The 60948-nt window shown below is 53.5% G+C and overlaps 4 protein-coding genes and 1 long non-coding RNA gene across 37 annotated transcripts in view; 1 reads left to right on the forward strand and 4 right to left on the reverse strand.

Moving 5' to 3' along the window:
- Positions 1-8778, reverse strand: part of CACNA1G (calcium voltage-gated channel subunit alpha1 G) — a 62394-nt gene extending 53616 nt beyond the window's left edge. For 6 of the 20 annotated variants that reach the window (XM_005220507.5, XM_005220502.5, XM_005220505.5 and 3 more), the window contains exons 1-3: positions 7771-8767; positions 532-643; positions 259-392 (exon numbers count right to left, since the gene is read on the reverse strand). In XM_005220507.5, coding sequence (XP_005220564.1) covers positions 259-392; positions 532-643; positions 7771-8012 — 488 coding nt within the window. In that variant the 5' untranslated portion in view covers positions 8013-8767. Of the gene's footprint in view, positions 1-258; positions 421-531; positions 644-7770 lie in introns of those variants that run through there. The other 14 variants (XM_005220494.5, XM_059877736.1, XM_059877735.1 and 11 more) reach the window with 6 other exon arrangements.
- Positions 8779-15000: 6222 nt separating this feature from the next.
- Positions 15001-22999, reverse strand: SPATA20 (spermatogenesis associated 20). Of its 3 annotated transcripts, none has more exons than NM_001083407.1 (16): positions 22891-22999; positions 21743-21922; positions 21577-21641; positions 21240-21394; positions 21018-21161; positions 20713-20914; positions 20231-20361; positions 20027-20131; positions 19730-19804; positions 19424-19633; positions 19157-19349; positions 18668-18836; positions 18176-18387; positions 16578-16777; positions 15525-15605; positions 15001-15360 (listed from the first exon to the last, which is right to left on the reverse strand). In NM_001083407.1, exons 1-16 carry the CDS (start codon positions 22965-22967, stop codon positions 15190-15192), a joined length of 2370 nt encoding a protein of 789 aa, NP_001076876.1. In that variant the 5' UTR covers positions 22968-22999; the 3' UTR covers positions 15001-15189. The 3 variants fall into 3 exon arrangements, with proteins under 3 accessions (NP_001076876.1, XP_024835702.1, XP_059733893.1); XM_024979934.2 differs by lacking the exon at positions 22891-22999 and adding an exon at positions 22072-22217; XM_059877910.1 differs by lacking the exons at positions 15525-15605; positions 22891-22999 and adding an exon at positions 22072-22218.
- On the forward strand, positions 22280-48200 carry LOC101902385 (uncharacterized). 7 transcript variants are annotated; one of them, XR_009491726.1, is made up of 4 exons: positions 27150-27208; positions 30185-30235; positions 40119-40292; positions 44299-48200. It is a non-coding gene; the product is annotated as an uncharacterized lncRNA (long non-coding RNA). The 7 variants fall into 7 exon arrangements; XR_009491723.1 differs by lacking the exons at positions 27150-27208; positions 40119-40292; positions 44299-48200 and adding exons at positions 22280-22383; positions 33624-34047; XR_009491727.1 differs by lacking the exons at positions 27150-27208; positions 40119-40292; positions 44299-48200 and adding exons at positions 22280-22383; positions 31721-32303.
- EPN3 (epsin 3) lies at positions 25617-36367 on the reverse strand. Of its 3 annotated transcripts, none has more exons than XM_015458783.3 (10): positions 34669-35066; positions 32464-33140; positions 31391-31509; positions 30626-30706; positions 30141-30266; positions 29098-29185; positions 28359-28628; positions 28066-28182; positions 27705-27935; positions 25617-27485 (listed from the first exon to the last, which is right to left on the reverse strand). In XM_015458783.3, exons 2-10 carry the CDS (start codon positions 32999-33001, stop codon positions 27148-27150), a joined length of 1908 nt encoding a protein of 635 aa, XP_015314269.2. In that variant the 5' UTR covers positions 33002-33140; positions 34669-35066; the 3' UTR covers positions 25617-27147. The 3 variants fall into 3 exon arrangements, with proteins under 3 accessions (XP_015314269.2, NP_001422020.1, NP_001039899.2); NM_001435091.1 differs by lacking the exon at positions 34669-35066 and adding an exon at positions 36128-36367 and having other exon boundaries at positions 26886-27485; NM_001046434.2 differs by lacking the exons at positions 30626-30706; positions 34669-35066 and adding an exon at positions 36128-36367 and having other exon boundaries at positions 26886-27485.
- MYCBPAP (MYCBP associated protein) lies at positions 37733-60430 on the reverse strand. 4 transcript variants are annotated; one of them, XM_059878511.1, is made up of 20 exons: positions 60223-60430; positions 51301-51428; positions 50574-50730; positions 50362-50465; positions 49450-49636; positions 49089-49204; positions 48429-48579; positions 47455-47570; positions 47250-47365; positions 46666-46777; positions 44253-44442; positions 43706-43893; positions 42527-42673; positions 41603-42028; positions 41119-41240; positions 40271-40386; positions 40034-40069; positions 39675-39823; positions 39325-39495; positions 37733-37907 (listed from the first exon to the last, which is right to left on the reverse strand). In XM_059878511.1, the coding sequence occupies exons 1-20, from the start codon at positions 60296-60298 to the stop codon at positions 37806-37808; spliced, it is 2910 nt and encodes a 969-aa protein (XP_059734494.1). In that variant the 5' UTR covers positions 60299-60430; the 3' UTR covers positions 37733-37805. The 4 variants fall into 4 exon arrangements, with proteins under 4 accessions (XP_059734494.1, XP_059734495.1, XP_010814486.3 ...); XM_059878512.1 differs by lacking the exon at positions 40034-40069; XM_010816184.4 differs by lacking the exons at positions 50574-50730; positions 51301-51428; positions 60223-60430 and having other exon boundaries at positions 50362-50566.
- Positions 60431-60948: the final 518 nt, after the last annotated feature.

Below are 60948 nucleotides of genomic sequence, written 5' to 3' on the forward strand. Positions count from 1 at the left end.
CCCTAGGGGCAAGGCCACCCTCAATCCAAGGACGAACTCCTTATCAGAGACTGAACAGAAAAGAGTGTGGATGGAGGGGCCCTGGAATTCAGAGAAGCATGGGTTTGAGCACGATAGGCAGGGCAGCCCTGGACCCTCAGTGGACAGCCAGGGAGAAAGCAGTGCTGTAAGTGGGCAGGGGCTGGGAGCCAGGCCTAGAACCCTGGACCTGGGGAAGGGACTTATCTGATCCACCACTCTTCCACTCCAGGCCCTCACCCTGCAATGACGATGAAAAAGTCAAGCCGGTTCCAAGTGTCTCCCAGGTAACATTTTTTTCCAAAGATGCCCAAGGCCACCATCTTCACCACCATCTCCACAGCGAAGAAGGCAAAGATGAAGTCATCAAAGGCCTGATATGGGGACAAAAGGCTGCTGAAACTGAGAAAAGGGTGGGCAAATCCCCCCCACCCCATCCCCACCCCCACCTCTGGGCTCAGGGCCTCTTGCAGAATCAGGAACTGCCCTCTCGCTCACCACACACGTGCTCACCTGCAGAATCCGGCAGCGCTGGGAGTCACAGGCGATGTCTTCACATGGCCGGAACATGCCCAGGGTCACACAGTTGAGAAGGATGACCAACATACTGATGCGCTCAAACCAGGTATCGAGTGGTCAAGGAAACGGCTGGCCAGGTGAAACCCGATCACCATCTTGTCCAAGCACCTCCTGCTGCTTGACCTCTCAACCCCATCTGAGATGTAGCCAGGTGTGCTGGGAGGATGCTGGCCTACATATCATACTGGCCCCCCAGGCCCAGACCCACCTTGGTCATCTCACCTCTCTGGACTCAGCTTCCTCTTCTGTAAAGTAGGAAAAGCCACAAATATCCTGACTATTTGCACAAGCCATTTAGGGGATAAAATCAATCGTGCTTGTTGGAAATGCCAGGCACTAAGAGTTTGCTGCTGAATCTGAATCCTATTCTCCCTACCTCACAGGGAAGATGTGAGAAGCAAATGAGATAATGTATGTGAATGTGTGACACAAACCTAAAGTCGGATTATGCCTGCCTTACAGTTTACCAAGCACTTTCACAGCAGGCCACACTGGATGCTCACAACAGCCTCAGGAAGTATCTGAGCTAGAATAGATCACCTTCTTCTGCAGAACTCAAGGAAACTGAGGCCCACGCAAAGTCATGTGCTGAAGGTCATGGAAGAGACCCAGACGAGACAGAGGTTTCTAAATTTCTGATCTGGGATGGCAGCTTCCATAGCTGCTCAGGCTGCATGGAAGGGGCTGTCACGACCACACTGGCACCAAACTGACAGGCTGAGGCAGACAAGTGCCACAGGACCACAGGCACAGGCTGCCTCTTCCCCATCAGCCCCCTGGCCTCTCAAAGCCCTCAGATGACCTCCAGACACATTCACATGTTTAGGTAATGAGGACCCACTACATACTAGTCCCTGTACTGGACACAAGCCTGGGCAGAGCAGACAGTACCGTGTATACAGACCATGCCACCACCACTCCTTCTTAGGGTCTCCAGCAAAGCTCTGTTTTTCAGCAAGGTGGAAAGAGGTCTTTTTAAACCCTGAGTCTCTCCACATAGTGGATTTCATTAAGGGATTCACTTCTAGCCCTCAGCAGGAGAATGTACAAAATGGCTTCCAGACCTTAGAAAGTTCTGGGGATCGAGCTCACATATAAATGATTGAGCATCCCATTTTCTCAAGGAAAACATGAGAAGGGTGGGAAAGAGTAAAGAGGCTAGAAGCAAGCAGAAATGGGAGGCCAGAGGAAGGAGAAGGCCTCGAGGAGGAAGGTGCAGAGGGGGTCATGGCAGGCCACAGCATGACCCAAGAAGCCAGACTCAGTGTAACAGTCAGGGCCCTGAGAAGATGGAATCTTCCCGTCATAACTCCACTTTCAGAGTTGAGAAGGCTTTGGCCAGGGACCCAAGAACTCTCCTTGAAGCTGGTTCCAGCCATACCCCATCTCTGTCTTGAACCTCAGACCAGTCTCCCTCTCTGGGAGTCCACATTCAACCTCCTCAAAGCCCTCCTACCCCCTCCTATCACCCAGGCCGTTTTCCCTGACTCACATCCCTTTCCACTGACAGGTACCCAAACTTCCCAAAGCACTACAATTTCCCTAACCTCACATCCTCACATGAATAAGAGTTAAAAAAAATTTCCAGGCTTTTGGGGTAAGTAGATGGAATGGGGAAATCAAAGGAGCGCTCTGTTTCCATGGAGCTGTTTTCCTGAGTAGAGCTAGAGCCCAGTGGATCTCTCCCCAGAATGAGGGTCAGCCAGGGGTCACCCTGGAATAAAGGGGACAGGGAAGGAGCTCCCTTGGGACCATCATCTGGAAAAGGAAGGACACAATTACTTTCAAGAACTGGCCCGCTTTCCCCAAGATAGCCCCCTCCTCTCTTCTGTAGGGAAGAGGTTCTGGAAGGGACCCATATGAGCAGATGTCTCCACATGGAGGGGAGGTGGGTAGCTCTCCTGGAAAGAGGAGCTCCTGGGACACCTGTTTGGACCTCCCTAATGGCAGTGAGTCCATCACATCATCTGTGCCCTCATTTCATCTCCCTCGATGAGGCAGGGGCACTCTGATACATCCAAGCCCCTACACAGCTTAGAGTAGTGCCTGCCCTGTAGCAGATGATCAATACATGGGAAGAATGAATGAATGAATGAATGGATCAATCAATCAATATCCCTGCCTAGAAGCCAGATGTATCTCCCATTCATGTTTTCCTACCTTAATTGCTTCAACAGCGATAAATTACTGATAACTGGGGGTGGAGTGGGGAGAAGTGGCACTGTAAAGGAGCTATCCATCTTTCTATCCACACCTTACACACGCTCATGCTGAGGCTTCTTAGAGCCAGAGTCTGCCCGCAAATACCCCCACCTCCAGCTCTTAGCAATGGAAGCCCCTTCTTAAAAGCCCCCATAGACAATTCACCCTACTTCTAGGTACATCCTGCCACTCTCACCTCTTCCCCTTCCCTATAGATAAACATAAACAGAAAGCGGAAACCCCAGAGCACAGGCAAACTTGGGACAATCTAAACTGAGGAATAATTAATGGAGATGGGGGGTTTTTCACCCTTGTCAGGGTAGGGTTTATTTCCTTGAGAATATAGCCGTATGTCACTGTGTGATGTTCCTCTGTTGCCATAACAACAGGAGGATGTGTCACCAGGTGGTGTGGATTTGTTGCCATGGTAACAAAAAGGACCCTCTCACATATGAACTCCCCTTGCCCAGGCTTCTGTCTTATCCTCATGCAGGGAAGGGGAAGTGGGGAGACCCACAGGTTATCAGCTTCGGGAGGGGGGAACCATGTGACAAATCTCCACAGTAACCAGGGGAATGGGGGACACTGGTTGCCATAGTGACTGTGAGAGACCTGTGCAGTCACATGTCTACTGTTGCTATGGTGACTGTCCGGGCTGGAGTGGATCCCAAAGGGGGAGGTGGGTAGGAGAAGGGAGGATCTTTCTTCTCCCAACAACCCACCATCAAAAGCAGAGAAAAAGGAAATGGCAGGGTGAGGAACCCCACTTCCATCCCTCCCCCCTCCTCCCTACAAGAAAAAAACTAGAGCGTGTTATCTGCACAACTGAGTCTTCTCTGTGGGGCTTTATCTAGAGCCTTTCCCTAGTTAGGCAGCTATAAGGGAGAGGAAGGTAGAGCTGGACCACCTCCAGGGGTATGGGGGCTTGGGACAAGGCATGCTTGAGAAGGGAAGCAGCCCCCCAGCTGTCCCATTCCCTGCTAGGAGCCTGCAAATCTGAGACTAAGGAGCGCTAAAGAGGAAACTGGCCTGGACCCAGGAATCCTGGCCTCCTAGTACTCGTTGGGAAGGTGGGGTGCTTGTCTCATTTGCCTCCGGAGAGGCTGGTGTCTATGAGACTCAGCATTCCCCAGGTGGGGTGAGACCTAGGGGCTCAGGAGCAGGGTTCCTGTTGGGAGGCTGAAAAGGGGATTCCCCCAGCCAATCCCACCCCCCCCCCCCACCACAAGCCTGTTTCACAGTGGTCTGCCCATTGCCTGTTCCAGAGTGTGGGTGTGTGGGGAGGGAGGTTTCCAGCTAAACTGAAAACTGCAGCCCTGAGAAAGGCAGCCAGCCCCACCCAGAGACAGAGACGTGAGACACGGGGACACAAGAGAGCCGGCCCGCTGGAATCTTTGGGAGGGAAAATAGGCCAGAAATCTGATTCAAATGTCTGTGACTCTGTGTGTGTGTGTGTGTGTGTGTGTGTCGGCGTGCGTGCGTGCGTGTGTGTGTGTGTGTGTGTGTGTGTGAGCAGTTGTGTCTGTCGCCATCCTGGCTGAGGCAGGCAGGGCGGGGTGAGAGCTCGGGCGGGAGGAGGCAAGGGTGAAGGGGGGCTATGTGGTCGGGATAATCCCAGGAATGGCTCCAACTGGCACTCTGGGTGATGGGGAGTCCCCCAACAGTTCAGAAGAGCAGAGTGTGTGCGGAGCCGGGAAGAAAGGTGGGCCTGGGACAGAAAGAGTGCGAGGGGGTGCTCTGGCCATCTCAGCCTAGTTCAGTCCTCTAGCCCCAGCCCTTCTCCCCAGAACCTCTCTGGAGGTCTTTGGGGTTGAAAACGAGAGGGGGGAGCTGGTGAGGAGATACGAAGAACACCTCCCTTCCATTTTCTCTGAAGACCAAAATGGAGACTTCTCCCTAGGGAAGGGAAGCAGGGGAGCTTGGGACACTGGGATGGTGGCAAGGAGAGCTCCAGAGACTCCCTGTGCCCCCTCCCCTCCAGACACACACACTCGCAGACACACGCAGATCACACACTCACACTCACTTCTGGAAGCCATTAGGGCTCCTGCTGCTCAGGCCTCCCCCTTCTCCTCCCCCAACTCCTGGCAGGCTCCCTTCTCCCCCTCTGGCCCCCTTCCCACTCCCCCTCTCGGCATCCCAAATGCCAGCCTGTGATTTCCAAATGAGAAAAAGCTGTGCTGGGCTCTGAGCTTGGAGAAACTCCTACACAAACTTCCAGATGTGACACAACAGCCGAGAGGGAATGCTCAGGATCTCCTTCCCAGGAGGGGAAACGCACTCCCTCACACTTGAAGAAACATATACTGCAAAGTCCAACACACTCCCTTCCCTATAGCCTGGGAGGAGGGGGCCTTTCTGACTGTCCATGAAGCCCTGGTCTCCCCAGTACCAAAATATGCACTTCTAAGCTCCTCCTTCCTTTGCTGTCACCCATCCCTCCCAACACACACACACACACACACACACACACACACACACACACACACACACATGCACGCACACATTCACACATACACCACGTCCCACCTGGGTCTAGATCCCCTCTCTAGGAAACCCGGTCTCTTAAAGAGGCTGAGAAGAATGCCAAGAAGAACCTAGTGAGCTTCAGTTCGTTGAGGGGAGGTGTCCCGTCCCCCAGGCCCAGAGGTGCAGCCAAGGGAAGCCTCGAGAATAGTAAAAGGACTGAGAGAAAGATTGAGGTCCAAGAGTCAGTCCAGAGCCCCTCTGACAAGAAAACACAGGTTTCTTTTGATACAGGATGTGATGAATATGGTGAGGGCACATCTGAAGCAGCTCCCTTGCCAAGAAATTGTTCTCCACCCATCCTCAGCCAATCCAGGTTTAGGGGCTTGTCCAGACCTAGTAAAGCTGATGCCCCACACCCCAGACTCCCACCACTAGAGGTAAGCTTGCCCGCCCCACCCCCCCAAGATGAGCACTGGGCCTCCACCTCTCTTTCCTCATTCCAGCCCTCTCCACTTGCCCTTTTCCAGACCTCCTCAAGGAAGAAACCTGATCCCAGACCATCCACTAGCACCTAAGATAGGGTGGATGGGGGAGATGCTGGCCAAGAGGTCTGCGGCTTTTTGGAGGGAAAAAGAAGAGAAGATTTCTCTCTACGCACATAACCACCACCACCACACACCCCGGGGGCTCCTGAGAAGGAGGAGTTGGGTCTAGTGCTTTTTCACATTCATGGAGAGGGTGGGTGATTAGGAGTGGAGAGGAGGGATGCCCTGAGACTGTTCTTTTTTAGAGACATTTGTTCCCCATCTCTACCACTGAGAAAGGACTCTGGGGTGGGGGGTGGGGAGCCCAAATGTGCCAGATCAGCAGGTCCACAGACCTTTGAGGCAACCCCCTTTTTCTGCAGCTCAGAGAGAAAGGAAGGGGCAGGGGATGGAGAGAGGGAATGATGAGGGGAGCTTCCTAAAGACCCACAGGGTGCACAGGATGGGGGTTGCGGGGAGACCCAAGCTCACATCTCTGCTTTGCGCACTAGAGGCAGCAGAGCTGCAGAGAGAGGGCGGCACCAAGCTCTCCCCCTCCCCAAAGCAGAGTCCCAGCTGGGCTCTCAACTGGTTACAGGGGAGAACTGACATCTCTCACCCTGGGTCCAAAAGGGCCTCTGAGCTGGGAAGAAAGAGCCAGGAGAAGCTGTCAAGACCAGGGATGGCAGCCCATCCCACTCCCCATTCCTTTCGGCAGTGGTGGGACTCACCCAGGAGCTAGGAGCTGGGCATTAGTCAAGTAGACTAGGGGCTAAGGGGGAGAAGCCATGGGGGTAAGGGGGCTGGGGTCTCCCACACAATTCCAGACAGGGCACAGGAAAGAGGGCAATGCTAAATCTATCTTCCTGTAATGTGGGGCTTGCCTTTCACAAAGCCATCCAAGGAGTAGACATGAGGTGGTGGACCTAAGCTTTCCTCAGTGAACCAGCTCACAGCCTCACTGTTCCCGTGCCCCCCACTGCTTTCTCTGAAGGCTGTGGTCTCCATACCTGCTCTGCAGTCAGGCCGGAGCGCTCCTATAGAAAGGGGATGGGTAACTTGGACCTGCTTAAGCCCATCCCCCACTTGCCAAGCTCTTGCCACAGTCTTTCCCTCCACAAGAAAAAAATCTAGCACAAAACTCCCCAAGCCAACCTTAAGCACCCCGCATTGAATAAAGAACTGGGGAGAAGGGAGGCAATCGGAGCACTGGGTTCTTACTGAAAGGGTCTTTACTTCGACTCTGGGGGCAGATAGCTCTCCTCCACCACATCTTGTTCTCATTCTGCGCCCCTGACATCAGCCGCCGCCGGAATCTCCTTGTTGTGCCTCCAACCCGCGGGGTGGGGGTTGGGGGGGGGGTTAGGACCTGGTCCCCGCCCCCCAGCATCTCCCTCAGGGTCAGTGAAAATGTCAGTCTCAAGGACCAGGTTGGGGAGGGGGTGGGGTGGGGTGGAGGAATTAGACCCTAGAATCCACTGCAAACTTTGGAGCTGGGGCAGGAGGGAAACCCAGGAGATTGCGGTACCCCCTCCCCCGTCCCCGCAGCTTCCTCCCCACCCCACCCCCCAAACTCGGAAACCAAACCCAGCTCGCTAACTGGCGGCGGGCGGAATAGAGCTCCCGGGCTCCCGAAGCTTCCCACATCTGGAGGATGACGACCCTCCCTTGCCCACATCTGGAGAGCATCCAGCTGCCAACCAATGGGGGCACGTCGCCTCTCTTTTCCTGGCCTGGATCCCAGCCCCTCAAGGAGGACTGAGGTGTGTGTACCGAGGTGGGGCTCGCCTGGGGTATCAGCCAAACCTGCTCCCGTCTCCGCTCCCACTCTGACACCCCCTCCCCTCCCTAGCAGCCCCCCTCTCATCTGCCCATCTTTCAAGCTCACTTCTCCGACTCACCTGGCTTTTGGTTCCCTCAGGCGGTGGCCCGCCCCCCTGCGGACCCCCCAGCCCGGCCGTCGTGCCCCGGAGGATATGGGTTACAGACCGTGCGGAGACACCAGCTCCGCGGGCGGCTGTCCTGGCTCAAGTAGAAGAAAACCACCGGGGCCAGTGCAGGGTATGGCAGCCCCTCCGCCTCGGAGTCCGCGCTGCCGGGGTCCTTTTCCGCCGACCCCGGCCCCGGCCGGTCCCTGGCCCCCGACAGGTCGTTGAGCCGCATGAAGCTCCGGGGCTGTCCTGACTCCTCGGCGCCCGCTCCATCCTCCTCCTCGTCCATCCTCTGGCCAGCCGGGGCCCGGGAGGTTTCGAGAGGGGCTAGCGGCGCCCCTCAGAAAAGGTGTCCTCACGCAAGCGGGGGGCCCCGGCGGGGGCGCATCTGGGGGGCTCTAGGGCGCAGGCTGAGCCCCCGGGAGGGCCAGTTCAGCCCAGATCCCCCTGCCCGCAGGGGCATGCTGCCCGCCGGGCGCCGGGTCGAAGGGAAGCCCCGCCTGGCGCGAGTCCCGCTTCCCCAGTGCTTTTAGGGCCCCCCGGGCCAGCCGGCCGGCTCCCCCTCACTTTGTTCTGGCTTCTTCGCTTCGCGCCCAGGCTCCGGTCGCCAGATTCGGCGCTACCTTCGGCGAAGCGGCCCCAAGAGGGAGAGAGAGAAGAGGGCTGGAGGTGGGGGGGTCCAAGGAGGGGCGCCCCCTCTTCCCGCGGCGCAGCTGGAGCAGGATCTAAGGGGTCAGCATCGTCCCGGCTCCGCGCCAGCGGCGGCGGGGGAGGGGAGGAGGAATCTCTTTGGGGGTGGGTTTGGAGGGGGTGGGGGGCGGCTCCTTCCTCCTCCCGGCGGCCGGCTCCCGGTCCAGGAGGGGCGGGGAGGTGACGAGGGGCCGTCCCAGGCGGGGGTGGAGGCGGAGATGCCGCCGCCGCAGCCGCCGCGGTGGCTGCTGCTGCCGTAGCTGTCGCCGGCGCCACTGCCTCCTCCTCCGGCCGAGACGCGGAGAGAGCAAGCGAAAGCGGCGGCGAGGAGCCGGGCGCACACCACAGCTGGATCCCTCACTCCAACTTCAAGCCTCGGCCCCGCCTCTCCCCAGCCAGCCTCGCAGCCAATGACCGCGCGCCGCCGGCCCCGAGCCGCACGTCCATTGGCTGGTCGGCGTGGCAGTGAGGGCGGGGGTGCCGGGGAGAGAGCCACAGCTGGAATCCGGTTCCCACCCCAAAGCCCGGGACCGCCTCTCTCCCCTCCTCTTGCCCCCGGTGTCAGCTCCAGAAGACCGGAGCCAATTAGACAGCTACCCAGACCGAACCCACTTTCCTATTGGCCGCTAAGGGCTCTGGGACTCTTCTGGAGGGAGCCCCAGGGACTCAAAAGTATTTGGAGTGGGGTCCTGGGATATCGTTGCGGGCCCTGGGGCATCCTTTGTCCAAGACCCCAGAATTGGACCGCAAATGGAGGGCGGGGCTCAGCTCTGGGAGGGCCTGGTGCAGAAGGAAGCAGACGGCCCGGAGTGAGGGGTGTGACCAGGGTCCTAGAGCAAAACCTTGGTTAATCTTTCATCCTGGAGTTGAGCCTGGGACCAGGACTGAGGAGGGGCGAGCGGAGCGGGAAGTCCGGGGGATAGCACTTCAGGCTGGGGGGCGCTAGTCTTAGGGAAATGGGCGGAGCCAAGGAAAGGTTGGAGCAGGCAAGGTCTGGGCGTGGTCTCTACCAACTTCTTGGGCTTGTTGGTCCTCCTCCCAGGTCCACTTTTGCTACTTTGACCCTAATCTCCTAACTAACCTGCTGACCTTGATCTCATGTTGACACTCCTAAGCTTCCGGAAAGGGCTTCGTTCTTGAACACATGGCCCCAGACAGGTCACAATGGACTCAGAGCCCAGATCTCTAAGAGCAACTGCAGAGAAAGGGGATGTTCCTGCCAAGGGACTTGCAGGGGTCTCCAGTGTGTGGGAGGTGGTGGAAGCATAGAACTGGGCTTTGCCGACTCTTAACCTGCAGTTTCACGAAGCCCCCATTCAGTGCCTCAGTTTCTCCTTCCCGAGTTCCAGTATGCCTGTCTGCAGGAAAGCAGGTTGGCAGGGCTACTCTTCTCGCACATTTCCACCTTACCCCAAGCAGGTCCTCGAGGGTTTGCTGCTACTCACGCTCGCGCACACTGGCGCAGACCCCGACCCTCACCACGCCTCTCCCTCCCGAATCCTCCGGCTTTGTCGGCCCCAGGTCCCTCTCGCCCGCAGCGCTACCCCTAAAGGTGGTGTGTACCCTGGATCGGGGTTCTGGGGTGAAAGGGGGCGGAGAGGGCATCCAGGATTAAGACGTCGGGAAGCGCTTTCCCACCTCTGCTGGAGGTAGATTCTGCGCAACCAAGCATATCAGTTAGTTCTCTGGAGACTTCAGGGCCGCTTACGCGCCATCGCCGAGAGGCAGAGGAATGGACTGGATGACCTTCCTACACCCGCCATCACCCCGACTCCCTGGCGTTTTTCGCTCTCCCAAGGCTGCGTCACCCACGCCTCCTGCCGAGTTGGGTGGGTGTCTCAGCTCCCCCCAGGGCGGGTTTCAGGGAATGCAGTGGAGAGGGCAGAGCGGTTGCTACCTCCTAGGTTGCCCTTTCGCCGAATCTGGCACCTAGTTGTGCAAATGAGGCCGGGCTTTTTGCATTTCATGCTAATGAGCAAATCCCTGAAGAAGTGCCTTTCTCTCCTGGCGGGAGTCCTGCTCTCATTCCGGCTTGCGCCAGCGCCAGTCTTGAACTCTCAGTGGTCTTCTGGGAGAGGGGACTGTTTATTACAGTAGGCCCTCAGAGTCTGACACCTTTTTCCCTCTGGGCAGTCGGCAGTTTGCCTAGCTGGCTTGCCCTTCCCAGACAAGATCAGGGAAAGAGGCCCCACTCTAATCACGCCCCCGCCCTTAACAAAGAAAATGAAGCCAGAGAGGCTTGCCCTGTCCAATGGTCAGGTTTCCTGAGAGTCAGCAGACCGCACACCTTTATCCAGCACCATCCTCTAACCCCCATCTCTGGGTTGAACTTTGTTCTAGAACATACCCATAAAGGGGGGCAGATAACATGCACCATCAGAGCAAAGCATCCCTGAGCTTGGGGCCACCTAAGGCATCCAGACTCCTCTGCAGGACACCAGCGGACTCTGACATCCCTATCAGAGATGCTCACTGTTGGTGTGAGTGCAGGAGGTAAAGAGGGAGGCAGGACCCACAAAGAAGGCAAAGGAAGCCATGAAATCATCTTTAATTCCAAGCCTCAGCTCTGACATTACCTCCTCAGGGTGGCCTTCTTTCAGCAAGTATTTAGTATTACAGTACCTACTAAGTGCCAAAGTGCTGAGGACACCATACTGGGTCACGCCAGAGTCTGTAATCTCAAAGGACTTGGCCCAGCCTGGGTTTATGTCTCTATTTATGGCAATGAAATGGTTGTATTCCCCTCTAGGCTCTATGTTCCTTGAAGACAGGGGCTATGTCTATTTTGCTCATCAGTTTGGCACATAGTAAGTATGGCAGAAAGTGAAGAGGAACTAAAAAGCCTCTTGATGAAAATGAAAGAAGAGAGTGAAAAAGGTGGCTTAAAGCTCAACATTCAGAAAACGAAGATCATGGCACCTGGTCCCATCACTTCATGGGAAATAGATGGGGAAACAGTGGAAACAGTGTCAGACTTTATTTTGGGGGGCTCCAAAATCACTGCAGATGGTGATTGCACCCATGAAATTCAAAGACACTTACTCCTTGGAAGGAAATTATGACCAACCTAGATAGCATATTGAAAAGCAGAGACATTATTTGCCAACAAAGGTCTGTCTAGTCAAGGGTATGGTTTTTCCAGTGGTCATGTATGAATGTGAGAGTTGGACTGTGAAGAAAGCTGAGCACCAAAGAATTGATGCTTTTGAACTGTGGTGTTGGAGAAGACTCTTGAGAGTCCCTTGAACTGCAAGGAGATCCAACCAGTCCATTCCAAAGGAGATCAGCCCTGGGTGTTCTTTGGAAGGAATGATGCTAAAGCTGAAACTCCAGTACTTTGGCCACCTCATGCAATGAGTTGACTCATTGGAAAAGACTCTGATGCTGGGAGGGATTGGGGGCAGGAGGAGAAGGGAACAACAGAGGATGAGATGGCTGGATGGCATCACTGACTCGATGGACGTGAGTGTGAGTGAACTCTGGGAGTTGGTGATGGACAGGAAGGCCTGGCGTGCTGTGATTCATGGGGTCGCAAAGAGTCGGACACGACTGAGCAACTGAACTGAACTGAAGTAGGTGCTTAATAAATCTGTTAGATGAATAAGTAACCTCAGGTAGACAAGGGGAATGGGAGGGGTAAGAAATTCCTTTCTCTGGGTCTCAGCTGGTCTGTGTCTAAAACCTCCTCTGATTTTAGAGGAGAAGCCCCGTATAGACCCTGCTCCACCAGCCCTGTCAGCCCACTCCTATTTACACCTCCCTCAAGTCTGCATGGTTCCCTCAGGAACTGAGAGAATCCTCCCATTGGTGATGCTCTCTGCTCAGCAATGATACACTGTCCCATTTAGTCACCTCACAGCCTTGGGAGCTGGTGGCTGGGTGGGTGCTGGGAGCTGGGTGGTATTTTTTAGATAAGGAAACTGAGGCTCCAGGAAATGATTAAATTACTTAAGTGACTGCCCAAACTACGAGGCCCTCTCTCCAATGGCCCTGGCCCACAGCTCCTCTAGGACAGTCCTACTGGCAGAACAAGGAGCATACTCAAGAGAGACCAGAAAAGGAAAAAAGAGGCTGAAGACTTAAAACCCCACATTTGAGCAAGACTTATGCTCAGCTGTGCCCTCTTTAGGAAATGGAAGCACTTCTAAGAGAACTAACCCTTTAAGGCCCTTACTCTCCTCAGAACTCATTTACCAACTCCCATTGTCAGGTGTGGGATTCCCTGATGGCTCAGTTGGTAAAGAATCCGCCTGCAACCCAGGAGACCCTGGTTCAATCCTGGGTCAGGAAGATCTGCTGGAGAAAGGATAGGCTACCCACTGCAGGATTCTTGGGCTTCCCTTGTGGCTCAGCTGGTAAGGAATCCACCTGCAATGCAGGAGACCTGGGCTTGATCCCTGGTTTGGGAAGATCCCCTGGAGAAGGGAAAGGCTACCCAGTCCAGTATTCTGGCCTGGAGAATTCCACGCAGGGGGTCACAAAGAGTCAGACACAACTGAGCGACTTCCACGTTCACTTTCATTGTCAGCATGCCTGATACCAGGGCAAGGAAAAGAGGTGAGACAGAGACAGAAGACTGGCTGAAGCGGCACTGTTGTCGGTAGCGAGCTGCTCAGGTGTGTCCAACTCTTTGGGGACCCTATGGACTGTAGCCAGCCAGGCTTCTCCATCCACAGGATTTCCCAGGCAAGAATACTGAAGTGGGTTGCCATTTCCTTCTCCAGGGGATATTCCCAACCCAGGGATCGAACCTGAGTCTCCTGCATTGCAGGCGGATTCTCTACTGCCTATCCACCACAGAAGTCTGGATGGAGGGGCAGAAAACACCAAATGATTTTCCTTCATAGCTGAACTTCCTGGGGGAAGAGGAAGCCTTAGTAGTCTTTATTGTATGCCAAAGACCCCAGAAAGAATGAGTTGTGTCAGATGATTTCAGACCAGTTTTCTTACCCTCTCTGGGTCTTGAACATCTATTCATATGAAGCAGAAGGTACCTACCTTGCCATCTCATTCATGAGGGTCAGTGGGACAACTGAGTTAAGAGGGCTTTGCAAACTGCCTGGACATTTTCAAAGCCATGTCTGGGGCTGAAAAAAAAGGCCACCTGTACTTCACCATGCTCCACCCTCCCTCCTCGAGCTTCCTTTGTAGCTCAGTTGGTAAAGAATCCGCCTATAAAGCAGGAGACCCGGGTTTGATTTCTGGGTTGGGAAGATCCCCTGGAGAAGGAAATGGCAACCCACTCCAGTATTCTTGCCTGAAGAATCCCATGGACTGTAGCCTGCCAGGCTTCCTCTGTCCATGGGGTCGCAAGAGTCGGTCATGACTTAGCAACTAAACCACCAACCACCACCCTCCCTCCTCATTGCACCCCAGACCAGTTTCTGCTTATCCAGACTTCCTGGCCAGGGTGAACAGGCTTCAGCCAGAAAGGGCTAGCTGACCTTGTTGGCTGGAGCCCTAATCCTCTCCAGATCGGCCGGTGGCTTGCCACCGGCCCATCTGCCCATCCCCAGGTCCCAGTGACCATTGGTGGCTGTGATTAACAGTGTGCAAGGGGTGGCGATGGTCCTGAGCAGAACTTGAAGTGGTTTACTTCATTCTCCCAGCCCCTTCCAGCTCCACTCCTCTCCTCTGCTGACATCCCCACAAGCAGTGGCCCCATTCAGAGCTTATCTCTAGCAGCCTCTCCCGGCTCTCTACTCCTTGGCTCTGGGGCTACAAGGGTACCTAGGTTCACCAGACCCCCAAAGGGCTCAGGGTTGAGGTGCAGCCCCATTACTCTGTACTTGCCCTTCCCAAAGAATGCTTCTAGTCCCCTCTTCCTGGAGGAAAACTAGATGGGGCTTCCAGGGCCTGTGAAGATGTGGGTGCCAAGGATGAATCTTGTGAGCATCTCCCAACACTGAGGGAACAGAAGGAGATCACAGGCAGGCAGAGATTGTCCCTGCAACAGGAAGTGCTCAGGTTTGGAGAAGGACTTCCAACCCAACTCCTTCCCTGGACTGACATATATGAAATCAGGGGGATGGACAATATGACTTCCTGTGGGAAGGCTGGGAGCTGGATAGATACCCCAAAAGAAACGTCCTTGGTCCTGATAAGAGCAGCTCTTATAATGGACCAGTAAATATACAAATTCCATGAAAAATGAAAGCTCATATGAAACATCCCACTTCCCCAGCTTAAAATTGGAGGAGACAATGGGAAGGACCAGAAAATATGCAAATTCCATGAAAAATAAAAGCTCGTATGAAGCATCCCAGCTTAAAATTGGATGAAACAATGGGAACAGAGGCAGTGACCTTTCTTAACCCTGTCTGAGGGTAAGGACTGACCTTTCTCCTCTTGTGCAAGTCCATACCCCACCCCCATCCCTGGTGACCATTACCAGTCCCCTGACCTCAGCTTCACTCAGGTTGTAATGACCATGGAGGGGGGCAGAGTCAGCTTGGTGTCCTTTGAAGGTAAAAGAGGAATCCAAGAATACAGGGGGATCATCTAGGGGCTCCCAGAAAAAGGGACCCTGGGCTGCTGGTTCCCACGCTGGAGGCCCCGCCCTCACAAGCAAGGCTAAGGCCCAGAGGTTCCCTCGGGACGCTTAGGTTTATTCCAGGGTGAGCGGGTGCTCAGGGGGGAGCAGCAGGGGTGGCCGAGGCCACCTGTTGACATGGTGCCCAGGGGTGGCCAAAGGTTCTGCAGGGCCCTGCAGGGCCTGAGTCTCTGGTTGGTTGGGAAGCTCCACCTTCTGCCCCAGCCCAAAGTAGGGGAGGCAGTCACTGATGGAGCACTTTCCGTAGTTCGCAGGGCTCAGTGATGGGCATCGAGCAGGCCTGATTCTCGCACACATAGGCAGTGGCCCGGTCTTCTAGCCGCCGAAGGGTATTCAGGAAGGGCAGCTGGCGGGACAGGAAGCTCGAGGGGTCCCCATCAGCCAGAATCAGCACCTGGGAGAGCGACAGAGTCACCCGGGGCCACCCAGACACCAGCAGGACCCACTGGTGGGTTTCTTCTCCAAGCCTTCAGAAGAGCCAGAGATACTGGGGAGCTGAAGAAGTGAAGGGTCCCGGGCAGGGGAGGCTGAGAGTGGGGCTGGGCTCAGAGACCAAACCTTGTTAGGGATGTAGATGGAGTGGACACACTGCAACAGAGCCTTGGTATCCTTGGCCTGGGGGTCCCCACAGATCACAATCTAGCCAGAACAGAAAGGTTAACTCCAGTGGCTGATGCCAAGAGGCTGGATCCAGACCTAACACGCCCTCCCCATCCTCCTGCCACCCATCCTATATGCCTAAGAAGAAATGGGGACTCAGCATCCCCCAGATCAGCGGCCAGGAGGCTGCATCAGATTCGCTGCTCAGCAGGGGAGAGCACACACACACACACACACACACACAAATGAGAATACACTAGGTGGCAGGGTCATCTGTAGTGATAGAGATACACAGGGACATGCACACACGGGCAGAGACATCAGCACACACACATAAGACTTGATACACTGGAAGACACACAAACACACAGAGAGCCATACACAGAGAGACAGAGTCATCACACACACACAGAGCAGATGCCCACAGCGAGGCAGACACCAGACACACACATACACGCACAAACACACACACACAGGCCAACATACAAATGTAAGCAGGCAAACCTAGACATGGGCCACACACATACAACCGGGCAATCATGCACTGGTGAACACTCACCCCAGCACACACTGAAGGCAGGCACGCAGTCACACACCTCCAGAGTTATACAAATCCAGATGCACACACACAGCAATAACACACACAGGGACATACACCCAGAGGCACATACCTGCACACTCTACACTGCGGACCCAACTATACTGACACACACAGGCACACAGACACACGTTTCAGCAACTGCAGGGATCCATGTTTAACCCTCTCCTCTGAGAACCCTACACATAGGAACTCACAAAGGCACCTGCTCGTGATGGAGACCTGCCTCAGACACGTACAGACTCTTCTGCCTGGAAAAAGCAGCCTTACAGACCTTCCCTCAGAGACACACACTCACACAGGGCTACACACTCAGGGACCTGAGCTCTGGGGACAGCCCCAGGAACTGCACTCCATGCCTGCACTGCAACCCCAGCTTCCCTCCACCCTGGGTCCCAGCCCAAGGGCCCCACCTGCTTGAGGGTCTGCTGGTGGGCTGAGAGGGCGCGGACCATCTCAGGCAATGCCACGGGCACACGGCGCATGCGCTCAGAGAAGGCGGTCAACAGGCACACACACTTGTCCATCCAGTCCTTGTGGCCCGTGAAACCGTGCAGCCGAAGCAGGTTGTGGGCCGACACGGAGTTGGCACTGGGCTCTGCACCATCCTGGTCTGCAGGGGACAGGGAGGGAGGGTCACTGGGTCCCAGAACCCTAGTCCAGGACTGTTGCCAGGATGGCAGGGGCCTGGGGTGGAGGAGTCCCTGCCCACCGGCTCCTGCCCCAGGTCTGAGAGTGAATGCCAGGCCCAGCAGTAACTGGCACCCTCATATGCACCTGCCCAGACTGAGCTGTTGCTCCCCAGGGTCCTGCATCTCCCAACTGAAACCTCCACCCAGCCACCAACTGCCCTTCCTTCCGACTTCCTCACCTCCCACTTCTAATCCACTGTGAATCTGCAGGGTCTGTGACCAGAATGGATCCAACCTGACCACTTCTCCCATCTTGTACTTCTGCCTTGTCTGGACCTTCGCCATCACTTGCCTGGACTGAGCACCACTAACGGGTTCCTACCTAGCCTCCTTGTTTCCCCACCCCTTCTCTATCGTCGGTCAGAGTGACACTCTGAGATCTAAACCAGAGCAGATCACAACCAACTTGAAACTCACCAGAGCCTTCTCCTCCTTGCCACATTTGTTAGACCCTGCAGGGATCCAGCCTCCCGGGCATCCTCCCCTCATGCTGGCCTCTGCCCCTCTGCCCTCCCAGACACAAGCTGCCCATTCAGAGCCTCTCAGGGGCTGTTCCCTCCACCTGAAATCCCTCTCCTGCTCCTGCAGGACCACACGGCTCTGTCTTGCCCTCCAGTCCTTGGTTAAATGACACCTGTCAGGTTTAATTTGACTTCCCCGCTGAATTGGGCCCTACCATTGTTTTGTCAGGGACCTTTCGGTCATTCAGTTAACATTTATTGAGCACCTAATTACATACCAGATGTGCAGGAGATCCTGGGGACACAGCAGTGACAACATCCTGACCCCAAGACATTTAAGTCTGGGTGCCGTTAACAGACTAGATGCTTCGGGTGATGCTAATGCCACTGAGAAAAGTCAGGAACGCGGTACAGTGGGCAGCTCCTACTTCTCCATGGCACCCACGATTAAACTATGCATCTGTGTGTGCGATTTTGCTTTAAACAGTACTGTCTGTGCATTGGCTCCCTTACTACCTAGGAAGCCTTATGACAATTGGGATGAAGTTGGCCTTGTTTAGTCTATCTAAGCATGTCAGTTACTGTCACTAAGCATGTTCACAGAATAGCTACATTAATCTTCATGTCAACCATGTAAAGAAATGCCACCATTAGCACCATTTTGCATATTAAGAATCTGAGGCTTTGAAATGTAAAGAGACCAGTTCAAAGTCACTCAGTGCTAAAGATGTAAGCCCAAGAGGGCCTGGGCCCTGCCCTTGCCAGCTCTTCACCACCACACCGCACTTACTCCTCCCCCAGGAAAAACCAAGCCCGGTGGGGTCCAGTCCCCCAGGCCAGCTCCACACCCTCACTGACCGTCCTTCAGACGCAGCGGCAGGCCAGCCCCCAGCTCGGCCTCACTGCAGAAGTAGCCGCCGCCCCGGGAGTCCCAGAAGAGCCTGTCCTGTGTGTCCTGCAGCCGCAGAGCCCACTCGAGCCACGCACTCTCCTGTGAGGCCTCGTACAAGTCCAGCAGGCCCCTCACCACGAAGGCATAGTCCTCCAGGAAGCCCCAGCAGGGCGGGTTGCTAGGGGGACAGGCATTGGGGAGGGGACAGGCCAGGAAGAAAGGCACTTTCACAGAAGAGGCCCTTTTCACATGCTTTTATCTAACCCTCAAAACCTAGCTCTTGGGTAGGTCCTGTTAGCCCATTTCTCAGATGAGCAAATAGTCTCAAGGTGGATAAGAGCTCACAATGGGCAGCAAGCAGAACCAGGACTAGCACCTACCCAGAGGGGAGGAGAGGGGCAGGGAGAAGCCTGGGATGCCTAGGGAGGCAAGCCTTCCCAGGCTGCCCGGTACCCTACCTGTGTTCCACAGTCCCACCAGAGCCTGCATAGCAGGTCCGCATCAGGCGGCCACTGGCCACATCAAACATGTGCCGCTTCAGGAACTTGGCACCATTGATGGCGTAGTTGATCACCCTCTCCTGGCCCAGAACAGCCCCAGTCACAGCAAAGCCAGACACCATCAGTCCTGGAGGCAGGAGACATGGGTGGTTGTGACCCCCGCCAGCACCCTCCCGGTATGTCTGTCCAACCCCCCAAGCTCTGACATCTCCCTGGAGCAACAGGGCAAGTGTATAAGAGTTTAAGCTCCAGAGCCAGGCAGGGCTGGGCTCCTGTCTCTGTGAGACCTTGGGTGCATTACTGTAGGCTTCAGTTGGCTCATTTGTAAATTAAGGACAGTAAACCTGACAAAGAAAAAATTAATATTCACCAGGTACCTGACATACATAAGGGCCCTTGTGAAGGGGAATTCAACATATGGATCAGGCCTCAGACACAACACCTCACCATTCCAGGCAGCCAGCATCTTGCTGTCCAAGTGCGGCTTCGGCCGATGTTTCCGGGCCTGGAAGAGCTTCTCGAGGCCTGAATTGAGTAAGGTTCGTACAGCCTCCACGTCCAGGCCAAAGCGGGCGGCAGTCAGCTCCAGCGAATATCGGACGGTCAGCACGTTCTGGCCCTGCAGCTCCCCCTTGGGGTCCTGAGAAAGACAACTCTTGTCCAAGCGAGTCCACTGGCCTGTGTGGACTCTCCTGTGATCTCAGCAGTCCTCACCTGACTGGGGCTGATGTTGCCAGCCTCCGTGAGCCCATAGTGCTTCATGAGGAGCTGGCCTGAGGTCAGAGGCTCGGTGGCGCCCAGCACAGGCTCAGGGAGGAGATGCTGGACCTCCTTGACAGTCCACACGTAGAAGGCGCCCTCTTTGGGCCGCATGCCCCGCTCCGGCGGGGAGTCCGCGTCCTCTGCACTATAGAAGCCTCCAGACTGTAGGGAGGGGAGAGTTGCTGGCCCCTCCCTTCAGGACAGGGGAGGCCCTGAGCCCTCCCACCGCCAGGCCCGCCTGCCTCAGTGGACACACACCCGGTGACTCAGGTTCCGAACGACGTACTGCAGGATACCTTTGGCAACTTCGGAGTAGAACTCGTCACCAGAGATCTGAGTAGGGAGGGAGGAGGTTGTAAACAGAGGTCTCTAGGTACGAGGTGGGCAGCAAGCGTTCTCCCACGGGGGCAGGGAGGGAGGCTGGATAGTGAACATGAGACTGAATTAGGGGTGAAGTTAAGGGGGAGCCATAGGTCACCAGGCAGGCCCTGGAAGGGGCAGCCAAGGGTAGGTGGACAGGCTGGGTTTCCGCTCAGGGCTGGGGTCAGGGGTCACCTGGAAAGCTTGTGAATAGGCCACCGTGAGCTGTGCCTGGTCATACAGCATCTTCTCAAAGTGGGGAACGTGCCACTGGCGGTCCGTGGAGTAGCGGTGGAAGCCCTGAGCCAGGACGAACATGGGGCTGGAGGCTGACCCCAGCCACTGCCCCCACCCCGCTGCTGCCTGCTGCCCTCTCCAAGGAATGCCTGCCCCCCTCACCTGCCCCACGTGGTCTCGGATACCCCCGTTGGCCATCATCTTCAGGGTATGCAAGGCCATCTGCTGGGCCCGAGAGCCGTCCTGGGTTAGCCGGTGGCTGAGCCAGTAGGAGAACAGGAAACTCAGGATCACTGCGGACACCAAGAATACGAAGGTTAGAGAACAGGAAGGGCAGGGGGCCGAGATCTGGGTGGCCAGGGTTAGGGGTTTACTCAACAGGCAGTCTCTCTAGATAGGCTAGGTCAACCCAGAGGACAGGTGATAATCACCAAGGTCAGCATCAGAGAGAGTCCCTGCTAAGACCAAAAGTCATAGCTTCACTAGATGGCTGCTGACAGGCAGGATGGGGTTAGGCGGTCAATGGCCAGACAGGAGAGTGGGAAGTTAATAACCGAGACAAGAGTCAGAAGACATCACTGACTAGGGTAGGCTTCGGAAGGCCAGGCCAGGGCTGCAGTGGGCATGGGGCAGGGGGCATCGACCTGGTGTGGGGAACTTGGGGGCCTCAGCGAAGCCACCATACTCCTCATCATAGCCCTCATCCAGCTGCTGGAAGCAGCGGCTGTTCATGGTGGCAGCGGAAGGTGGCAACTGGCGGTCACCCATACTGATCGCCGACCGAGCCAGCAGAGCCGTGGTGACCCGCTGACTGTTTTCTAGCAGGGTACTCTTGTTCTGTTTCCACTGCGGGAGGCAGGGGCAGACCGGGAGGTCAGCATGGGGTGAGGGCCCCTCGCTTCCCTCACCCTTGACCCCCAGTCCCCTCTATCCCCCAGTGCATACCCACCTGGTCCCGTATCCTCATCAACACTGTGCGGAAGCCAACTCGGGTCAAGCCATCCTCAGGGGGAAAATAGGTGCCGCCCACAAAGGGCTGTAGGTCGGGAGTCAGCCACACACTCATGGGCCAGCCCCCACCACTGCTGGTGGCCTGCCAGAGAGAGGGCAAGGGTGAGGGGAGCAGCCCCATGTCCACGGGCAATCACCCATCCAAGGGAAGACCACTCACCTGCACAAAAGTCATATACACCTTGTCCACGTCAGGCCGCTCCTCCCGGTCCACCTTCACACTGACAAAGTCCTCGCTGAGCAGGCGGCCAATCTCCTCATTCTGGAAGGACTCCTCCTCCATCATGTGGCACCAGTGGCAGGTGGAGTACCCCACTGGAATAGGGCCACGGGGCCAGGGAGGACCAGTGACTGGTCAGAGAGGCGCAGCCAAGGGACTCCGGCTGGGCCTATGATGCCCTAGCATCTAGTTTCCTGGAAGGCCCCAGGCCCAAAGGACCCATCCCCTATCTACCACCACTCCCCTGTGCCCATCCCAGGAATGATGGATGCAGTACCTGAAAGAAAAATTGGCTTGTTTTCTTTCTTGGCCTTGTCGAAGGCTTCCTGTCCCCAGGGGTACCTAAGGCCAGCAGAGTGGGGCATCACTCACTAGCTCGGGAGGGGGGCAGTAGGAAGATTGAGGATCTAGCTGCCCCAGGAGGGCATCAGGAGAGGACTCACCAGTCCACAGGGTTGTAGGCATGTTGCAGGAGGTACGGTGACTTCTCATTGATCAGGCGGTTGGGGACCTTCTGGGGCGTGGACTGAGAGCAGTTAGTCCGGCTCCCCTTCCCTCCAGCAGGCATGGGCACTGAACTACTGACCGTCACACTTCGGTCCTTGTCCCGGGCGGAGCTACCCCTGGAGTGGGCAAGTGGGTCAGGCAGGTCAGACCAGGAGTCTCCACTGCTTCCACCTACACCCAGCCCAGAGGTCCACCTGACCACCCCTGCTACCCCCCACGCCCCGTGGTACCTCTCCCGGAACCCCCTGCTCCCAGCCCAACCCACCTTTCTGAACCACGGGGGAGACCGTGGCCTTTGTGCTCCCCCTTGTGTTTTTGGGGGGGTGAAGAAAGGTGGCTCATTGGGGGCTCCCTGCCAGGTTAGTCTCCCCCAACCTCTCCGACCTGGTGTTGGGAACGATGATGACTGTGAAGTCAGGGCGAGTCACAATGGGTGGAATGGTCCTTCAGGCTCCATTCTCTCCCCTCACCCGGCCCCACCCAGGGTGACTGTGCTGGAGGTTATCTCTGGCATGCCTGCCTGGGTATATGATCTGGGCAGGAGGGCTGCTGGCTGCTGTGTTTAGGACTGGGCCAGGTGAGGGGCAAGGAGAAGAAATTCATTTGGCATCAGGGACTCCCTCACTCAACATCCATCCACTGGGCACTTCTGGGGGGCCAGGTCCCCATTACCCTCAAAGAATCAGTAACTGGCTCTGATCTCAGGGAGCTCAGCCTGGGAGGGCAGCATGGGTGGGGCAGGCCTAAGCAGTGACAAGCCCTTGCAGCATCAAGGGCTGTAACAGGCCAGCCCAGGGTGCTGTTGGACAAGGACCCTTGGCCCAGCATTGGGGTTCAAGGAAGGCTTCCTGGAGATGGTGTCGGAACAGAGTACCTGGAGCAAGCGAGCCCTGCAGCTGGAGGGGAGGGAGGGAGGAGAGGATTACTGTCTGAGCCCGGTCGGAGGCGCCGGCCTTAGTCTGGGGGGAAGGCAGGCATGGGATGGGGAGGTGACCGGGCAGGCACAGGGGACCAGAGCCAGGACAAATGACCCCAGGGCTCCGCAGGCACCGGGTGCTGAAGCGTGCCCCTCGCCCGCCCATACCTGTAGCTCAAGGCGAGGACTGGCCCGGCCCCGGGCAGCAGGAAGCCGCGGCACCGTAAGGCCCGCGCGCCCAGCATGGCTGCTGGTGGCCGTCGGCCCGGACGCTGCGGACAGGAAGGGAGGGCGGGAGGGAAGGCCCAGGCACCGAACCGGCGCGGAAGTGTCTTCGCCGATAATCCCGGCAGCAGGCTGGTCTCTGAGCGCCGCTCGGTGGCCGATCATGGGACTGCAGACCGTATACTCGGGGCTTAGGAGGACACAGGTCTGTGCAAAAAACTGGGTGGACTCGTAAATCAGGGCCTGCGGGGAGGTAACCCTCTTACGGAGAATATGGAGGAAAGCCAGAGCATCCGGTCATTTTGTCCAACTTTGCCCGTTTTACAAATGGGAAATGAGGTGAGAGGCAAAGGCGTGGCTTTTCCAGGCCATCCAAACTGGGAGCTTCCCCTTTGCTCTACCCCTTCACCTGAAGGTCATGCTCAAACCCCACCCCCTCGGGAAGCCTTCCCTGAACAATAACAATGAACCAACTTTCAGGTGCTATTTAGGTATTCTATGAGTCTCATTTGCTACCCGTAGTCAGCATTTACTGAGTGCCCACGAGGCAATCTGCTAGGTACGACGGTGGGCACAGAGAGACCAGGCCAGCCCATCCGTGTGTTACTCACAGTCTGATGAGCAAGGCAAAAACTAATCCAACAGCCATACAAATTAATGTACAACCACCCACTGCGAGACATGCCATGACTAGGTATCACAGGGAAACTGGTCTGGTGGGAGAGAGGAGGGGGAAGGCCTTCCTAAGGAAATCACATTTGTGTAGCAGCCTTCCAAGAACAAGAGGATGCAATCTTGAAAGAGCTTGGGGGAAGTGCTGGGGAAGCCGGAGGAACAGATGTGCAAAGGCCCTGCGGCACAGCAGGGAGTCAGGGCTGAGGTGCTGCAGAAGCCAGCACAGCTGTAGGACAGAGAGCCCGGGGAAGAGAGGCGCAGACGCGGTGCTGACATGGAGGAGGAGGAGGGCAGGGGCCAGGTTTTGAACTGTAAGCAGGACTTTGGTTACTGATGAGAGCAGAAGAAAGCTATGGAAGAGAGTGACCTTCCATTTTGGAAAGGTCCCTCCAGCTTTCTGGTGGTGAATGTAAAGAGGCAGGAGTGGAAGCAGAAGGGTTCAAAGGCCATAGCAGGACCCAGGGGAGAGCTCTGGGAGGTCTTCACTAGGCAGAGGTGGAGATGGAGAGAAGGTGGTGGACTTGAGGTCAGCAGAAAAGGAAACATCATCAGGATTGTCTATAAGGGGGAGGGTGTGTCAAGAGTGAAGTGCAGAAAGGGGCTGGTACTGAGAAGGAAGGGGGGCACAGGGAGAGGCTCAGATTGGGGGCTCAAGAGGTCCCGTTTGGATGTGTTGGTTTGAGATGACCTTGAGGTGTATGTGTGCAGATGACAGGTTCAGGAATGCAGAGGAGGGGTTGGTGGGAGAGAGGAAGCAGAGTGGGTGTTCAGTGCAGAGACGGTGTGGGCACAGAAGAGATCACCTAGGGCGACTGCAGGGAGAGGCTCGGGCTCATACTTGGCCTTGACGAACTCAGAAGTGCGCCAGTGAAAGACACAGAGGGTCGTGGGAAAACCAGGAGAGGGTGTTGTCTCAAAGGCAAAGGGCCAGAGTCGCAGGGAGGGGGAGTCAGACTTCAGAGAAGCCGACTGGGACGGGACCAAAAAAGGTCCAGTAGCTTCGGCTACGTGGAGGCCATTGGTGGACATAGCAGATGTGCTCCAGGTGAGGCTGACAGTAGAAGCTGATTGGAGCGGGCTGAGGAGGGAGGGGAAAGGGGACATAGAAATGATGGGCACTTGATGTGAGGGGAAAGATGGAAAGACACTCTCAAGATGGATAGGATTAATTATGACAAATATCATGGGGAAGGATTCAGTTGAGAGAAAGCATTTGATGATGTGGAGGAGAGAGATCTCTGAGAAACTGGGATAGTGGGGTGATGGAAGTGTCAGCAGGTGGGAGACCCTGGTATGCATGCTTCCTGGAAGGAATGAGGTTAAGATCAGAGAACAGGAAGTCTGCCTTTAATGTGGAGGAATCTGGGATGATGACAAGACCTAAATGTGACCAGATGTAAGAGCAGCTGAGACGTCAAGGGGTGGTGAGGTGAGGTCATCGTCTTGGATAGTGGAGTCATACAAGACTGAGCAAGATTTGGGTGAGAAGACCGTGAGCCAAGGCTGGAGCATGGCAAGAATGAGGTGGAGCACAGCCCCATGTGGGAGGAGGCAGGATGCCCAGGGGTTCTAACCTCCAAGGGGGGAGGGGTCTGCCAGGCAGTAGATGGTCCAGAGCAAGATAAGGAGCCAGATTACCAACTTCCTCATGGTAGGAGGCAAAATAGCACCCCTTGGGAATCCTCACGTAAGTGGTGTCCACAGGGAAAGCCAGTTAACAAGAGGAGACCCAGGCTGAGGAAGGGTGAAAGGTGGGTCAGTGACCATGAAGGATGGAGATCTCCCAGATTTGTGCAGAAGTCAGATGGGTCTGGGTACTGCCTGGCAAAACCAGGAATGAGGGGTGTAGCAGATTCATTCTTCAAGGTTAGTCTCTGAACAGGGTGGACCCTGGGCTGAATTGGACACTGGCCTGGGAGGAACCACACAACCACTTCATAAGGAAGGAACTCTTGTCCTCATCTGACAAATAAGGAAATGGAGGCACAGTCATAGAGAGGTTAAGCTATTTACTCAAGGTCAAAGAGCATAACCACTTATAAGTGATTAAATGGAAACCTTAGAGCAGTTTTGAACGGTCAGTCCTACTCCTAAGTAGATGCTCTCGTCCACCCTGTCTGTAACAGCTACGGTGGGACTACCTCCCTCCGAAAAGCAAAGCAGCTCCTCTCCCCACCCCTACCTTAGGAAGAAGACCAGCACTGTGTCCTCCCCTCAACTTTGCTGTTTCTGGCCTGTGGAAGGACATTTTACCTCAGGCCCCCAAAAGGCCTGCGTCCTGCAGGGCTAGCCCCTGAACACTGAAGACCACACCAGTGCCCGTGGTTGGGGGGAGCATTGAGTAGAAAAGGAATAAGGGTGACTATGGTGGCCCTCAGGACGAGGGAATAGGCTCTGCTCCTCCCTGGGTTTCTGATCTACACCAGCCCCCTAGGAGGGGTCATGCTTGAAATTGAGTTTTTTGCCAGTCCTGGTGAAGAGAGGAGAGAAGAACCAGATTTAAGGTGAGTCAGTAAAACAAAGGATTTGGGGGCTCCTGGAACAGGCTTGCCCGTGTGGGTTCTGAGCTCCTGGAGACTGTGCACTTAGCAATTCTTGAGTCCCTCCCGAGATGAGCCCAGTGCTTTGTCCACAGCAGCCAGTCAATATTTGTGAATACTGGGGCCCAGCATGGGAGCTCAGAGCAGAGGAGCCAGGTCCCCTGACTTGGAATCCCAGCCCTACTCTGCCAGCTTTGTGACTTTAAGCACGCTGCTTAACCTCTCTGAACCTCACCTATAAAGAAGGAGCAGGGCCAAGGGCTTTGCCCTTGGTCTAATGCTCTGCTGCTCCCATTTTGATATTCTTAACTCAATTTTGAACAAGGGGCCCCACATTTTTACTTTGCACTAATTATGTAGCTGGTCCTGAATGGGAGTAATATTATCTACCTCAGAATACTGATGCAAGGATTAAATGAAATAATCGGTCTAAGGTGCTTAGCACATAATGATTGTGCAAGGGAACAACTGCCTATTGTCCTTTGCTTTTAGATTATTCCCCGCGCCGCTGTGTGATAAATGGATGAAATGATCGAATGACTGAGAGAGAGTCTCAGGAGCATGGACAAGCGAAGGTGCTAGGCTGAGGGGGCTGTATGGGAAGTGGGAGCATTTTTGTGCCCCACATTGTGGAGCAGTCGTTTCCAGGGTAGCCAGTGATTCAAGCTGTCGTCCAGACCTGGCCGCCACGCCCGGCAAAAAGTCCACTTGGTGAGAGCTGAGGACATGCATTCCAGTCTTTATTACGGGGCGTACTCTCCGCCCCAGTGAAGTCTGCAGCTCCGGGAGCTGCTAAGCGTCCGCGGAAGCTGGGGGCAGAGTCCAGATCTGTCTCTGGGCGGAGTCTCAGCCTTCCTTCTTCCTTCCCGGGGCGGGTCCTGGCATGGAAGCTCCGCCCCAGGGGGCGGGGCCCAGTGGTATCAGCGCAGGGCGGGGGCGGGGCATCGCGCGCACGCGCGCTGGCGGCCGGGGGCGGGGCCGTTGCTCAAAGGAAAGGGTTGGTATCCGTCAGAGGGGTCTGGTTGAGCGGTCCGGCGGAACCCGAGGTGGGCAGCAGAGGCTGTGGCAGGCTCCCGGAGGGCGGTGGCGTGAAGGCGCGGGCTTGGGGGAAAACGCTGACCGAGGCAGGGAGGGTCACGCCGGCCGGCACGCTGCTGAGCGGGAGGGGCAGGGAGGCACTGTAGGTCATGGAGCCAAAGGGCGCCCCGATCGGCCCACCGGCCGTCAGGCTCAACGCTGGCGATCCTGTGCGCATCTGGTTCAGAGTCCGCCTGCTTTGATCGCCCCCGCCGAACGGGTTGGTGGGGGATGGAGTGCTGAGACCTGCGGAACGAGGGTGGGTTGGGGGACTTGGAGCGGGCCAAGGGGACATAGTCCGAAGTGGGGAGGGGGGGAGGGGGGCAAGGTAGCAAGATCTGAGGTCTTAGAAACAGGAAAAAAAAGAGCTAAGATTTTAAGGCAGGGGTTGGGCTCTGAAGGGAGAAACAGAGAGAGTAGGGGACCCCAGTGTGGAGACCCAGCAGGGACAAGGGAGTGTCCTACCTGTTAGAAAGGGGTTCCTGGTCTTTACAGCCTGGGGCACCTTGACTAATGAGTCAAGGTTGACCAAGGAGGAGGCTGAGGGGCCCAGGAAGGACTCAGGAGTCCGGCGTGCTGGGGTGTCCCTGCTGGACTGGGCTAGTGCTTCCCCTAGTACATCCAGGTCAAAGGCATCTGGCTCCTTTGTGCCATTTTGCTTTACACTGGGGGTGTGGTCTCCAAACAGGTCCAGCTCTGGAATAGAAATGATAGGGCTTGTTGGTAGGGAGAGTGAATGGTCACTCTGTGAGAGGTAGAAGGCTAAGGCCGGTGCTGGGGGCCCATCTTTGCCCACAGTTGCAGTCATTCCCTGCTTCCCGCTTACCCACAGGACTGCTGGGCTTCCCAGAGGGCAGAGCCTGGGTGCATTCTAGCCCTTCCTTGGTCTCTGTGGATACTGGAGGCTTGGCCAATGGGTCAAAGGTCGAAGAACCATCTAACGCTAGCCAAGGAGAAAAAGGAAGATGAGATGGGCTGGCAGAAAGGGCAAGCACTGGGCTGGCCCCTTTCCAGGCAAGTTGCCCTCCTAGCACAGGATCTGTTGCCCTTTGGCAGTGGAGGGAGGGGGGCCCAGAAGTCCTCCAGCCCCTCACCCACACCCTTTGACCCTCTACTTACCAGGTGTGTTGAAGGTTTCTACCAGGTTCCCCCAGGGTTTGGCTCCATTGTTGGGGAGTTTGTGGTGGGGGGAGTTCTGTGCCCAGAAGTCTGTGGTGGGTGGTCCAGCAGGCAGCACTGGGGTCCGGCCCCAGGGCTCAGAGGAGGAGAGCACGGGAGGCAAGTCCCAGGGCTGGCTCTGGGACATGATACTTCCTGAGGGAACTGGAGACCAGGGGTCTGCCGAAGGCCCCCATGATGAGCCACTGGGCTCTGTGTTAGGCCTGAGACCTGAAATGGGGATAGCACAGATGTGACTCCAGGCCACTCAGACCCCCAGGCCAGGGCCTTCCCAGTTACCTACACCAATTTGGGAGGACAAGGGCCCATTTCACACATGGGATGCAGACTCAGGACCACCCAGTGAGCTGAAGCCCATATTCAGCAAGTTCATCCTAGGATTCTGGACCTCCAGGCATGGGCAGCTCAGGCCGCATTCCCAGTCAGGGACAGGCTGGGCCAGGAAACTCAGGGTGACCAGAAGCAACAAGAGAACATTTCTGAGTTTCCCAAAATCTGAGTTCCTTAGAGGTGTCCCCTCCCTCACTCCAACTGCAAGGCACAGAAGAAGCTGAGGCTCAGAGAGGTGAATGATGTGCCTAGTGGCCCTCAGCTGTGGGAAGGAATGCCAGCAAGTGTCTGGGAGGGAAGGGGCTCTCGGGGGCCAGCCTGGGAGCCCTTTGCAGCCCTGCATGCCCACCTGGGATGTCCCATGGGTCAGCAGAGCAGTGTGTGGAGGGCAGAGTTGAAGCTGATGCGAAGATGTCCACCAAGTCGAGGCTGGAGGACTGTTGAGGGGAGAGGCAGCCATGCTCAAGAGAAGGCGGGGCCCAGAGGAAGGGCGGGCCCTGACCTGTCATCCTCCCTCCAGCTCATTCTCCTTTACTCATTCCACAAACATCTATTAATGATCCCTTGCCTCTGTAGAGTGCTTTCCCGTTTATAAAATGTTTCCTCATCCGTTTAGTGTCTGATTTTCCTAACAACCTGCGCTGTGATTAGGGAAGGTTGTTGGGGTGCCCATTTTACAGATGTGCTATCTTGGGCTAAGAGGGCAATTGCTTAAAGTCACACAGCCAGGGAGAGGGAGAGCTGGGATGGAAGGCAAGCCTGCCTGACCCCTTCCTTGGCTGTCCTGCCCCTCAGCCCATCAGTGGTAAGACACATTTTATGATAAGCCTACTTCCCTTAGTCCATGTCCAAAAGAAATTTGCCACCGTGAACATTGGCTGAAAGAGTACAGAGACATCCCAAGAGTAGCATGAGCAGTTTTGGAGGGTAGCCTTGCTACCAGCAGCTACACATTCTTCCACCATGGACACCATGTGCACGAGCCCAAGATGTTTTCAGTACCATATACCTGAGGCTACTCTCAGTCTTGATCCACAGTATCACATGCTCCTAGAATGTCAGAGTTGGAACTGTCCAACCAGCACACTTGAATGGAGGAAACTGAGGCTAAGACAATGACATGCCCTGAGTTGTAAAGTAAATGGCAGCAAATACAGAATCCAAACCCGGCATCTCACATCAGGATGTTTTGCACCCCAGTTTGCCACCAGCTCAGTCACCAGCCCATGCGGGATGGGACCTCAGTCTGCTACATCTCCTCTACCCTTATTTTCACTGAATAAACATTAAGTGGTGCTTACTATATACCAAGCACTGTTCTACACTCTTTATAAATATTTAACCCAATTCATCTCCCAGCTCTGCTAACCCATGGCCCCGAGACTACTCTACCTGGCTGGTTTTCAGCTTCTCCTCCTCTCTCTCTGCTCTTTCAGGCTCTCTGTCCCAACGACGATGGGCTCCAGCTCCAGCACCATTGGCCACAGGTGAGTCATCTCCCTGCCAGGACCTCACCTCCTGCAGAAGGCACCAGAGTGAGGAAAGCATGAGCTGCCCATGCTAGACTTGAAAGGACCTGAGCTAGGGTCAAGAAGAGTGCAGGCTGGGAGGTGCCCTGAGGTCAGGGGCAGCAGGACCACTGCAGGGAGGTGGAAGAGCCTGGTCCACCGCAGGGAGATGGAAGAGCCTGGTTAGTACCCGCGTAGCACCTCACCAGCACCTCACCAGCACCTCACCAGCACCTCACCAGCGCCTCACCAGCACCTCACCAGCACCTCACCAGCGCCTCACCAGCGCCTCACCAGCACCTCACCAGCACCTCACCAGCGCCTCACCAGCACCTCACCAGCAGTGGCATGGGTGGCTTAGCCCACTACCTTCTCCTGCTCCTGCCGGCTCAGGTGCAGAGCCAGCTGCAGTTGCAAGTCCTCGTCCCTGTGGGAGGTTGGGGGAACCGGCTGCGAGGGAGGAAGAGAGGGGTGAACTTGGCCCAGCGCTCCTACCTGGGCCAAAAGGCAACATCGCCCTGTGCAGGTAAGAGAAGTGCCCACCCTGAGCGGCTGTGGGCAGCCTGCCCCCAGACAGCAGTGTGAGCGTAGTCTGCTCCCTGCCTGGATCTGGATCTGAGATGCAGTTTAAAAAGAAGAATCATGCTCTTCTGGGACCCTGAGTGCTCCCCAGGCCCTGCTGTGTGAGCCCTGTCAAATCTGCCTGGATCCACAGAGGCGATGGCAGAGAGGAGGCTGTCAGGTAGGCTGTCCCTGGACCCCCACAAGAATAGCTGATGGGGGCAGCATATTTCTGTGTCTCCTAGGAAGGTGTCTGCCATCACACTCACCCCTTCCCCTCCATGAGGTGACAGCAGGCCCATGTGACAAACAGGTACTCCCAACCCACCACACACACACTACCCCTACCACGCCCAGTCAGAGAGGACCCCACTCCCAGGGTAAGGAGTCAGACCCCAGTCCCAGTAACCCAACCCAAGGGACACAGGCCCTGTGCTGTCCTTGGGAGCAGGACTAGGGCTTTGGGGCCCAGAGTAGGGAAGCCCAAGAATCAAAGGTGTGAGGCATCCAGGCACCCATCCCTCCTCAAGTCCCCTTCGCCCCATCCCCCAGGTGCCCCAGGAGGGGCCTCACCTTCTCAGCCTCCTCTCGGCTCATGGCCAAGGCTAGCTGTAGCTGCAGCTCCTCTTCTCCCGATGTCTGGGGCCGGGCCTGCTCCAGGTCTGAGGTGTAGCGGGGGGATGAGGAGGAGGCTGCAACGACCCATCGTGGCTTCCATAACCATGCAGGTCCTCATGGGCTCCCCTGCCGCCCCCCTCACCAGGAAGTTAAAGCTCAGACAGGGAAACTGAAGGGGAGAGGAGCAACTGCCAGTCTCGGGCCCCAAGGGGTCAAGCAGTATGCTTGGCACTTTCTGCAGGGCTTCCATTTCACCCCAGTAAGATTCCAATCCTTCCTTTACAGAGATGCAACAGCTCTGAGGGGTACCTGGCCAAGGTCCTGCAGCAAGTTGAACCCAGGTCCCCTGATTCAAGTTCCTGGACTCTTTCAGCTGCGCCCCATCCAGCTCAGGGTCAAGTGTAGTGGAAGGGCAAGAGGGTACACTCAGTCAAGGTCACAGCTCTCCAAGCCCTCAGCACATCGTTAAGGAAGGCCATTCTGAGTGCCCTCAGATCAGGGAAGTGCCCCTCTTCTTGGGGAGGAGAGTGGCGTATGCAGCTGCCCCGATTTTCAAGAGCAGTGCCCTTGAGCTGTGGGTTCAAGAGGAATGCTACTCTGCAGCACCGTGTGCTGCCTGTCTGAGCACAGGGTCGAGGGCACTCCTGGGCTTGGTCTCATTTAATCCTCAAATTGGACAATGGAGACAGATTAGTTTATCCCTACTTTAAGGATGAGGAAACTGAGATTCAGAGAGCTGGTTGGCAGAGATCTCATGGCTTGGAAGGGGCAGAATAAGGACTGAGCCTATGCTTCTGCCTCCACCCCCCTACCAGGCAGGAGTTAACAATAACAAACCTATAATAAATAACATCATTGTTCACATTGACTTGTTGGGCACCTACTGTGTGCGGGCATGTTACCCTCTTTATCTCAGGGAATCTTCAGACATACCTCTAAGTGGGGGATTCTTATCTACAGCTGGGGGTCACAGAGCCAGAGTCAGAACTCGGGAGGCCTCCCTGTCCCCAGCCATGCCCTGGACTCACAGTTGTAGGAGGATGGGGAACCACGTGCGCGGCTGAGGCCAAGTTGCCCGCTGCTGATGCCTGTGCCCTCCAGTGCCATGCGCTCCTTGGTCTTGAGGGCATGGGTGCGCTCCTGCCGAAGGCGCTCTTCATCCTTGAGCAGGGCCATCACCTGCTTGACCTTCTCGCGCACGTTCACGCCCTGGTCTTTGCCATCGCGGTCGACGTACTGGAAGTCTTTGAGTGTCTGGATGGTGTAGAGGTTCTCCCGGCACTGGTGGGCCACCCGCTCAGAGCCTGTCTTGAGCAAGTAGTCCAGCAACGTCAGCGCCTTGTACACATGCCGCCAATTTTTGCCACTGTCATTGAGCCGCCGCCACAGCATGCCCATGACCTCGGCAAAGGCCACTGTGTTGAAGGTCAGATCGGCAATCTCGGACATGAGCGAGCTAGGTGGACCCCAGGGGTCATTGCTGGTGGCCTCGCGCACCTTGATCTCTGCCTCTGAGTAGTTGTGCACGATGTTCTTCACCTGGCGCCGCAGCGCTGACGTCGTCATGGCCGAGGGCTTGGAGATGGGCGGCCCCCGCCCCAGCCAGAGGTGGAGGGCCAAGGGCCACTGTCGTGCGGTCACGGTCTCCAAGGGTGCGCCGCTGTGCTCTCAGCAGGGCAGCTGTGTCCTTGGCTTCCACATGTGTCTGAGGAAGAGAGGGTCTGGAGCTCAGGGATAATGGCCCACCTCACTGGCCCCACTCAGCCAACGACTAAAGGCCTGGCCTGGGTGTCCCTGCTGCCAGGAACAGCCTTTGGCAGGCACTTATTTTTCTTATTTTACTTATTATTCAGGAAGTACTTTTATCTTTGTGTGCTCATTCATCTTCACAATCACACCTACGAAGATATTATTGTTTTCATTCAAAGATGGGGAACAAGTCAGAGACGAATTAAATGACTTGTCTAAGATCACAGAGCTGGGGAATGCAAAGCCAGGATTAACCCAGGCAGATATGTTCCACAGCCTTTGCCCTTAGTCAGGGACACAAAAGTAAGCCCCAAGGAACTCCTGCTTGCTTTGCTTGTACCTCGCTGACTCTCCTGTTTCTGCTGGGATTGGGCTTAAGACCGATCCTTCCAGCTTCTCCATCCTCACTTTCCTCTTTTTATATCATTTATTTTTGTAGCTTGATTCATTCAACACCAATTTCCTGGGGACTTCTCTGAGCCAGGCACTATGGCAAGCGTAGAGTACAAGTCTTGGCCCACCCACGTCCTGTTGAGAGGGTACAGGCAATCACCGTCCAACATGCGAGTGCCGAGGAGCACAGGAATACTCAAGCTAGGAAAATCAAGAGCGCTTTCCCAGAGAAGGTGATGACTGAGCTGAGATCTGAGATTCAAAGGGAAGAGTGAGGAGGAATGAGGCAGCAAGGCAAGGAAGGAGTATCTGGGGGAGGCTGCCTCCAAAGAGGACCCACTGTACACACTGAAGCCAGAGAGGGGTATGGCATGCCCACAGTCACCATGGCTGGCTTAGCTGGGACTAGCACGTACGTATCAGAAGATAAATGCAGTACTTATTGTCAGCATCACCAGTTTTGTAACTAATTCACCTGGTTGCTTTATTGTCTCAGTCCTACCTTCTCAGCCAAAATGAAATGACCTGAGGGCAAGGTCAGTCTGGGTTTCCCAAACCCCCAAGGCCCTGGGCCCATGACAGACCTCTGATCTCCCAGCTGAGGAAAGATTAGGGCCAGCCCACTGCCCTCCCCACAACCTCAGAACCAGGCCCAAGACAGAGAAAGTTTCTTCTAGGACCCTACCAGAAACCAAAACCCAAATCCCCTCCCCTTGCCACCACTGTTCCTCCGGAATGAGCACACACACACACAATCACCATGACTGGACCTGGCCTCCACCCAAACCCTGCAGCACCACCCATGGAGACTGTGCTTATCAACTCTACCCTGGGACTCAGCAGGAGTTGGAAGGAGCTTCTCGACCCCTGCTCCCCACCCCCACCCCCCAACAAACAACTCTCCCTCCAGCCAGCCTCAAACCACCCCCCCCCAACCAACCTCAACTCTCCAGCCAGCCTTGCCAACCTGGGCACCACTCAAAGTCTTCGGAGTTTTCATCAGGACCAGTTGTGCTCGGGAGAGCCTGGGCCCAAAGCATAGGACCCAAAGCACAGGCAGGACAGAGAGCACTGGCTGAGGATGGGCTTACCTTCAGTCTGCTGTCTTTCTGTCCCAGCGACAGGCCTTCTTTGAGGATGCCCTGGCCAGCACTCGTTTAATGCCTGCCCTCCCCGTCACTAGTGACTCAGACCTGTCTTTACCTCCCCAACCTGTGGGCTGACAGGTGACAAGAGTCAAGATGAGAAATAATTGTGCCCTAGAGCCCGCCTGAGTACAAGCCTCTCCCAGGGCTGGCCACTGAAACCAGGAGAACCAGTCGGGCATCCTGACTCCACCAGGAGCCCTGGCCCTCCTGCTTGGCCTGGGGTAGTGGGAGGGGACCCTCTGTGTGGGCCCTGCGGGTCTGCTTGAACTTTCCTCCTAGGAGGTGGGAATGGAGGAGCCTTCTCTGCACATCTCTGCCCAAGTGGGGCTAAGGGAGGAATCAGAAATACCAGGAGGCTCCACCCCCACTGAAGTTTGAGGGGAAGCGGTAGGGAGGAAGAGAAGGCAGGGTGAGGCCCAGGGAGCAAGAAGGGGAGGGAGAAGGAGAGGAAGGACCTCAGGAGGGGTGGCTGGGAGGGCTGCCAGCAGTGTTACAAGCAAAGGGTTTTATCGAACACAATATGCCCAGAAATAAAAGGGAGTGAAACAGAAACCCAGCAGCTGATAAGGCGGTGGCAGTAGCAGCGGCAGCAGCCAGGCAGCCTAGTATGGAATTACCGCAGTGACCTTGAGCCAGACCCTGTCAGGTGGAAGGAAGGGCACTGAGAAGCCCAGCGGAGCGGCCAATTCAGAGATGGGGGAGGGTGGGGGAGGCAGGAGGGTACAGAAGGGCCAGCAGGGGGCGGGGCAGGCCACGGGGGCTAGAGCATCCGCTCTCTCCCGTGTCTGGGGTACCAAGAACTTTACAGGCAGACAGGAGCCTGCTCTTCTCAGGCCCCACAGCAGTGGGGGGATCTGTCAGGACTAAGGAAGCAGATGGCATTCCCAGAGAGTGGATCCAGAGAGATGGAAAGAACCCAGATATGTTGAGTCATGTGCATGAGTTTGTCAAAGACTGTGTGCGTCCCCATGGGCCAGCACCCGCTCCTGTCCTCTGCTGAGGCAGCCCCTTCCCACCAGGTCCCACTTGAGTAGGGCGGGGAGTGGCAGTGCCCTAACCCTTGGTGCAGTGAGTCGGGTGAGTGCTAGCTCTAAGCTTAAGTCAGCCCAAAGGTAGATGTGTCCTGGGGGCACTGGAGTTGGGGTTGGGGGAATGTCCTGAGGCTAGGGCTGCAACAGAGGCTGAGAAGAAGGCGTGGAAGGAGTCTGTGGGGAATGCCACCAAAGATGCTGGTCCCAGGATGGGGAGCCAACCCTGGGAGGCCCCCTTCCTCGGGAGGGGTGGGGGTGGGGGGCAATGCCTCCAGATTCCTCTGTGACCCTGCCCTCCTCATCCTTCTCCCTCAGACCTGGAAGGGAGATTAAGCCCCCAGCTTTCCATACCAGGCACCACCAGAGCTTACCTCCAATGCAGCTTCCTTTGGCCCCAGCCTCTGGGCCACAGGCAGTCTCTGCAGTGACCCTCCAAGCCTGCGCAGCAGAGGGACGGCACAACCTTGGGAGTATCCCCAGAGCCATCCACCACGGACCCTCGTCCTGAAGACCAACTGTCTCCCAGGAGGTGCAGACCCCTCGGAAGGGTGGCTCAGGCTCCACAGAAGGGGCTACTGCCCTGCCTCCCGCCTACTTGTTTCCGGACACCTAACCGGCAGGCAGCACTCGGGAGGAAAGTTGCTCAGCTGGCCAGGCAGGTCTGCCTCAGCAGTAACAGGACACAGGAGGAAGCGCAGGGCGTGTTAACCCCTTCCTGCTGACCAGGCAGGCAGCACCTTCAGAGGTGGGAAGCCTGCCTGCCAGGGACAGATCCCGAGCCAATGCTGGGGACTCACCCCCACTCTGCAGTGAGTTAACCCTTCTTCTGCCTCCTCAGGGGAAACTAGGGCTGGGGAGGGGAGGCTCCAACACCCACTGCCCCCCACCCTTCCTCCTCTGGGCCAGGACCACCATCCCCTGGGGCTGGCCCTTTGGTGGGCTGCTGCCTTGTTTGGTTTTCCCTCTGGTCCTTGCGGCCACCCTGAAGGAGGCATCAGGACTTTAGGCACAGCGCCCTGTCTGCATCTCTGACATGGGATCAGGCTCAGAGTGCCCTGCTCTCTCCAAACCTGCCATATCTTGACTGGAGGACGCCTGAGGCCCATGAGGTCCCATCAGAAGCGTCAAATGCAAAACCAGGTGTGTAGGAGACGGTAGCCACTCTTCGTGTCTCCCGTCCCCTGTGCCGCATCAGCATTTAAGTCAATGAGGCCACCATTAGCAAAATTGTTCTTCAAACTCTGGGAGCTGGAGCCCACTCTGCACAGGAAGCCTGGCTCAGACTGATTATTATTGACAGAGAAGAATTTACAGTGCTGAGTCTGAGCTGGAGCTGACAACATGCTTCTTAGCAAGAGTCATCTCTCATCCATTTCATATTTCTCTGAGCAAGGGAGGGAGCAGAAAGTTAAGAGACTGTTTTTAAAGCAGAAAAAAAGAAAAAAATCTCAAAGAGGCCAGGTGGTTTGACATGAAGAAGGGATATACAGGCTAGAATCCAGAATAACCTCTGGCTGATGACAAAGGGATCTGGCTTTTAGGGTTTAAGAGTGCAGCATGATCCTCACAATCCTCGGGGCTTGGGATGAGGCCTTTGGACTCAGCGGAAGGGTGAGGACCTCAGGGACCCAGGTCCCGTGGGGTCTGATTCTCCTCCTAGTCGCACACTGTGTCACACACGGTGATGACATTTTGGGAAGACCTGGCTCCAGGAAGCACACTCCCGGAAGTGTGAGCCAACGAAGGCCGGAGGCAGGGGCCACAAGCAGTGATGCTCTCTGTCCTGTCACCTCGATTCATTCCTTGTCCTGCTGCCAACTTGCTCTTCCACTGCTCCTCCCATACCTCCCCTTCCCACCTCCTGCTGGATGGCTCCAGGAACTGAGGACAGGGATCTGAGGGCAGGTGGGACACAGGAGGACCATAAGCTGACTTCATCAAGATCTTACATTCAAGACACAGAGGCATAAGGGAAGTGGTGGGAACACAAAGGTTCTTTATTGATTTGTTTGTTGAGCAGTTTGCCAGGAGGCAACTCAGGCACGTGGGTCAGGGGCAGAGACGCAAAGGCTCCTCAGCATTCTTTTGGGGGTGGAGGTCGTCAGCCAGGGCCAGCAGGTCGGTCACCAGGGCATCCAGCAGCCCACAGACCTGGAATGATGGGCCGAACGTCGTAGGCAAAGCCTTGCTCTGTGGAGAGCACCTGCATAGGGGAGCACCCCACCCCGAGGGGCAGCTGAAGAGGGGAGAGAGCTAAGTGGTAGAGATAAAACTGAAGTTTCGGTACAACTTTTGCTTTTGGAAATAGTTTTGTTTTTTTAAACAGCCTGGGCTGGAATCCTGTACTGCCCCTTGGACATATGGAGACATAAGGTTAAAGGGGCGACTCCAGGGAGGCCCAGGGAGCGGTGCCCATTTAGTCCCTCCGGGTGGCCCAGTTCTACCCTGGCCGCCTGGAGACAACCTTCCTTCCAGTAAGATCACAGATCCATGTACTGAAATGTCTCCAAGTCTGTACCCTCTAGTGAGGCTGTACCATAAAAGCCTCAGCAAGTTGATTCTTAATTCCAAAGAGCTAAGTAAGAGTCTACTCCGTGGGTCCTCAGAGCCCTGTGATTTCTTTCTAGACCCCATGGACCTTCACAAATCTCAGTGATGTTACCAGAAGCAAATGGAGCTTCTGATTAAATGTGATCAAATGCACAATGCAATCCCAGTTACTCAGCTGTCCACCCCAGAAGAAGACAAAGCATTGCCATTAGACTCCTTGACATATCTAACGTGGCTTTGTGGATCTCCCTTCCAAAACCAACAGTGACAAAAAGAATGGAACACAACACCTAGCGAACCCTAAGGAACTACTGCTTAAAAACATGTTTTATATGATAATTCTCTCCAGTGTTTCAAAACCCTTACAGCTGCTGGGAATTCCCTCTATGTGGTGCTCACCCAAGGAAGAGCTCTCTCAAGACACACCAAAGATGAAGAAGAAGAGGGAGGAACAGAAGGGAAAGGCTTTTGCTCTGCGCCCCCAGCATCTATTTCCAAAGAGCAGCCAGAATGATCTAAAGCATGAATCAGACCATATTCCTCTATTCAAAACAGTGTATCCTCACAATGGCCTACAAAGCCCCACGTGACCCAGGAGTCTCTCTTGGTGGACTCTCTGCCCTCTCTGCCTCTTCCTGGCCCACTCCCTCTTCTACCCACAGCATTCTCCTAGATGTCCACATGGCCACTCCTCACTTCTCTTCAAGTCTTTGTTCAATGTCACCTTCCAGTGAGGCCCACCTACCCCCACCTGGGCTTTCCCTATCCCCTAGCCCTGGTTGCTCTCTTTTCCCCATAGTGCTCATCACCTAACATGCCACATTTGTTACTTATTCATGAGGTCTGTCTTGAATACTAGAATGCCCTTCACAAGGGCAGCTTTGCTTCCATCACAGATGCAGTAGGCACTTACTGTTTGTGGGATAAACAGAGTGAGCCAGGGAGTGAGGGAGCAGAGGTCGGTATGCAGGGCAGGTATGAGTGACGGGAGGGCTGAGTGCCAGGTTCTTGCCCTCACCTCAGTGTGCAGCCTGTGGGTGTATTTCTCCATGACCAGGGGATCTATGGGTTCCTGAGACGGGATGATGCTGTCAGGGGCAGGCTCGTCCAAGGAAAGCCCGTCCCGACTTAAAGATTTCACCGGCTTCTTGTCATCCTTTGTTTTGTGCTTCTTGCTATTTAAACGGTCCTGCTTGGAGAGACACAGAGATGCCCAGCCTTCAGTAGCTCCCGAGAGAGGTCCAGGACCGTTTCAAGAGCAGCTCTGAGGGGAGCAGGGGCATCATGCTGGAGTGACTGCCCACTTTCCGCAGCCCCTCCTATCCCTTCCCCAGCCCCAACCCCAGGCCCAGAACACGTGCTACATGCCTCTTTCCCAGGTGACAGCCTGGGTCCTTTTTTATCTTCTTTGTCTCTGATTCCAAACTGTTTCTTTTCCTGGGATGCCCCTTTCCGGTCCTCCTTTCCCACTTTCCCAGAAGTTACCTTCACTTCTGTGACAGGAGGTGATTTTCGATCTAAGGGAAGTGAATAGAAGACAAATAGCCTGCGGCCTAGCTGACCCCACAGGCAGGAGCTGGGAGAACAAAGGGTCCTGGGGCAGCCGTGTTCAAGCTGTTTGAGAGAATCCCCACCCACGGGAGCAAGGCCCTGGGTCAAGTGCATGACTGTAGGGCATGGGGGAGGGGCCCAGGCTCTAGTCCCAGCTCCACCATTCCACCACGTACAGGATGGCAAGTCATCTCGCCTCTCTGGGACTCCACCTGTAAAACATGGGGCCTGAACTAAGGTGATTGTTAATGTTGTTTCTAGGTCCCAACTGCTGGCAGCAGATAAAAAGCAAGAGGCCTACCCCACGGACCAACCTCACAGAGGTTCCACCAGAAGCGCACAAATGGCGAAAGCACCACTGCCGCGTGGGCAGAGGGATGGGAAAGACTACGCAGAGGTGCACAGTGTCTGACCTTGCTCTTCTGGCATGTCCAGGTAGATGGTCTCCTTCTCAGGCAGGCCCAGCAGAGCCCTCAGCCACAGGGAATGGCTTACCAGGCTGTCAATCAGATCTCGCCACAGCTGCAAACTAGACAGCAAGACATATTGGAAAAAAGCCATCACCGCTCATTTGCCCTTGAATCTGAGAGGCTTGGTCCTTCTTGTCTAAGACACTGGTACCAGGAATTGCTATGGAAATATCATGCCTCTGTCCAGCCAGCATCTTCACTGGCACCTGTGCAAGTGCTGGGATAGGGATCGGGCTTTCCTTGGTGGCAGCCAAGAAAAGGTGGCCTGGGGATAAGGTTAGGTCAGTCTTAACTCCAGCTTGAAACCATTCCCACTCCAGCTTGGATCCATTCCCACTGGAGGGGCTAGACCTGCATAAGATTTGCAGGATGAAGCTCCTGGAAATGTGTTCTGAGGGCCTTGCAGAAGGCCCCCAAGCCTATCCAAGCAAGTTCTAAACAGGCGATGGGAAGGCTGGCAACCAACTGAGGCTTTTTATGGAACAGGCCCTCTTCTCACTGTCCTCTGCCATTTCATCTGGTCACTTATCTGCTCATCGAGAAGAAACAAGGAAAGAAGGGGGAAAAACATCAAGGTGCTTACTCCTTCCCAGGGGGTGGCTGGCATAGGGAGAGCAGCTTAAGGGATGCTGTGGCAGCTGCCAGAGCATAAAAGGTCTGCAGAATTTTTCAGCAACCTGACCTCAAAGAGAGCTCAGCCCCCTTAAGTCCTGGGACTGCCTGCCCAGAACCCCTGGCCAGATGCCACAAGGGGAAGGGATGGAAGCAGTTTTCCTGGTGGGGGTACCTACCACATCTGGTACAGGAAGTCAGGGTGCAACGGCCGCGGTTCCTGGCACAGCTCCAGGGCTGCTTTGTTGAGCCTGATTAGGGCGTCTTCTCTCTGGTTCTCCTCAGGGAGTGCCATCACTGCCTGGCAGGTCAGAGGTACCATGGGCAACCGCTCTGCCTGGGATACCAAGGGTTCCTGCATCTTCTACTAACAGGTGTGGCATAGTGAGGGCAGGGGGTCAGGAGGGGATGCAGCCACGGAGAGTCTGCCTGAGTGCCTTCTGTGGGAGCCTGTGCCCTCCCTTGGAAATCTGTACCCCATGAACCCCTTTCCAAGAGTCAGGGAAGGAGCTCCTCCTGCACCACAGTGGCCAAGGCACCCAAGATAAAGAGATGACCGAGATATTGCTTTATCTGGGTCCTCAGAAGATTGTTTCTCTGCCCATGGGGATGGAAGGGGCTGCAGAAGCATGGGCACCTGGCTATGCCAGGGCTGGGAGGCACCTTTCTGAAGTCTTCCAGACAGAGATTCCACTCTGGCAGAGGAAGGCCATCCAGTTCCCAGGGGCTCCTGATGCTCTCCAGATCTGGGCTCCCCTCCACCAGGATCTCCTCCATGATGCTCTTCCGCTGAGAAGGCCTGACCCCTAGCCCGGTCTTCTGGGACCCAACATGATCCTGGGAGTCCTTGATGGCCTCGCTCTCCTGCCGGGGCAGTTGAGGGTCTAACGTTGGGCTCTTAAGGTGTGCAGAAGACTCAATCTTCATTGAGGTCTCCTCCGAGTAGGCTGACGGGGTTGCAGCAGCCTGGGCCCTGGGGCTGAGGTGCCCCTCCTCGCCGGGCCTGGCCTCCTCAGCCTTGAGGGGCAGGATCATGTACTGGCGCCACAGACTGTGCAGATGTTGCACCACCTGGTGCTGGTAATGCAGCTGCAGCAGAGGCAAGGGGGAGCTTGTTGGGGCGGGGGGAGGCTGCAACAGGAGGCACCCAGAGCCCGCGCCAGCCTGCTCTAGCTTCTGGTTCCCTCGAGGAGCGCTGATGGAGGAGGCAGGAGGAAGCCGGCAGGAGCTGCTAGGCTCACAGGGCTCCCCACTCCCCTTTCAGCCTGAACACCTCCAACTTAAGGCTTCTTATGCATTTGGGCTTCCGAGGAAGATAGAGTTTGAATAAGAAGTTTTTGAAGCTCTGTTATCACCTAGCATTCACTTATAGTAGCTAAGTTTTCTTGGGCAAATTACTTAACCTCCCTGGGCCTCAGTTTCTTCCATGTAAAATGAAGATAGAAAAAGTACCCATCTCATAGGACTGCTGTGGAGAAACAGAGTTACTCAAGTTTCTCGGAACAGATCCTGGCACACAAAGGGTTTGCTATTACTTTCTCCCAGGGCAAGCACAAAAATGGGCAGGGGCCAGCGCTGGGCCTGTACCTGAGGATTCCTATGGTGGAACAAGTCCTCCTCAGTGACAGAGGCGTCCACAGGTGACTGTGTGCGCTCGGGCGTCAGGATCCCCCTCAGGAGCTCCTGCAGCACGTTCTCCACGACGGTGACTGCTTCATGGGCAGCCAGTTTGCTCTGGGGAAAGGGACATGGCATAAGCAGCAGCTCAGGCTTTTAAAACCCATGCTGCATCCTCAAGGGGAGGCAGAGCCCCAGAACTGTCTGCCTTCCTGTCGACAGAGTTCTTGCCATTGTCTGTCTGTCTGTCTGTCTCTCTCTCTCACACACACACACACACACACACACACACACACGTACTCTCCTGTTACCAGACTCAAACCCCTCGGTTCTCCCCAAAGATCCTTGTTTCCTGAAAGAGGCTGAAAGGAGGAAGGGTCAGACCCAGAGAAGTTGTTCCTTCACAGGGCCAAGAGGCCACACAGTCAGCATTTCCCCTGATAAGGAGGAAGGGCAAGGTTCAGGGACTGCCTTGTTGAGAGCATGATTTAGCCACATGGTCACTGTTACAGAAAATGGTGGAGGGGCATCTCGTGAGAGAGGCTGGTCCGATAGTCAGCAGTGAAGCAGATGTTACATTTGTAAAAATCACCTTTGTTCACCAGGGGTTGAGCCCAGCTGAAGTAGCTGGCTTGTGTTTGGGGGCCACAATGAATAAAAAAAGCACATCTTTCTGTAGAATCCCAGAGCGCAGCACCAGATGGCCAGGCCGCAAGCCTGATGGGCCAGCACATTCCCACTTCCCACCTCACACTCCCTCCTGGTGCCCGGCCCACTAATTAGTGTTCTCTCTGGTTTTGTCTGGTTTTGAAGTCTTGCCAGTTAAATGCACCTCCACTGGGTAGTACCAGACAAGTGTTTACACTTAAGCAAGTACTTCCATTCAGTCTGCATTTTAAGGGCCGGTCTCATTTCTTTCTAATGAAGTAGGGCCATGCATGGTGGACCTCAAAGCTGCCCCTTCTCTTGCCTGCTCACCTATCATTTACATCACAAACCCCCAAGGAGTGGTTTTGTCTTTTAGGAGTATCTGTTTTTTAAAAGTTCGCCTCTAGGGCTGGAAGTAACAAGATCCCTGCAGGCAGTGCCAGGAAGAACACCATGTTAACTTACGGAGTGTCCACAGGGCTAAGATCTGGCGTCCCTTACCTCCAATAACTTCCTCTCATCCCGAAAAATGTCCTGGGCCAAGGAGACCGCATGGAGGTTGACCTGCAGCAGAGCCCCTCCCAATAGAGTAGGGTGGGTTCCAAATTCCCAGCACTCCCTGAAGATTCCAGCATTCAAAGATTTGAAGAAAAAGGTAAAGTTTTTAGTTTTTCCAGGCAGAATTACACCTGAGAGGGACAGAGACAGAGGTTTTTCACCAGGTGGGAGCTGCTGAGCCCCAAGCCTGTGGGTAGAAAGTTAACTAAGCCTTGGTTAGGGTGACCAGCTGTCCCGGCTTGTGAAGACCTGAGGGCGTTCTTGGGATGTGGGACTCTAGCCTCAGGCCCAGGTATATGGGCAACTGTTTCTGCCCCTGGTGGCTCACTCCTGCGTTCTGCCATTCCCCCAGCTGATGGGAACAGGAGACGGCACACTTCATGGAAGACATGGGGTGGACAGGTGGGAAGAGGGGCTCATGCTTGCAGGGCCTGGGCATGAGCGAGACTTGGGCTGTAGGAGGGGTGAGTGGGCAGCTTCCCCCTGGTACCTTCCCGATTGTTGAAGTAGAACCTCTGCATCCTATTCCTCTTCAGGTCTTGGAAAGAGTCCCACTGTGACCGCCGCCGCCAGTCATACCAAATGGCCACTGTGCCATTATTGACCACGGTCAGTTCTGAAGATGTTTTCTCCCCTTCTAGAGTTTCAAAGGTCAAGCGGACAGCAATTCCAACATGCCTCTGGGGAGAGAGGAGGTCTGAGAGATTCCTGGCCTAGGGTGAACAACTCAGCCTGGTTTGTCAGGACTTCCCTGGATTTGGCACTGGAAGTCTCCTGCCCTGGGCTTCCAGGGCCTGGCCACTCTCAAACACACAGGCTTCATACACCAAAAGCGGCTGTCTCTGCCATCAACAGTAAGAAGAGGAGATAAAACAGATTTTATATCTGATGAACATCTCTACTCCTTAACATCTGAAGAATAGTTTAAATGGGCCTTAGGAAACATTACTATGAACTACACTAGTGGAGGTGATGGAATTCCAGCTGAGCTGTTTCAAATCCTAAAAGATGCTGCTGCTTAAATGCTGTACTTGATATGCCAACAAATTCGGAAAACTCAGCAGTGGCCATGGGACTGGAATATGTGTTTTCATTCCAATCCCAAAGAAGGGCAATGCCAAAGAATGTTCAAACTAGTGTACAACTGCATTCATTTCACATGCTAGCAAGGTAATGCTCAAAATCCTTCAAGCCAGGCTTCAGTAGTATGAGAATTTTCAGATGTACAAGTCGGGTTTAGAAAAGGCAGAGGAACCACAGATCAAATTGCTAACATTCTTTGGATCACAGAGAAAGTAAGGGAATTCCAGAAAAACATCTACTTCTGCCTCATTGACTACACAAAAGCCTTTGTGTGGATCACAACAAACTATGGAAAATTCTTTAAAGAGATGGGAATACCAGACCACCCTACCTGTCTCCTGAGAAACCTGTATGCAGGTGAAGAAGCAACATCTAGAAATGAACATGGAACAACAGTGGCTGTTAAGTCACTTTAGTGTGTACAACTCTGGGACCTGATGGACTGTGGTTTGCTAGAGTCCTCTGTCCCTGGATGTTCCAGGCAAGAATACTGGAGTGGGTTGCCATTTCCTTCTCCAGGGGATCTTCCCAACCCAGGGGTTGAACCCAGGTCTTTTATGTCTCCTGCATTGGCAGGCGGGTTCTTTACCACTAGTGCCACCTGGGAAGTCCAGACTGGTTCCAAATTGTGAAAAGAGTATGGTAAGGCTATATATTGTCACCCTGCTTATTTAACTTCTGTGCAGAGTACACCACGTGAAATGCTGGGCTGGACGACTCACAAGCTGGAATCAAGATTCCTGGGAGAAATATCAACAACCTCAGATATGCAGATACCACTCTAATGGCAGAAACAGAAGAGGAACTAAAGAGTCTCTTGATGAGGGTGAAAGAGGAGAGTGAAACAGCTGGCTCAAAACTCAGCATTCAAAAAACTTTGAGATCATGGCATCTGTTTCCATCACTTCATGGCAAACAGAAGGGGGAAAAGTGGAAACAGTGACAGATTTTATTTTCTTGGGCTTCAAAATCACTGTGGACAGTGACCACAGCCATGAAATTAAGACACTTGCTCCTTGGAAGAAAAGCTATGATAAAACTAGACAGTGTATTAAAAAGCAGAGACATCACTTTGCTGACAAAGGTCTGTCTAGTCAAATCTATGGTTTTTACAGTATTGTTTTTACAGTAGTCATGTATGGATGTGAGAGTTGGACCATAAAGAAGGCTGAGCATCAAAGAATTGATGCTTTCGAACTGTGGTGCCGGAGAAGATTCTTGAGAGTCCCTTGGACTACAAGGACTTCCAACCAGTCAATCCTAAAGGAAATCAACCCTGAAATTCATTGGAGCTGAAGCTCCAATACTTTGGCCACCTGATGCAAAGAGCTGACTCAAAAGACCTGATGCAAAAGACCCTGATGCTGGGAAAGATTGAAGGCAGGAGGAGAAGGGGATGACAGAGGATGAGATGGTTGGATGGCATCACCGACTCAATGGACATGAATCTGAGCAAACTCCAGGAGATAGTGAAGGGCAGGGAAGCCTGGAGTGCCGCAGTCCATGGGGTCGCACACAACTTAGTGACTGAACAACAAGTAATAACAAAGCCATTCTTGTCTGAGAAGGTTTGCTTATTTACATGTTTGGGGACTAGGTACAAACTGGGCGGCTTGTGACATTCTCTTTTCAGACTTGTGACCTTATTCTGGCTCAAGTTAATGTTGCTGTTAACATTTTCAAACATATGCTAAAGGCGAGATCAGATAAAAACGCAAATAGGAGAATGTTCAGGCTCCTTGTGACTGCCACAGTCACCCTGAGACTGCCTCACGAGGGAGGCCCTTCCAGCAGGTGGGTGAGGGTGAAGGCGGTTTTACCTTGTCCTCTGAATTACTGCTTCGGATCCAGCAGGCTGGCTTCCCACAGAACAGCAGAGAAGGGCCAAGAACAGGCATAGGAACCACATCAGGGTAATTGGCCAATAAGTCTCTGTAAGACAATCCAATGATGTATATTTCCTAAGCCTGCCAGTCTTGCCACATGGAGCCCATGGAGATGGCTGCCAGAAAATGTGGCAATGTGCCCGGCTCTGCCCTCCAGTGGAGCATCATCAGCTCCATCCTGCTCCATTCCTGAAATGGGAGGTTCTTGGACATAAAAAGAGACTCTTCATGCAGAGGCACACAGCATTAGGGGAGTCTGGAGGGGCCCCACTTATGAGCAAAGGAATGTCCAGGAAAACCCCCTCGGGAGCTGGTTGTTGGAAGAGAAGAGATGGCAGTAGCACAGTGAGCACAGGTACCCCTTCGAATGGGCTAGAGGAGGGGGTGACAGCCACGAGCAAGAGGCTGGGGTGGAGGCACTCAGATTCCAGGGAGGGAAGCCTGCCCTAGGATACTTGCAGGCGCTGAGGAAGCAACGCTCTCCAACTGCTCTCCCTCAGGCCCAGGGCCCAACTCACAAGTGCACTGTGTCCTCAGAGGAGCTTTCCAAGCTCCTTTCAAACACTGAATAGTCTTCCACCATAACACTGGAGAAAGGCCGCCCTTTGCCCACCACCTCCAGGCCATCAATGTCCTCAGAGAGACAGAGAAAGCAAAGGTTATTTGACTGAAGACAGGCCCCACCCTGAAGGGCTTCAGACTAGGCACAGAGGCCTTACCAACCTGCTGGCTAAAATTCAGCTCTGCCATGATGCTCTGCAGCTCCTTGCGCCGGCAGGTCAGAAACAGACTCCGATCCCAGGTGTAGCGGTACCATGCGTCCTTCTGGGCTGGCAACCCTAGAGCAGGGTCCAAGAATCCTAAGCACAGGCTGCTGCCATGTCCCCTCCCTACCCATGTTCAAGGGCTCTCAGAGTACCCATTCCGGCACCGTTGCTGGGAGAGCTGAAAACACAGCTTCTTCCTCCAGGCCCCACACCCACTGCCTCAGCAGCCCTTCACAGGACTCCGGCAAAACCAGCTTCCAGACCGTCAAATTTTTGGATTATAATAAAAATAACAATAGCAGCTACCTTTTATTGTGTTTAACAATGAGTCAGAACCTCTTAAAACACACCATGTCTCATTTAACCGTCTCACAACCCCATGAGTATTTTACAGATGGGAAGCTGAAGACCAGAGAGGTTAAGTAACTCACTGGTGTTCACAAACTCAGCACAGCTGGGACCTGAACCCAGGCGGTCTGGCAGCCTTTAAAGCAGTGCTGCCCATTAAAAATACGATGCAAACAACAAATGCAAGCCATGAATATGTAATCAAAATTTTCCAGATGCCACATTTAAACAGGTAAAAATAAACAGTAATATATTTAACCCAGTATATTAAAAATATTATCATTTCAACATGTAATCAATATGAACATGTAATCAATATGAAAATTATTAATAAAATCTGTTTTTTCAAACTGATCTTCAAAACCCAGTGTGTAGTTTACACTTACGGCACATCTCAGCTCAGCCCGGCCACATTCCAGGTGCTCAGCAGAGGAGGCTCAGCGCAGTTAAGGACGGTGACGCCCTAGAGCTGGGCCCCTCCCACCACTGCTCCCGTGGTCTTACTGGAGGGGACTGGACCACCACACCAGAACCCTGATCTCTTACCCCCAAGGCCAGTCTCCTTTACATCCCACTCCTCACCCATCTCTGCCTGGATGGACCAGGGCTTCTTGATCTGAGTGATTGGCTCCACGAGGCCATGCTGAGTTTTTGTCTTTGTCATTACCAGACCCGTCATTTCGTCTCCCACGTATTCCAGTCGACTCCAGAACCCACTGGTCAACTTGCAGCCCTGTCAATGGAGGATAGATGTGTCAGACTACCCGAGCACCTTTGAGAGAGGCGGGTGGGAGGCCTGGGAGACAAGAGCTCTACAGACCACAGATGCCTCTGTGGGATCCATGCTGCCCTGCGAACAGGGGAGAAGCACAACTTTCTTATTTGCAGGCTGCTGCATTATATGTTTACCTGGCCCCAGAGAGGGCAAGTTGGTCCAGGCACTGAGATACCAGAGCACATCATGGTGCCCTGGGGCGACTGAAAGCTGGAGCCTCAGGTTTTAGGAGACAAAACAAGACAAAGACTATTCTAATAACATGGTACCTGTGATATCTTTCTCCTCAAACGAACAGGGGCCACCACAGGCCAAATTATTTATCTGGCCAGTCCCTGAATGACAAGTAATAGAACTGGTGATAGAATTTAGTAAAGACATTGAGGGTTTAACAAAGCTGTGTACTGGATAGATTTTTTTTTGTCCCCAGCTGTCCAGACCCCTCCCACAGGGTGCACTGTCCTTACCTTCCCATCAGACCGTGTTGACAGCATTCGGTCAAGGAGCTCCCGCTCCTCCTGGATCTGTCTGTAGGTCTCCCCTGTGTGCATCAGCAGCTCGCTGACTGGCTTCTTCAGCCGTTCTAAAGAGAACCAAGAATGCAATCCCACCACCAAATCCAAACAAGTAGGGGCCTGAGCTCTCTGAACTGATCAGCTCCAGTCACTGGGCTGATTTCATGACCCGCTAAGTACAAGAAGCACTTGGGAGTACTCAGCACAAAAGCGACCAGCCTGAATCCAGGCTCTGCAGGTGAAGGGGGAGAAAAAACACAGCAGCAGAGCCTCAGTGCTAAGGCCAGGCAGGCGTCCTCTCCGCTCTGCTCACCGCTGAGAGCATCCTGCTGCTTCTTCCGAAGGGCTATGTTGCGCTGCCAGTTTTTCAGAAAGTTGTGCTGCAGAGGCGGGACCCAGGGAGGATGTGCCTTCTCTTCTTTGGGGGCTTCCTGCTTTGGCTCTTCTTTAGTTGAGATGAGGGTCATCAGACAGGGTGGGGTGTGTATCAGCTCAGCCAGCTGAAAAGAGCAATGTGAGTGTGGAGGGCCAGGGATGGTGTGGCAGTGGGGCTGAGCAGACTTCTCCGGGCCTAAATCCCTGCTGTCCTCCCTTTCTGCCGAGTCCCTCCTCTCCAGGACCACAAGGTAGCAAGTGACAGAAAGCAAAGCACAGAACCAGGGGCGCTGGCAGTCCCCTCTGCCCCAGAACGGGAAGACTGGCCAACGTCCTTCACTGCGCCTGTCCTCCATGCTGTTGACACCCTCACCTGCTGCATGATGGCGCCATTTTCATTGGACCCCAGGCCTTTTAACACCTGAGAGACCCTCTGCCTGGAGCCAGGAAACTGAGGGAACTGAGAGACAGAAGCGCTGCATGACGAGAAAGTTGGGAAGACAGACAGTCTCTCCATGTGGCCCCGGGAGCTATGGGGAGCCACCTTCCTCCACCAAGTGGATGGAGGAGGGGAAATAAAGCTGGGGTACAGACAGCAGTGGCAGAGGGGGTGGGCTCAGTCTGATGAGAGGCAGACACACTCTCGCCTTTGGGTTCCTCCAGGCTCTTGTCTCCTTATAGTGAATTCCTCACTTCTGCTGAAGCTAGCTTACGTAGGCTTCACTATTTGGGGGGAAGGGTCACTTATCACCTCAAATTCTGTAACCCCAGTCCTCTGGACTCTGCCAGGTGGTAAGACTGCAATGACCTCAGTGATTTCTCTCCTTCAGGCAGCTCTGTACAAACAAACCTGGGTGTTCCCTCGAGCAACTGCAATTCTCTTAAAGTCCTGGAGACTCCCCAGGATGTGGTGGGGCAGGATCTGATCACTGCCATGGAAGATGTCACCTGGTCCTGGAAGCAAAAAGAAGAGGCAGGAAGGCAAGCTATAGCCAGCTGGTACTCTGACAGGGCCCCACATTCTCTCCAGGATGACTCATGAACTTTGATTCCCGAGCACACCAGAGTAGTCCAGGGGCTTTGTGGCTGCATCTGGAGTAGCAGGATGTGCTACTAAGTGTGAGACCTTCCTATGATCCTTGGGTTTGGGTTTACGGATGATAAATCTCTGGGTAATTACATGTTTATCTTCTGTTTCAATAAGGCGAGGAAGATGTTGCTAAAAAGAAATAAGACAGAGATTTCACATGAGATCAAAAGGAGGGAAAAAGCCACCCTTCTCCTCTATCCTAATTCTTGGTGGAATTCCTGAAGGCAGACAGATCTGTTTCTCTAGATCTGTCCATACATTCTGTTGAGGAAATGCCTTTGTAACAGCTATGAGACTTATTAACATCCTGGGAAAAAATAAAAACATCTCATGCCTCCAGATAGTTCAGGTGAGAAGTGGCTCATTTTCCCAGGAAAAGGAGGGGGTTACCCTTATCTGTAACTCATTTTCCCTTCTGTGAAATGGGGATGGTATCACTCGCCTCTATGGGAAGCACATGACTTCATTCTTTCATTTCTCTGCAGTTCTATACGAATCTTAGAAATGTTAATAGGACATAGCAAATTCCGTTGGATGCAAAAGCGAACAGATTCGTGTTTGATGGATTCTTCCATGGAATCAGACACTCCCTCTAAGTAGGGAGGCAGGGGACAGGCAATGCACATGGTTGAAGCTCTAGACCACCCAGGTGGCAAGGAGAGGTTCCTGCAGCAAAGGATCCCTGGACTTCATCCTTACCTTCCTCAAGTCTTCCTTCTTAATGGCTAAGGCAAGAATGTCATCTCCTTGTAGCACATTGCTAACAGGTTCAGGTTCTTCCTGAATTGGGGGTGTGGGCTGTTCAGGTACCTTTGCCCGCTTCTTTTCTGAAGAGGAGCAGATAGTTCAAGTGTTTAAAAATAGATATTTTTATATTCCATGGTGGGGGGGGCGGGCAAAGCTGGACACCTGGATGGACAGCAGAGGCTGCCAAGGTGACCTGGGCAGCACTTCGTTGGGGCGACAGGAGTTCTCTCTTATAGGTGCACGCCCACCCCCCGAACGGTGGCTGAGGCTTTGTAGCTGAAACTGAGGTCAAGCTGTGCTACTTATAGCTGGACAACCTGGGGCACATCATTTGGTCTCAGTCTTCTTTTGTAAAAAGAGGAAACTTGAACTAAGTGGTTCCCAAATGTTAGTTAAATGTCTACCTCAGAATCTCTTGGGAAGTTTTACAAATACAGCTTCCTGGCTCCTGACTCCCTAGGTGACTCTGATGCAGTGCTGTGGGACAACTAGACACTTTCTCAGTCTCCTCCCTCCAGTGATGGTACTGTCCATTCTTCTGGGTGAAGGCACTAGGTTTCCTAAGACACTGATAAAAATTTGGATGCTCTGGAAAAAGCAGAACATTCACCACTGGCCATTCATGTCACATTCTTCCATGTAATAAATACTGTTTAAACATCTTCTACATGCAAGAGAGTTCCAGAAAAAAATCTACTTTTGCTTTATTGACTACGCCAAAGCCTTTGACTATGTGGATCACAACAAACTGCGGAAAATTCTTAAAGAGATGGGAATACCAGACCACCTGACCTGCCTTCTGAGAAATCTGTAGGCAGGTCAAGAAGCAAGTTAGAACTGGACATGGAACAACAGACTGGTTCCAAATTGGGAAAGGAGTACGTCAAGGCTGTATATTGTCACCCTGCTTATTTAACTTATACGCAGAATACATCATGTGAAATGCCAGGCTGAAGCACAAGCTGGAATCAAGATTGTTGGGAGAAATATCAATAACCTCAGATATGCAGATGACACCACCCTTATGGCAGAAAGCGAAGAAGAACTGAAGAGCTTCTTGATGAAAGTGAAAGAGGAGAGTGAAAAAGTTGGCTTAAAATTCAACATTCAGAAATCTAAGATCATGCATCCAGTCCCATCACTTCATGGCAAATAGATGGGGAAACAATGGAAACAGAGGCTTTATTTTTGGGGGCTCCAAAATCACTGCAGATGTTGACTGCATCTCAGTGATTAAAAGATACTTGCTCCTTGGAAGAAAAGCTATGACCAACCTAGACAGCATATTAAAAAGCAGAGACATTGCTTTACCAACAAAGATCCATCAAAGCTATGGCTTTTCCAGTAGTCATGTATGGATGTGAAAGCTGGACTATAAAGAAAGCTGAGTGCCGAATAAGTGATGCTTTTGAACTGTGGTGTTGGAGAGACTCTTGAGAGTCCCTTGGACTGTGAGGAGATCCAACCAGTCAATCCTAAAGGAAATCAGTCCTGAATATTCACTGGAAGGACTGATGCTGAAACTAAAGCTCCAATATTTTGGCCACCTGATGTGAAGAACCGACTTATTTGAAAAGACCCTGATGCTGGGGAAAGATTGAAAGCAGGAGGAGAAGGGGACAACAGAGGATGAGATGGTTGGATGGCATCACCGACGTGATGGACATGAGTTTGAGTAGGCTCCGGGAGTTGGTGATGGACAGGGAGGCCTGGCGTACTATAGTCGATGGGGTTGCAAAGAGTAGGACATGACTGAGCGACTGAACTGAACTGATATGCCCGCCACTGTGCTAGGCTTTGGAGATATAAGGCAAAGTCTTAAGCTTCAAAGAGCACATGCCTATGGGAGGCAAGACTGTCAAACAGACTCAACTAGGGTGACTGTGGGAGCATCTGGGGGCCTCAATCCAGTGTGTGGAGTGGTCATGGAGGGCTTCCTAAGGAGGTAATTAACTGAGAGCTGAAGGATGATGAGAGATAAGGGAAAGGAAGTGGAGGATAGGAATTCCTCCTAGAGGCCTAGAGGCAAGAAAGGATAGAGCACATGTCTGAAATGCAAAGCATGTGTTTTTAAATAGCTAGAGTGCAGTGAGGTGGGAAGTAGGAAGCAGTACTGGGACAGAAAAGTAGGAGCCATATCACAAAGAACTTAGTGAGCCACGCAAAGGGCTTCAGTTTGTACCCTGTGGGCCACAGGCTGGCAAGGAATGGATTAGTGGGTACAAGAATGAGCACAAGATCACTCAGGAGTCTACTGCAGAGGTGAAGTGATTAGGATACAGTTCACGGCCCAGGAAGAAAGTGGAGTGATCTGAGCCTGTATCTCTCATGCGCCAGAGCACAGGACTGAGAACGCGTGGCACAGAAGCAAGTTACTCCTCAGTGAGGACACACTCCCTGCTTTCCTTCTACAGAGGTGGCTTAACAGTTTCAAATGTTTTAACTTTTTTCTGGCTGGTATCCTCTTGTGTGCTGCCCTCTGGTTCAGAAAGTTTTGAAATAAGGCCCTACAATCAAGAGAAAAACCTAAAGCACTGCCTTTAAGGACTTTAAAACACAACCTGGTTTTGTCCACTGTTTCTCACAGTATTTGAATTTTTAAGAAGCAGTGTCATTAAAACATCAAGGTAGGTGTTTTGGTTACCAGAATCAAACTAGCTTTTAGAAAATGCCCACATACTCAGCCACCATAAAAACCCAAGCCAGAATCAATTGAAATATACTAATAACTCTGAACTTTGCATATTGGCCAGAGTCCATCTCTGCAGCAACGGGGTCAGTAGAAACTCAGGAGCACCCACCAGCCAAGCCACATGGACCTGCACGCAGACACACAGGGGCTGAGCGGCTTGGCCGCAGGTTCTGGTCCCGCCCCCGGCAGATGTGGAGCTCCTTCCTCTGTGGAGGGAAGGCCTGGAGTGTGCCATCTCTCCTTCACCTCTCCCTTCTGCACAAAGCATTGGTGAGAGCCCAAGAGAATTGGTACCAGCATGAGATCTGCTTTTCTAGATATTTTGGTATTATTTATATTCTCCAGAAAATTTGCTTCCTCTATCACTCCGGCTAGTTCTACATCTTCTCAAGAGATTAAGCGTCTCCAGATAGGTGTTTTTCTTATTGTTCAGTTCAGTTCAGTTTCTCAGTCGTGTCAAACTCTTTGCAACCCCTGGCATGCACAGCATGCCAGGCCTCCCTGTCCATCACCAACTCCCGAAGTCCACCCAAACCCATCTCCATTGAGTCGGTGATGCCATCCAGCCATCTCATCCTCTGTCATCCCTTTCTCCTCCTGCCCTCAATCTTTCCCAGCATCAGGGTCTTTTCCAATGAGTCAACTCTTCGCATCAGGTGGCCAAAGTATTGAAGTTTTAGCTTCAACATTAGTCCTTCCAATGAACACTCAGGACTAATCTCCTTTAGGATGGACTGGTTGGATCTCCTTGCAGTCCAAGGGACTCTCAAGAGTCTTCTCCAACACCACAGTTCAAAAGCATCAGTTCTTCGGCGCTCAGCTTTCTTTATAGTCCAACTGTCACATCCATACACTGGAAAAACCATAGCCTTGACTAGACGGACCTTTGTTGGCAAAGTAATGTCTCTGCTTTTTAATATGCTCTCTAGGTTGGTCATAACTTTCCTTCCAAAGAATAAGCGTCTTTTTTTTTACTGATGGGTTTATAACTACCATGTACCAATTTATAAACTTTCAACATTTCTAAAGACTTTTGAAGTACAGTATATGCTGCGCTACTGCAGTCAGGGAATGGTGTGTTCTAGTTAATATTCATAGAAATATACATTTACATGTATACATTTTAAACTTCAATTCACCCTAGAGAATATGCATATATACCAAGTACCTTCTATGTACTATAAATTACAGAGAAGATGGTATTAAATGGTCAAGATATGGCTCCTTCTCTTGAGAAGCTGGAAGCAGCAGCAGACAATCACAATGCAAGAGCCTAAATTGGTGAGACAAACAATAGCTTTGGTTACGCAGCCAAGAAGGAACAGGTGGATGTAGAGGGTAAAGTTAGGACTCTAAGGAAAGTTTCAGAAGAGCAGCTACAGGGGTCAGAGGCAGCTTCACAGGTTAAGTTAGACCTTGAAGGATCAGAAGTCTTTGCAGACGCAGAGCAGCAGAGCTATTTCTGCTTAAGAGCAAAGGTGGAGGGGGGCTGAGGGTGGCATATGTGAGGCATGGTGACATAGAAGGCCTGGGGATGGGGTGCGGGTGACCTTGGGGATAAAAGGGACACCAGGGCAGCACGCCTCTGTAAACTAAGTCTGAAGCATCTGACCGTTCTCTGTCAGCAAGGAGGAGGTTTGGTTTGGAAGAGCGAGTTGATGAGAGCAGCACTTCAGAGACTCATTCGGTGAGGGTTAGCCAGGAAGACAGGAGACGCAGAGACAAGGCACAGAGACCAGGCAGGAAGGGCAGTCCTGTGCGGGTCATGTCAGGACCTGAAATGAGGTTTCCACGGGGTTGAAGTATGTCTCCTACTGAACCTGTGGAGGCCCAGCTGTTTCCAGTTCTTTGGTCCAGAAACCCAAGCTGATTGGGGGCTTCTGATAAAACACACAGCTGGCACTTCACCCGTGTCCTGACAGCTGTGAGAGGGTTAGAGACCAGCCCCCTTGTACAGGGAAGTCAGGTGACACCTCCTCGGCGGGAGCTAGCCCAGGCAGAGGGAAGCAAGGTTCTCAGGTGGGTAGGAGGTACAAGGCTGGGAGAGGGGAAGGAGGGAGCTATGGAGGGAAAAGAAACCTGGACTCTCAGTTTTTCTGCTTCCTGTTTCATCTAAATGCTATTCTGTATTAGTGTTGATTCAGGTCTTTGGGAAATTCTGACCTCACGGTTGCACTGGAGGAACCAAGGGAGGGGCTATCCGTACCAGGCTGAGCTTTAATTGATGGTGGAGAGGCATCTGGGAGTCTGGGAGATTTCCCAGTTTCCTAGCAACAAGAGCAAGGAGAAACCTAGAAGTCAAAAGGGCTCAGGTCCCTAAACAGGTTTTGCTTGCCTTTTTGCTATAATTCAGAGATTGTGGGGAAACATAACCAAAGATTGCAGTTGGTGATTAACTTTATTATATTGGAAGGGGTAGGAGGGAGTATGGCCCAACTACATTAGAGGCTTTCCCTCAGGTATATAGAAGGAAAAAGTTACCTTACATGCTTTTTTTCTTTCCTCACCTTAATGCATGTTCTTAAATCAAGGTCTGGCCACAGGACTGGAAAAGGTCAGTTTTCATTCCAGTCCCAAAGAATGCTCAAACTACCACACAATTGCACTCATCTCACATGCTAGTAAAGTAATGCTCAAAATTCTCCAAGCCAGGCTTCAGCAATACGTGAACCTTGAACTTCCAGATGTTCAAGCTGGTTTTAGAAAAGGCAGAGGAACCAGAGATCAAATTGTCAACATCTGCTGGATCATGGAAAAAGCGAGAGTTCCAGAAAAACATCTATTTCTGCTTTATTGACTATGCCAAAGCCTTTGACTGTGTGGATCACAATAAACTGTGGAAAATTCTGAAAGAGATGGGAATACCAGACCACCTGATCTGCCTCTTGAGAAACCTATATGCAGGTCAGGAAGCAACAGTTAGAACTGGACATGGAACAACAGACTGGTTCCAAATAGGAAAAGGAGCATATCAAGGCTGTATATTGTCACCCTGCTTATTTAACTTATATGCAGAGTACATCATGAGAAACGCTGGGCTGGATGAAGCACAAGCTGGAATCAAGATTGCTGGGAGAAATATCAATAACCTCAGATATGCAGATGACACCACCCTTATGGCAGAAAGTGAAGAGGAACTAAAAAGCCTCTTGATGAAAGTGAAAGAGGAGAGTGAAAAAATTGGCTTAAAGCTCAACATTCAGAAAACTAAGATCATGGCATCTGGTCCCATCACTTCAGGGCAAATAGATGGGGAAACAGTGGAAACAGTATCAGACTTTATTTTTTTGGGCTCCACAATCACTGCAGATGGTGACTGCAGCCATGAAATTAAAAGACACTCCTTGGAAGGAAAGTTATGACCAACCTAGATAGCATATTCAAAAACAGAGACATTACTTTGCCAACAAAGGTCCGTCTAGTCAAGACTATGGTTTCTCCAGTGGTCATGTATGGATGTGAAAGTTGGACTGTGAAGAAAGCTGAGCACCGAGGAATTGAAGCTTTTGAACTGTGGTGTTGGAGAAGACTCTTGAGAGTCCCTTGGACTGCAAGGAGATCCAACCAGTCCACTCTAAAGGAGATCAGTCCTGGGTGTTCTTTGGAAGGACTGACGCTAAATCTGAAACTCCAATACTTTGGCCACCTCATGCGAAGAGGTGACTCACTGGAAAAGACTCTGATGCTGGGAGGGATTGAGGGCAGGAGAAGGAGGGGACGACAGAGGATGAGATGGCTGGATGGCATCACTGACTCGATGGACATGAGTTTGGGTGAACTCGGGGAGTTGGTGCTGGACAGGGAGGCCTGGCGTGCTGCATGCAGTTCATGGGGTCACACGCAAAGAGTCGGACACAACTGAGCAACTGAACTGAACTGAACTGAAATCAAGGTCTATTTTTTAAAATTATGTTTCTTAATTAAAAATTTTTTATTGCAATATAGTTGATTTACAATGTGGTGTTAGCTTCAGGTGTACCACATAGTGTTCAGTTATATGCACACACACCCCCATATATATAATCTATTTTTTTTCAGATTCTTTTCCCTTATAGCATATTATAAAATATTGAGTATAGTTCCTTGGGCTATACAGTAAGTTCAAACGCTGTTAAACAAACTAAATTTCCTCTTATTAAAAATAAATATGCAGTGAACAAAATCTTTCCTTGATTTGTTTACAGTAGAAAGTTCAAATCTGATATGCTCTCCAGAAACTAGGTAAGCAGGAGGCACTAACTAGGAGAGCCCTTGACTGCCCTTGGGAAAGAAGACCAGCTATTTTTCTCTTTCTCTCCTGTTAAAACGTGCTATTATGAAAGAGCATCTCAGTATAGCCTAGAGTGGACTTCTATACTATAAAAAAGCATTAAAGAAAGCCATTCTTTCCAGGCCTCCCAGGGAATCCTACTGACTCCAGGCCTGCCCCCTCTTCACACTGACCTTGTATATCATGATTTATGACTAGTAATTGTCAAGATAAACATCATCTTTTTCAGAAAACGTTCCCCTCTAATTCTTATATGCAGAGTACATCGTGTGAAATGCCGGGCTGGATGAAGCTGGAATCAAGATTGTGAGGCAAAATATCAAGAACCTCAGATATGTAGATGATACCACCCTAATGGCTAAAGAGCCTCTTGATGAAGGTGAAAGAGGAGAGTGAAAGAGCTGGCTTAAAACTCAACATTCAAAAAACTAAGATCATGGCATCTGGTCCCATCACTTCATGGCAAATAGATGGGGAAAAAAATGGAAACAGTGACTGACTTGAAGACTTGAGAGTCCCCTGGACTGCAAGGAGATCAAATCAGTCAATCCTAAAGGAAATAAACCCTGAATATTCACTGGAAGGACTGATGCTGAAGCTGAAACTCCATTACTTTAGCCACCTGATGCGAAAAGCCGACTCACTGGAAAAGACCCTGATGCTGGGAAAGACTGAGAGGGCAGGAGGAAAAGGGGGCAACAGAAGTTGAGATGCTTGGATGGCATCACCAACTCAATGGACATGAGTGTGAACAAACTCCAGGAGATAGTGAAGGATGGGAAGCCTGGAATGTTGCAGTCCATGGGGTCACCAAGAGTCAGAAATGACCGAGCAACTGAACAACAAGGCCTGGGTCAGGTGCTCTGATCCCTCATAATACCTATGGGCACTCATATTACAACCTTTATACTTGACTGGTTTCTCCACCTCGGTTTCCTGAGGTCTGGGGTCCCACAGTTACTACCAGTAGTCTTGTTGCACAGCACAGTGCCCACACCCAGCAGACCCTGGATAAATGCAAACAGCAAAAAAGACTGAAGAGGAAGTGGGTTGTAAATGGGAACATGTCCATGGCAGTCAGCCTGCTATCAAGGCACCCAGGGGTCCTCCCACTTGCAACCAGAGGAAGCCACAGAGACCAGGAAGCAGGCATGTCCAGTGACGTCTTCAGGTTAAACAAATGGTTGGCTTCGTCTCTAAGTCCGACTTGCAACCCCATGGACTACAGCCTTCCAGGCTCCTCTGCCCGTGGGATTTTCCAGGCAAGAATACTGGAGTGGGTTGCCATTTCCTTCTCCACAAACAAGTGGAACAGGTGTTAAACAATGTGGCTAGAAAGGTCACATGGTGGGAAAGGTAGTCAAAAACAAAACTGGCCAAGTTAAGCATTTCTTCTGGTTTCCAGTAAGGCTCTTAGGTGACACCTCCCAGAGAATCCCACGAAGGTTGTTGGTTTCACCACCTCAACATGTTTCTTGCATTCTGCCCTGAGTTTCTTTTCCCAAGGACCCTATGTCCTGGCCCTTCTACTCTTAAACTCTTTCCTGGATCTTCTGCATCCCACCTAAGGCAAAGGTCCCAACCTAAGATACTGTTCAAAGTCTTCTATGTCTTCCTTCCCAAAGTCATTTCCCGGACAACTGATCCCTGAGACCTCTGTCAGTACTGCTTCCTTTGTCCCCATCTTCAAGGCCCCGTGCCCTGTATCTCCCTTCCCTGAGGTTCTCTGCCTTGTACACCATCCCCAGGGCCCCATCAAAGGTATGGGGCACGCCGTCCCCGTACCCCCTGCCGGCATGATCTTTACCTCCATCCTGGGGTCACCCCCATACTCCAGGCCCCGTGTCGTGAATCCCAAGAACCCCTGCCCCTGTAAGGGCTTTCCTGAGCTCCCAAGGCAGCCAGCGCCAACCTTTCACGCTCTCTGGGGCCTCCAAGAATCTGTTTGTAGGTATTCTAAGGCGGGACTCCTTCTTTAAAGACTTCATGGTGCCGCCCGGACGGCGGAGAGCGAGGCCCAGAGCCGCGGGGACCAGGAAAAGTAAGGTTGTACGGCAGCCCCCGCGACCCTGCGCGCGCCCACCCGCCCGCCGGCAGCAGCCGGGGCGTCCATAGCAACCAGCGCCCCGCACGAGGGCGCTCACCCACCGAACAACTTGGGCGGAGACTGCTTGGAAGCCACCTTTTTCATGGTGCCGAACCTATACGCCCGCCGCCGGCCAGCGCCTTGTGTGCCCACCCGGAGAATGCCCAAAACCCGGACCGTGACGTCACAGGCGACGCCGGCGAGCGCCGAGACGTCACTAGCCAGACGGGCGGGGCGGAGCCAGGCCGGGAGGGAGGGTGGGGAGGGGGCGGGGGGAGGAAACGGAGGAGGCGGTAAGTAACTGCACCACGCCCCTCCCCGCCCTTTCCCGCCGCCCCTCTGGACGCCCGCCGCGGCTGCAGCCCGGCTCCCTCCGCGCTCCCGCTGTCTCTCACCCCGCCGCACTATCGCAGCGGGATCGATGAACCTTTCGCTCCGTGCTGAAAACTCCCGATGGCTTCCCGTGGACTTCAGTAGTCCAGTGGCCCCTGCCTGTCCTCTTACTTGCGCCTGGTGGCCTTCCCCGCCCACCACTTACCAGACAAGTCAAGT

This window comes from Bos taurus, chromosome 19, assembly GCF_002263795.3.
Source record: "Bos taurus isolate L1 Dominette 01449 registration number 42190680 breed Hereford chromosome 19, ARS-UCD2.0, whole genome shotgun sequence".
NCBI lineage: Eukaryota > Metazoa > Chordata > Mammalia > Artiodactyla > Bovidae > Bos > Bos taurus.

Bases quoted from the DNA above. Each gene is read 5' to 3' on its own strand.
- MYCBPAP (XM_059878511.1), bottom strand. From the start codon at position 60,298: ATGAAGTCTTTAAAGAAGGAGTCCCGCCTTAGAATACCTACAAACAGA. The intron at 49,205-49,449 runs GTGAGCAGAGCG...GGTTCTCTTTAG, and splicing joins GCAGCAGGATGCTCTCAGCG to AACGGCTGAAGAAGCCAGTC. The intron at 41,241-41,602 runs GTGCCTCCCAGC...CTGACCTGCCAG, and splicing joins GTCTGGAAGACTTCAGAAAG to GCAGTGATGGCACTCCCTGA.
- SPATA20 (NM_001083407.1), bottom strand. From the start codon at position 22,967: ATGCTGGGCGCGCGGGCCTTACGGTGCCGCGGCTTCCTGCTGCCCGGG. The intron at 20,362-20,712 runs GTCGATGCCCCC...TGGTGTCCGCAG, and splicing joins CCCCAAGTTCCCCACACCAG to TGATCCTGAGTTTCCTGTTC. The intron at 18,388-18,667 runs GTAGGGTACCGG...CTGTCCCCCTAG, and splicing joins GGTGGGACTGTGGAACACAG to CAACCCGCCCTGCTGGGGCT.
- EPN3 (XM_015458783.3), bottom strand. From the start codon at position 33,001: ATGACGACGTCAGCGCTGCGGCGCCAGGTGAAGAACATCGTGCACAAC. The intron at 30,707-31,390 runs GTGAGGCCCCTC...CCTCCCTCGCAG, and splicing joins GCCGAGAGGAGGCTGAGAAG to CCGGTTCCCCCAACCTCCCA. The intron at 28,183-28,358 runs GTAAGTAGAGGG...CTCCTTGGCTAG, and splicing joins AGAAACCTTCAACACACCTG to CGTTAGATGGTTCTTCGACC.